Here is a 60,948-nt window from a genome sequence, read left to right on the forward strand (position 1 = left end):
CACCCATGCTGGGTTTCCTTATAATGACCTTGACCTGTCTGTAAACTCGATTTCATCATCTTCCAACAGGAACATCTATCTACCTCTCCATTGTACAGGATTTTGCAGTCAGTAGCAGATGTACAGTAAAAGCATCATATTTTAATATGCACACACGCACAATATTGTTCTCTTCCCATTTGAACTTGGCTTTACCCCAATCCTCCCAAAATTCAGTGCTTCAGACTGGGAAAACAATACACACTTTCACCTTCCCTCCCATCTCTGTATACCTGTCTCTGTTAGACTCTCTGTTTTTCTTTCTGCTGACAAACCTACATCTTTTTTTTTTTTGGGGGGGAACAATAGGAGGAGGAGGGGGAGGAGAGGAAAGAAGAGAAGGAGAAGGAGGATTGGCTTGAGGAGGCAACAGAGATCCAGAGAGATAGAGAGGGAAAGGGGTAGAAACTGGAGGAAGAGAGAAACAGAGGCAGGAAAGATAAAAAGTGGACCAAGTCCTTATATTTTGTCTCTTTATCTTTTAAGTACTCAATCACCTCGCCCCACTCCTACCTCTTCTCACTACTCTCCGGCTTTAACCCAGCCCACACATTTCACTCCTCCAATGCCAACCTTGATCTCATCTATCTCCTCGCCGACCTCTCACCCATGTCCTGCCCCTGGCCTGGCACGCTTTCCCTTTTCATATTTGACAGGCAATTACTCTTCTCACCTTCAAAGCCTTATTGAAGGCACATCTTCTCCAAGAGGCCTTCCCTAAGCTCTCATTTCCACTTCTCCCACTCCCTCCTGCTTCACCCTGACTTGCTCCCTTTATTCACTACCCACCCTCCCTAGCCCCACAGCACTTATGTACATATCCATAATCTATTTATATCGATGTCTGTTTCCCCTTCTAGAATGAAAGCTTGTTTTGGGCAGGGAATGTGTCTGTCATATAGTTGTGTCGTAACTCTCCCAAGGGCTTAGTACAGGGACCTGCACACAGTAAACTCTCAATAAATACGACATCATATAGATTGTTCTTTTGTTAGGATTACTACTTTAAGACACGTCTTTGGGTTTTCTTTTGGGGGGGGTACTGGAAATATCATTTTGGAATCAATCAATCCATCAATCAATGGCATTTACTGAGCAGTTACTGTGTGCAGAGCACTGTACTATGTGCTTCAGAAAGTACAATGGAGTTGGTAGACTTGTTCCCTGCCCTCCACGAGCTTACAGTCTAGAGGGGGAGACAGATAATAATATATAAAAATTACGGATATGTATCCAAGTGCTGTGGGGCTGAGGGTGGGATGAGTGTCAAGTACCCAAAGGGTACAGATCCAAGTGCAGTTTTGGAACAGTATGGTGCATCTGTATCATTTATAGCGATTACATGTGTATTGATTCACTTTTATTTTCAGGCTCAAAAAATGTTGGCTTAATTCACCAAACAAAAACACCACTTGTCAGATGTCCTCTGCCTTTGCCTGTTTGTGCCGCCTTCGGCTTAACTGTTTGTTTTAGTCTGTTTGACGTCTTATCTTCCTTCTTCTCCGTCTCCTTTGCTGTGTTTGCTAGTTACACATAGGATTATCCCTTGACCAACCCTGATTTTTCACTTGAGCAGATGTGTGTATTTGTCGAGCTCCGCCTGTCGATATTGAGATCTGCGTCTATCTTCTGATGTGCGGGTTTCGCAGCTGAGGAGGTTTCATATTTCTGGGGTGTGTCACATCGAGGTTGCTTTGGGTTGAATTGTTCCGACTGACCTTTCGTCCAGGTTTCACTCCGCTAATCTGTTGGTGTAGATAGGGCTTGGCCCCGCCGGCTAATTCATTCTCTGAACAAATCCGTCTCCCCAAAGGGCGGAATTTCATTCACTCAATCGTGTTTATTGAGCGCTTACTGTGTGCAGAGCACTGGACTAAGCGCTTGGGAAGTACAACTTGGGTTTGGGAAGTAATTTCTAATAATAATAATAATAATCCCATGGGCAAGGACCATCCCTGGGGTTAGGGAAGTCGGGGTGATGGTCCCAGACCCTGAGCTTTGTGGGGTGTCCCTCACTACCCAGGGGGAACAGAATTAGGGAGAAGCAGCGTGGCTCAGTGGCAAGAGCCCAGGCTTGGGAGTCAGAGGTCGTGGGTTCTAATTCCGGCTCCGCCAATTCTCAGCTGTGTGATTTGGAGCAAGTCACTTCTCTGGGCCTCCCTCTGCCCATCCGCCAAGCTAGCTCTCTTCCTCTCTTCAAGGCCCTACTGAGAGCTCACCTCCTCCAGGAGGCCTTCCCAGACTGAGCCCCTTCCTTCCTCTCCCCCTCATCCCCCTCTCCATCCCCTCCATTTTACCTCCTTCCCTTCCCCACAGCATCTGTATATATGTATATACGCTTGTACATATTTATTACTCTATTTATTTATTTTACTTGTACATATCTATTCTATTTATTTTATTTTGTTAGTATGTTCGGTTTTGTTCTCTGTCTCCCCCTTTTAATAATAATAATAATAATAATAATAATGATAATGGCATTTATTAAGCACTTACTATGTGCAAAGCACATTGTTCTCTGTCTCCCCCTCTTAGACTGTGAGCCCACTGTTGGGTAGGGACTGTCTCTATATGTTGCCAACTTGTACTTCCCAAGCGCTTAGTACAGTGCTCTGCACACAGTAAGCGCTCAATAAATACGATTGATGATGATGATGATGAAAGCACTGTTCTAAGTGCTGGGGAGTTACAAGGTGATCAGGTGGTCCCACTGGGGGGCTCACAGTCTTAATCCCCATTTTACAGATGAGGTCACTGAGGCACAGAAAAGGTAAGTGACTTGCCCAAAGTCACACAGCTGACAGCTGGCGAAGCCAGGTTTTGAACCGGTGACCTCTGACTCCAGAGCCCAGGCTCTTTCCGCTGAGCCACGCTGCTTCTCGACTTTTAGACTGTGAGCCCACTGTCGGGTAGGGACCGTCTCTAGATGTTGCCAAGTTGGACTTCCCAAGCGCTTAGTCCAGTGCTCTGCCCACGGTAAGCGCTCAATAAATACGATTGATTGATTGATTGATTGGGCCTCAGTGACCTCATCTGCAAAACGGGGATGAAGACTGTGGGCCCCACGTGGGGCAACCTTGATTACCTTGTATCATCATCATCATCAATCGTATTTATTAAGCGCTTACTGTGTGCAGAGCACTGCACTAAGCGCTTGGGAAGTACAAGTTGGCAACATATAGAGACAGTCCCTACCCAACAGTGGGCTCAGTGTTCGGCGCATAGTAAGCGCTTAACAAATACCAATAATATCCTGTATGTATATATGTTTGTACATATTTATTACTCTATTTATTTATTTATTTATTTTATTTGTACCTATCTATTCTATTTATTTTACTTTGTTAGTATGTTTGGTTTTGTTCTCTGTCTCCCCCTTTTAGACTGCGAGCCCACTGTTGGGTAGGGACTGTCTCTATATGTTGCCAATTTGTACTTCCCAAGCGCTTAGTCCAGTGCTCTGCACATAGTAAGCGCTCAATAAATACGATTGATGATGATGATTATCATTATTAATTAGAGCTGCCCAATCTGGGCGAAATTGGCCGACTGCGGGACCCTGCGAACCGACGCCTCATCGGCTCCATCTGGTGGCCGTTTCGGGAACAGACGCCAGTACCTCCTTCTGGTAAACAGTTCCTAATAATAATAATAATAATAATAATAATAATAATTCATCCAATCGTATTTATTGAGCGCTTACTGTGTGCAGAGCACTGGGCTAAGCGCTTGGGAAGTCCAAGTTGGCAACATAGAGAGACGGTCCCTACCCAACGGTGGGCTCACAGTCATTCATTCACTCATTCATTCAATCGTATTTATTTTATCATCATCATCATCAATCGTATTTATTGAGCGCTTTACTGTGTGCAGAGCACCGGACTAAGCGCTTGGGAAGTCCAAGTTGGCAACATAGAGAGACAGTCCCTACCCAACAGTGGGCTCACAGTCTAAAAGGGGGAGACAGAGAACAAAACCAAACATACTAACAAAATAAAATAAATAGAATAGATATGTACAAGTAAAATAAATAAATAAATAAATAGAGTATTAAACTGTTGGGTAGGGACCGTCTCTCTATGTTGCCAACTTGGACTTCCCAAGCGCTTAGTCCAGTGCTCTGCACACAGTAAGCGCTCAATAAATACGATTGATTGATTGATTGAGCGCTTCCTGTGTGCAGAGCACTGGACTAAGCGCTTGGGAAGTCCAGGTTGGCAACATCTAGAGACGGTTCCTACCCAACAGTGGGCTCACAGTCATTCATTCAATCGTATTTATTGAGCGCTTACTGTGTGCAGAGCACTGGACTATAGCAGCGGCCTTGGGTCTGCTTGGATTTGTATTGATGTCTGTCTCCCCCCAAGCTCTTTTGGCATGGCGTAGTGGATACAGCACACAGTAAGCGCTCAATAAATACGACTGAATGAATGAATGAACGAATAGAGCCCGGGCCTGGGAGTTAGAAGGTCATGGGTTCTAATCCTGACTCCGCCACCTGTCTGCTGTGTGACCCTGGGCAAGTCACTTAACTTCTCTGTGCCTCAGTTACCTCATCTGTAAAATGGGGATTAAGACTGATGGGGATTAAGCCCCACGTGGGACAACCTGATTACCTTGGATCTACCCTATCAATCAATCAATCAATCAATCGTATTTATTGAGCGCTTACTGTGTGCAGAGCACTGGACTAAGCGCTTGGGAAGTCCAAGTTGGCAACATATAGAGATGGTCCCTACCCAACAGTGGGCTCACAGTCTAAAAGGGGGAGACAGAGAACAAAACCAAACATACTAACAAAATAAAATAAATAGAATAGATATGTACAAGTAAAATAAATAAATAGAGTAATAATAATACCCTAGCGCTTAGAACATTCATTCATTCATTCAATCATATTTATTGAGCGCTTCCTGTGTGCAGAGCACTGTACTAAGCACTTGGGAAGTACAAGTTGGCAGCATATAAAGACAGTCCCTACCCAACGGTGGGCTCACAGTCTAGAAGTCTAGAACAGTGCTTGGCACATAGTAAGCGCTTAAGAAGAGAAGAGAAGCTGCTTCTAGAGAAGCAGCATGGCTCAGTGGAAAGAGCCCGGGCTTTGGAGTCAGAGGTCATGTGTTCGAATCCCGGCTCTGCCACATGTCTGCTGTGTGACCTCGGGCAAGTCACTTAACTTCTCTGAGCCTCAGTTACCTCATCTGGAAAATGGGGATTAAGACTGTGAGCCCCCCGTGGGACAACCTGATCACCTTGTATCCCCCCCCAGTGCTTAGAACAGTGCTTTGCACATAGTAAGTGCTTAACAAATGCCATTATTATTATTATTATTATTATTAACAAATACCATCATTATTATTTTCTGTGCTTCAGTTACCTCATCTGTAAAATATCTGTATATCTGTATATATGTTTGTACATATTTATTACTCTATTTATTTATTTATCTATTTTTCTTGTACATACCTATTCTATTTATTATCTGTATATATGTATATATGTTTGTACATATTTATTACTCTATTTATTTACTTATTTTACTTGTACATACCTATTCTATTTATTTTATTTTGTTAGTATGTTTGGTTTTGTCGTCTGTCTCCCCCTTTTAGACTGTGAGCCCACTGTTGGGTAGGGACCGTCTCTATCTGTTGCCAACTTGTCCTTCCCAAGCGCTTAGTCCAGTGCTCTGCACACAGTAAGCGCTCACGTGGCTCAGTGGAAAGAGCCCGGGCTTTGGAGTCAGAGGTCGTGGGTTCGAATCCCGCCAATTGCCAGCTGTGTGACTTCGGGCAAGTAACTTCACTTCTCTGGGCCTCAGTTCCCTCCTCTGTAAAATGGGGATGAAGACTGTGAGCCCCTCATGGGGACAACCAGATTACCTTGTATCTACCCCAGCGCTTAGAACAGTGCTTTGCACATAGTAAGCGCTTAACAAATACCAACATTATTATTATTATTATTAATAAATACGATTGATTGATTGTAAAATGGGGATGAAGACTGTGAGCCCCCCCGTGGGACAACCTGATCACCTTGTAACCTCCCCAGCGCTTAGAACAGTGCTTGGCACATAGTAAGTGCTTAATAAATGCCATCATCATTATTATTTCTATTCTATTCTATTCACAGTCTATTTCTAGCCTGTGAGCCCGCTGTTGGGTAGGGACTGTCTCTAGATGTTGCCAACTTGGACTTCCCAAGCGCTTAGTACAGTGCTCTGCACACGGTAAGCGCTCAATAAATATGATTGATGATGATGATGGTGATGAATGAATACGCTTGAATGAATGAATGAATGACCTCTGACTCCAAAGCCCGGGCGCTTTCCACTGAGCCATGCTGCTTCTCATTACTGGCTGCGTGCATCACCTGAGACATTTAGCCCCTCTGGGTCTCAGTTTCCCATCTGCAAAATGGGAATACCCATCCCTGTTCCACCTGGCTGTCCTGCAGTAACGTGAGGACAAACGAGATAATAATAATAATAATAATAATAATAATAATAATAATAATAATAATAATAATAATAATGGCATTTATTAAGCGCTTACTATGTGCAAAGCACTGTTCTAAGCGCTGGGGAGGTTACAAGGTGATCAGGTTTTCCCACATGGGGCTCACAGTCTTAATCCCCATTTTACAGATGAGGTAACTGAGGCCCAGAGAAGTTAAGTGACTTGCCCAAAGTCACACAGCTGACACGTGGTGGAGCCAGGATTTGAACCCATGACCTCCGACTCCAAAGCCTGGGCTCTTTCCACCGAGCCATGCTGCTTCTCGTTACTGGCTGCGTGCATCACCTGATACATTTAGCCCCTCTGGGTCTTGGTTTCCCGTCTGCAAAATGGGACTACCCATCCCTGTTCCACCTGGCTGTCCTGCGGGAATGTGAGGACAAACAAGATAATAATAATAATAATGGCATTTATTAAGCGCTTACTATGTGCAAAGCACTGTTCTAAGTGCTGCGGAGGTTACAAGGTGATCAGGTTTTCCAACATGGGGCTCACAGTCTTAATCCCCATTTTCCAGATGAGGGAACTGAGGCCCAGAGAAGCGAAGTGACTTGCCCAAAGTCACACAGCTGACAATTGGTGAGATGAAAAGCATCATCATCATCAATCGTATTTATTGAGCGTTTACTATGTGCAGAGCACTGTACTAAGCGCTTGGGAAGTACAAGTTGGCAACATATAGAGACGGTCCCTCCCTAACAGTGGGCTCACAGTCTAGAAGCATTAATAATAATAATGATGGTATTGGGTAAGCGCTTACTATGTGCAAAGCACTGCTCCAATCAATCAATCAATCAATCAATCGTATTTATTGAGCACTTACTGTGTGCAGAGCACTGTCCTAAGTGCTTGGGAAGTACAAGTTGGCAACATAAAGAAACAGTCCCAACCCAACAGTGGGGTCACAGTCTAGAAGCGCTGGGGGGATACAAGGTGATCCTGTATATATGTTGTCAGCTGTGTGACTTTGGGGAAGTCACTTCACTTCTCTGTGCCTCAGTTCCCTCATCTTATGTTGCCAACTTGGACTTCCCAAGCGCTTAGTCCAGTGCTCTGCACACAGTAAGCGCTCAATAAATACGATTGATTGATTGATTGTAAAATGGGGATGAAGACTGTGAGCACCCCGTGGGCCAACCTGATCACCTTGTAACCTCCCCAGCGCTTAGAACAGTGCTTGGCACATAGTAAGCGCTTTATAAATGCCATCATCATTATTATTTCTATTCTATTCTATTCACAGTCTATTTCTAGCCTGTGAGCCCGCTGTTGGGTAGGGACTGTCTCTATATGTTGCCAACTTGGACTTCCCAAGCGCTTAGTCCAGTGCTCTGCACACAGTAAGCGCTCAATAAATACGATTGATTGATTGATTGTAAAATGGGGATGAAGACTGTGAGCACCCCGTGGGCCAACCTGATCACCTTGTAACCTCCCCAGCGCTTAGAACAGTGCTTGGCACATAGTAAGTGCTTAATAAATGCCATCATCATTATTATTTCTATTCTATTCTATTCACAGTCTATTTCTAGCCTGTGAGCCCGCTGTTGGGTAGGGACCGTCTCTATATGTTGTCAACTTGGACTTTCCAAGCGCTTAGTCCAGTGCTCTGCACACAGTAAGCGCTCAATAAATACGATTGAATCAATTATTATTAGAGGCGTGATCTGGGGAGCCGCCTCGAATCCCCTGGACCTTTCCCTTCTGTCTTCCGTGCAGCGCCCGGCCGAGCTGCAACGGGCCCGGGGTTGCAATCTTGTGCTTGCAAACTTGTTGCATACGTTGCCAAAGCTTGTACTTCCCAAGCGCTTAGTACAGTGTGCAGTGTACATATCTATTCTATTTTTTTTCTATTTTTTTCTAATAGATTTCTAAATCTATTCTATTTATTTTATTTTGTTAATACGTTTGGTTTTGTTCTGTGTCTCCCCCTTCTAGACTGTGAGCCCACTGTTGGGTAGGGAACGTCTCTAGATGTTGCCAATTTGTACTTCCCAAGCACTTAGTACAGTGCTCTGCACACAGTAGGTGCTCAATAAATACAATTAATAATAATGATGGCGTTTGTTAAGCGCTCACTATGTGCAGAGCACTGTTCTAAGCGCTGGCTACAAGGTGATCAAGTTGTCTCACATGGGGCTCACAGTCTTGATCCCCATTTTACAGATGAGGGAACTGAGGCTCAGAGAAGTTAAGTGACTTGCCCAAGGTCACACAGCAGACATGTGGTAGAGCCGGTATTCGAACCCATAACCTCTGACTCCAAAGCCCGGGCTCTTCTCCACTGAGCCACGCTGCTCCGCACACAGTGCTCTGCACACAGTAAGCGCTCAATAAATACGATTGATGATGACGATTGATTGATACAGTGCTCTGCACACAGTAAGCGCTCAATAAATACGATTGATTGATTGATTGATTGATACAGTGCTCTGCACACAGTAAGCACTCAATAAATACGATTGATTGATCGATACAGTGCTCTGCACACAGTAAGCGCTCAATAAATACAATTGATTGATTGATTGATTGATACAGTGCTCTGCACACAGTAAGCGCTCAGTAAATGCAATTGATTGATTGATTGGTTGATACAGTGCTCTGCACACAGTAAGCACTCAATAAATATGATTGATTGATTGATACAGTGCTCTGCACACAGTAAGCGCTCAATAAATACAATTGATTGATTTAGTGCTCTGCACACGGTAAGTGCTCAATAAATACGACTGATTGATCGATACAGTGCTCTGCACACAGTAAGCGCTCAATAAATACGATTGATTGATGGATTGATTGATACAGTGCTCTGCACACAGTAAGTGCTCAATAAATACGATTGATTGATTGATTGACTGATTGATACAGTGCTCTGCACACAGTAAGCGCTCGATAAATACGATTGATGGATTGATCGATTGATACAGTGCTCTGCACACAGTAAGCGCTCAATAAATACGATTGATGATGATGATGATGGATTGATTGATTGATACAGTGCTCTGCACACAGTAAGCGCTCAATAAATACGATTGATTGACGGATTGATTGATTGATACAGTGCTCTGCACACAGTAAGCGCGCAATAAATACGATTGAATGAATGGATGGGGTGACGAGGGAAATGACAGCGGCAGGAACCTTCCTTTCGGCCAAGCAACGAATGGGAAGCAGTAATGAAGCAGCGTGGCTCAGTGGAAAGAGCCCGGGCTTTGGAGTCAGAGGTCATGGGTTCAAATCCCAGCTCCGCCAACTGTCAGCTGTGTGACTTTGGGCAAATCACTTCAATCAACCAATCAATCGTATTTATTGAGCGCTTACTGTGTGCAGAGCACTGGACTAAGCGCTTGGGAAGTACAAGTTGGCAACATCTAGAGACGGTCCCTACCCAACAGTGGGCTCACAGTCACATTCATTCACTTCTCTGAGCCTCAGTTCCCTCATCTGTAAAATGGGGGTGAAGACTGTGAGCCCCCCGTGGGACAACCTGATCCCTTTGTAACCTTCCCAGCGCTTAGAACAGTGCTTTGCACACAGTAAGCGCTTAATAAATGCTATCATTATCATCATTATTATTATTATTATTATAGTTTCTTAAGGCAGGGGGAATCGGGATTGGCTTCGGAAAGACACGAGGGCCCTAACGGCTTCGGAAGGACACGAGGGCCCGAACGGCTTCGGAAAGACACGAAGGCCCGAACGGCTTCGGAAAGACACGAGGGCCCGAACGGCTTCGGAAGGACACGAGGGCCCGAACGGCTTCGGAGGGACACGAGGGCCCGAACGGCTTCGGAAAGACACGAGGGCCCGAACGGCTTCGGAAAGACACGAGGGCCCGAACGGCTTCGGAGGGACACGAGGGCCCGAACGGCTTCGGAGGGACACGAGGGCCCGAACGGCTTCGGAGGGACACGAGGGCCCGAACGGCTTCGGAGGCGCAGGGGACCCAAGGAGGCTGCCGGGATATGTAGTCCTGGGGGGGCAGCGAGGCTGCTGGGAGTTGTAGTTCGAAGAGGGCCCGGAGCCCGCTGGGAGCTGGCCAGCGCCGCCCGGGCCGAGGAGGCCTGAGGCGGTTGGGCCCTGAGGTGTTAAGGGAAACGAGGCTGAGGGAGCCGTAGTAATAATAATCAATCAATCAATCAATCAATCGTATTTATTGAGCGCTTACTGTGTGCAGAGCACTGGACTAAGTGCTCGGGGAGTCCAAGTTGGCAACATATAGAGGCAGTCCCTACCCAACAGTGGGCTCACAGTCTAAAAGCGGGAGACAGAGAACAAAACCAAACATACTAACAAAATAAAATAAATAGAATGGATATGTACAAGTAAAATAAATAAATAAATAAATATGTACAAACATATATACGTATATACAGGCAGCAGACATGTCGGGGGGGGGGGGGGAAACAGAAAGGGGAGCTCCGGCCAGCAGCATACCCACCACATCTGCTGCTGTTGCCAACTTGTACTTCCCAAGCGCTTAGTACAGTGCTCTGCACACGGTAAGCGCTCAATAAATACGATTGATTGATTGATCTGCTTGGCAGCACAGGGCTCAGGAGCCCAGTGCGACCCTGACGACCCGGTGACCCGGGAACAGATGACCCAGAGACCAGGGCAGAGACACCAGCTCTTTATTTAAATTTTTTTATTTTCTTCTCGTCTCGCTTCCCATCACGTTGGTATAAACGTTGCAAAATTGTGTGCAAAGAGGGTTAGTACAGGTGGGGAGAGAGAAAAGGATGAGGGTTTCACCCGCTACAGAAGGGAAGGGAGTGTGCGTCCTCCGGGAGGTAAGAGGGGATCTCTCCCAACACCGCTCTCCAGGCCGCTGACTCCGCAGCTCTACTAGGCCGGAACATCGGCGCTCCAATGTTAATTCCCATTAGGATACGAAAAACCGAGAGATAATCATCTCCAGGAGAGGAACGGGCCCGGATCCACGAGCTCGGGTCTCAGCCCCCTGCGTTTTACCGCCATGAGGTAGGTTGGGGTGATGGCGTCACCTCGGAGGAACCAGGCCATCGTGGTGGGAAGGAGCGGCCGGTCCCTTCCCGGGATTTGCCGTTCCTTCATCCCGGCACCCGAGGAGCTGGCTGGACGTCTATTCATTCCCTCATTCAATCGTATTTATGGAGCGCTTACTGAGTGCAGAGCACCGGACTAAGCGCTTGGGAAGTCCAAGTTGCCAACGTAGAGAGACGGCCCCTACCCAACAACAGTCTAGAAGATGGGCTCACAGTCTAGCAGATTATCTAGAATTTATTTATTTTACTTGTACATATCTATTCTATTTCTATTCTATAGATATTCTATATCTATTCTATATCTATTCTACATATCTATTTTTAGACTGTGAGCCCACTGTTGGGTAGGGACTGTCTCTATGTGTTGCCAATTTGTACTTCCCAAGCGCTTAGTACAGTGCTCTGCACATAGTAAGCGCTCAATAAATACGATTGATTGATTCTATTTATTTGATTTTGTTAGTATGTTTGGTTTTGTTCTCTGTCTCCCCCTTTTAGACTGTGAGCCCACTGTTGGGTAGGGACTGTCTCTAGATGTTGCCAGTTTGTACTTCCCAAGCGCTTAGTACAGTGCTCTGCACACAGTAAGCGCTCAATAAATACAATTGATGATGATTTTATTTTGTTAGTATGTTTGGTTTTGTTCTCTGTCTCCCCGTTTTAGACTGTGAGCCCACTGTTGGGTAGGGACTGTCTCTATCTGTTGCCAATTTGTACTTCCCAAGCGCTTAGTCCGGTGCTCTGCACACAGTAAGCGCTCAATAAATACGATTGATGATGATGATGATGATCTAGAAGCAGCGTGGCTCAGTGGAAAGAGCCCGGGCTTTGGAGTCAGAGTTCATGGGTTCGAATCCCAGCTCCGCCAATTGTCAGCTGGGTGACTTTGGGCGAGTTACTTCACTTCTCTGAGCCTCAGTTACCTCATCTGCGAAACGGGGATTAAGAATGTGAGCCCCCCGTGGGACAACCCCGATCACCTTGTAACCTCCCCAGCGCTTAGAACGGTGCTTTGCACATAGTAAGTGCTTAATAAATGCCATTATAATAATAATAATAATAATAGAAGTCAAGAACCTGATTATCTTGTACCTACCCTAGGCTTAGCTTCGTACGTAGTAAATGCCTCACAAACACCATGAAAAACAACCGCAACTACTTGAAAAGTTCCTGAACCCTGAAAGATATCCTGGTCATCGCTTAAAAAAGATTTTCGACTTTTAGACTGTGAGCCCACTGTTGGGTAGGGACTGTCTCTATATGTTGCCAACTTGTACTTCCCAAGCACTTAGTACAGTGCTCTGCACATAGTAAGCGCTCAATAAATACGCTTGATGATGATGATGATGATGACGTAGTAAATGCCTCACAAACACCATTAAAAACAACTGCAACTACTTGAAAAGTTCCTGAACCCTGAAAGACATCCTGGTCATCGTTTAAAAAAGAGTTTCGACTTTTAGACTGTGAGCCCACTGTTGGGTAGGGACCGTCTCTATATCATCATCATCATCATCAATCGTATTTATTGCGCGCTTACTATGTGCAGAGCACTGTACTAAGCGCTTGGGAAGTACAAATTGGCAACATCTAGAGACAGTCCCTACCCAACAGTGGGCTCACAGTCTAAATGTTGCCAACTTGTACTTCCCAAGTGCTTAGTACAGTGCTCTGCACACAGGAAGCACTCAATCAATACGATTGATGATGATTTTCAAAAAAGATACCGCTCTAGACACCCACCCCTCTCCGGGAGCCTTGGGGTGGAGAGCGCCTTGACTTCCCTCTTCTTCGGGGCTGGCGGAGGATGGAGGTGCCCACCGCAAGAGATTTACCGTCTTCACCGTCATCCGAATGCTCACAGTGTATTTATTCCTTCACACAGGGTGCCGAGCAAGGAAGGGAGTTGTAGAAGATGCCCCGTTCGGCGACACCACCGGGTACCCGCTTTTGTTCCCCTTCCCGCCCTCCGCCCGACTCCTGCTCGGACCCCCGGACCGGCTCCTAATAAGTCAACGCGATATTTTTAAATGCCAAGCAGAACTTCGCCTCGTGCCGACAATTCAAAAGGCCTTAGAGCGTTGGCCTCTGTTAACACGGATGACATAAAAGGGAGGTTTGGAAAGAATGAGTGAAAACCATTGGACTATTTAGTAGCACATTAATGTTTTCATTCATTCAATCGTATTTATTGAGCGCTTACTGTGTGCAGAGCACCGGGCTAAGCGCTTGGGAAGGCCGAGTTGGCGACGGTCCCTACCCGAAAATGGGGTCACAGTCTAGAAGGGGGGACAGACGACAAAACAAAACATGTGGATAGCCTCCCCTGCCTCCCACCCTCTAACTGAGGGAGTTCCTCAAGGCCAAGCGGTAACTTATTCTTTACCCCTTCAACCCTTTAGAGATTTCTTATCGTACTGACGACCGGGTCAAGTTGTTTTTGCATTTCAGCGCGAGGGATTTAAAACAGTCTTTTAGACTGTGAGCCCGCTGTTGGGTAGGGACCGTCTCTATATGTTGCCAATTTGCACTTCCCAAGCGCTTAGTACAGTGCTCTGCACATAGTAAGTGCTCAATAAAGACGATTGATGACGATGAAAACAGACCCGAAGAGCTTCTCGTTAGGCCACTGAAATGCCAGAAGAGGTTACCAGGGGAGATCACTAAAGATCAGAAAAATGGTGACAGTGGAGACTCCCCTTCTGAATGATGTACTTCCCAAGCGCTTAGTACAGTGCTCTGCACACAGTAAGCGCCCGATAAATACGATTGATGATGATGCGAGCTTTAGTCTTACGACTTGGATTGAGAACCTGTGTGAAGGGACTGATGTAGCGTTGAAGGAACTGATACAGTGTTAGTGATTTGCACAGTACTGCTCGCAGTCTCTCCCCCCTGCCAGTGATGATGATGATGATCAATCAATCAATCAATCGTATTTACTGAGCGCTTACTATGTGCAGAGCACTGTACTAAGCGCTTGGGAAGTACAAATTGGCAACATATAGAGACAGTCCCTACCCAACAGTGGGCTCACAGTCTAAAACGGGGGGGATGATGATGATGATGGCATTGGTTAAGCGCTTACTATGTGCAAAGCACTGTTCTAAGCACTGCGGGGGGATACAAGGTGATCAGGTTGCCCCACACGGGGCTCACAGTCTTCATCCCCATTTTACAGATGAGGGAACTTGAGGCTCAGAGAAGTGAAGTGACTTGCCCAAGGTCACACAAGCAGGAGTGTGGCGGAGGCGGGATTCGAACCCATGACCTCTGATGTGAACTTTAGTTTTAAGACTTGGATTGAGAACCTGTGTGAAGGCACTGATAGACTGTTAGTGATTTGCACAGTACCATGATGATGATGATGGCATTTGTTAAGCGCCTTACTATGTGCAAAGCACTGTTCTAAGCGCTGGGGGGATACAAGGTGATCAGGTTGTCCCACATGGGGCTCACAGTCTTAATCCCCATTTTACAGATGAGGGAACTGAGGCTCAGAGAATTTAAGTGACTTGCCCAAGATCACACAGCAGACATTTGGGGGAGCCGGGATTCGAACCCATGACCTCTGAATCCCAAGCCCGTGCTCTTTCCACCAAGCCAAGCTGCTTCTACTACTTGCAGTCTCTCACCCCTGCCAGTTGCATCATTACCATCATTCATTCGTTCATTCAATCGTATTTATTGAGTGCTTACTGTGTGCAGAGCGCTGGACTAAGCGCTTGGGAAGTACGACTGAATGAATGAATACCATCACTATTATTAGTTGGCTTGGCCACAGAGTACAACAAATCCACATGTTTTGTTTTGCTTTGTTGTCCGTCTCCCCCTTCTAGACTGTGAGCCCGTTGTTGGGTAGGGACCGTCTCTACGTGTTGCCAACTTGGACTTCCCAAGCGTTTAGTACAGTGCTCTGCACACAGTAAGCGCTCAATAAATATGATTGAATGAATGATAATGACGGCATTTATTAAGCGCTTACTATGTGCAATGCAAAGCGCTTAGTCCAGTGCTCTGCACACAGTAAGGGCTCAATAAATACGACTGAATGAATGAATGATAATAATGATGGCATTTATTAAGCGCTTACTATGTGCAATGCAAAGCGCTTAGTCTAGTGCTCTGCACACAGTAAATGCCCAATAAATACGATTGAATAATAATGATGGCATTTGTTAAGTGCTTATTATGTGCAATGCAAAGCGCTTAGTCCAGTGCTCTGCTCACAGTAAGTGCTCAATAAATACGATTGAATGAATGAATGATAACGATGGCATTTAAGCGCTTACTATGCGCAATGCAAAACACTTAGTCCAGTGCTCTGCACACAGTAAGCGCTCAATAAATACAATTGAATGAATGAATGATAATAACGATGGCATTTATTAAGCGCTTACTATGTGCAATGCAAAGCGCTTAGTCATTCATTCATTCATATTGAGCGCTTACTGTGTGCACAGCACTGTACTAAGCGCTTGGGAAGTCCAAGTTGGCAACATATAGAGACGGTCCCTACCCAACAGTGGGCTCACAGTCCAGTGCTCTGCACACAGTAAGCGCTCAATAAATACGATTGAATGAATGATAATGATGGCATTTATTAAGCGCTTACTATGTGCAATGCAAAGCGCTTAGTTATTCATTCAACTGTATTTATTGAGAGCTTACTGTGTGCAGAGCACCGTACTAAGCACTTGGGAAGTCCAAGTTGGCAACATATAGAGACGGTCCCTACCCAACAGGGGGCTCACAGTCCAGTGCTCTGCACACAGTAAGCGCTCGATAAATAATATGATTGAATGAATGAATGATAATAATGATGGCATTTATTCTATTTATTTTATTTTGTTAATATGTTTTGTTTCGTTCTCTGTCTCCCTCTTCTAGACTGTGAGCCCGCTGTTGGATAGGAACCGTCTCTAGATGTTGCCAACTTGTACTTCCCAAGCACTTAGTCCAGTGCTCTGCACACTTGTACTTCCCAAGCACTTACTCCAGTGCTCTGCACACAGTAAGCGCTCAATAAATATGATCGTATTTATTGAGCGCTTACTGTGTGCAGAGCACTGGACTAAGCCCTTGGTAAGTACAAGTTGGCAACATATAGAGACGGTCCCGACCCAAACAGTGGGCTCACAGTCTAGAATGAATGAATTTATTAAGCGCTTACTATGTGCAAAGCACCGTTCTAAGCGCTGGGGGAGGTTATTCATTCATTCATTCAATCGTATTTATTGAGCGCTTACTGTGTGCAGAGCACTGTACTGAGCACTTGGGAAGTACAAGTCGGCAACATCTAGAGACAGTCAATCAATCAATCAATCGTATTTATTGAGCGCTTACTGTGTGCAGAGCACTGTACTAAGCGCTTGGGAAGTACAAGTCGGCAACATCTAGAGACAGTCAAGCAATCAATCAATCAATCGTATTTATTGAGCGCTTACTGTGTGCAGAGCACTGTACTAAGCGCTTGGGAAGTCCAAGTCGGTAACATCTAGAGACAATCAATCAATCAATCATATTTACTGAGCGCTTACTGTGTGCAGAGCACTGGACTAAGCACTTGGGAAGCACAAGTCGGCAACACATAGAGACAGTCCCTACCCAACAGCGGGCTCCAGTGCTCTGCACATAGGAAGCGCTCGATAAATTGGACTGATCGAGGTCACTTCACTGGGCCTCAGTTCCCTCATCTGTAAGATGGGGATTAATGATCGCAAACGACGTCACTTCACTGGGCCTCAGTTCCGTCATCTGTAAAACGGGGATTAGGTCGGTGACCTGATCGCAAACCTGATCGCCTTGTATCCTTCCCGGCGCTTAGCACATAGTAAGCGCTTAACAGATGCCATCATTATTATTATTGATTGATTGAGCCACGCGACGCGGAGGCCGGTCCTCGTCCCTTCAGCCGCCCTCTCGGGCGCCGCCCTGCCGGTCACCATCGGGCTCCGCAGTCGCCGCCCTCCTCTCGGGCGCCGCCCTGCTGGTCACCGTCGGGCACCGCCGCCCTCCTCTCTAGCGCCGCCCTGCTGGTCACCGTCGGGCTCGGGCGCCGCCGTTGCGGGTGTGGGTCCAGAGGGGGCGCTGTGGAGCTGGCACTGGTGGCGCCGCGCCTGCGCCCTGTGTCGGAAGGCCTGCCCGCAGGCGGCGCATGCGTAGGGCCGCTCGCCCGTGTGCGTGCGCAGATGCTGGATGAGGGCCGAGCCCTCGCCGAAGCGCTTGGCGCAGTAGGCGCAGCCGTACGGCTTCTCGCCTGCTCGCCCCCCACCCCCGCTCAAGGCCCTGCTTCTCTCCCCCGGGCCTGGGTCCCCTTCCCCCATTACTCTATCTTGTACATATCTATTCTATTTATTTTATCTTGTTAATACGTTTGGTTTTGTTCTCTGTCTCCCCCTTCATCATCATCATCAATCGTATCTATTGAGCGCTTACTATGTGCAGAGCACTGTACTAAGCGCTTGGGAAGTACAAATTGGCAACATATAGAGACAGCCCCTACCCAACAGTGGGCTCACAGTCTAAAAGGGGGCTCTGCACGTAGGAAGCGCTCGATAAATTGGACTGATCGAGGTCACTTCACTGGGCCTCAGTTCCCTCATCTGTAAGATGGGGATTAATGATCGCAAACGACGTCACTTCACTGGGCCTCAGTTCCCTCATCTGTAAGATGGGGATTAACGATCGCAAACGACGTCACTTCACTGGGCCTCAGTTCCCTCATCTGTAAAACGGGGATTAGGTCTGTGACCTGATCACAAACCTGACTGCCTTGTATCCTTCCCGGCGCTTAGCACATAGTAAGCGCTTAACAGATGCCATCATTATTATTATTGATTGATTGAGCCACGCGACGCAGAGGCCGGTCCTCGTCCCTTCAGCCGGCGCCGCCCTGCTGGTCACCGTCAGGCTCCGCCGCCGCCCTCCTCTTGGGCGCCGCCCTGCTGGTCACCGTCGGGCACCGCCACCCTCCTCTCTAGCGCCGCCCTGCTGGTCACCGTCGGGTTCGGGCGCCGCCGTTGCGGGTGTGGGTCCAGAGGGGGCGCTGCGGAGCTGGCACTGGTGGCGCCGCGCCTGCGCCTTGTGTCGGAAGGCCTGCCCGCAGGTGGCACAGGCGTAGGGCCGCTCCCCGGAGTGGGTGCGGCGGTGGCGGAGCAGGTTGGAGGAGACGCTGAAGCGCTTCCCGCAGTCGGCGCAGGCGTAGGGCCGCTCGCCCGTGTGCGTGCGCTGGTGCTGGATGAGGGCCGAGCTCTCGCCGAAGCGCTTGGCGCAGTAGGCGCAGCCGTACGGCTTCTCGCCCGTGTGGATCCGCCGGTGGGTGACCAGGTTGGAGTGCTGCGAGAAGCCCTTGCCGCAGTCCCCGCAGCGGTGCGGCCGCTCGCCCGTGTGCGTCACCCGGTGCCGCACCAGGTCCGTGCTGCGGCTGAAGCCCTTGCCACACACCTCGCAGATGGTGGGCCGCTCCCGGCTGCGGCGCCGGCGGCGCCGACGACACGGCTCCTCCGCGTCCGCGTCTTCCTCCTCGCCTCCCGCCAAAGGCGTCTTCAAAGGGCTGCCCTCCTCCCGCAGCCTTTTTTCCTCCTCCTCCTCCTCCCGATGCTGCTGGAGCCGCAGGAGCCTGCCCCTCTCCTCCTCCTCGTTGTCGCTCCCGTCTCCTGCACGGAAAAACGGCGCGAAAGACATCCGTTCAACCGGATTTATTGAGCGCTTACCGCGTGCACAGCGCCGGACTTATTGCTTGCGAAGTCCAAACTGGCAACGTCTAGAGACGGTCCCTACCCAACATTCATTCATTCATTTATTGAGCGCTTACACTGTGCAGAGCGCTGGGCTAAGCGCTTGGGAAGTACAAGTAGGCAACATCTAGAGACGGTCCCTACCCAACTTTCAGTCATTCAATCGTATTTATTGAGCGCTCACTGCGTGCACAGCACTGGACTAAGCGCTTGGGAAGTCCATGCAGGCAACATCTAGAGACAGTCCCTACCCAATATTCATTCATTCATTCAATTGTATTCATTGAGCGCTTACAGTGTGCAGAGCACTGGACTAAGCGCTTGAGAACTACAAGCAGGCAACATCTAGATACGGTCCGTACCCAACATTCAGTCATTCAATCATATTTATTGAGCACTTACAGCGTGCAGAGCACCGGACTAAGCGCTTGGGAAGTACAAGCTGGCAACATCTAGAGACGGTCCCTACCCAACATTCATTCATTCATTCATTCGTATTTATTGAGCACTTACAGTGTGCAGAGCACTGGACTAAGCACTTGGGAAGTACAAGCAGGCAACATCTAGAGACGGTCCCTACCCAACATTCATTCATTCATTCATTCAATCGTATTTATTGAGCGCTTACTGTGTGCAGAGCACTGGACTAAGCGCTTGGGAAGTCCAAGTTGGCAACATCTAGAGCCGATCCCTACCCAACAGCGGGCTCACAGTCTAGAAGGGGGAGACAGACAACAAAACAAAACATATTAACAAAATAAAATAAATAGAATAAACATGTACAAATGAAATAGAGTAATAAATACGTACAAACGTATATACAGGTGCTGTGGGGAGGGGGAGAGGGAGGAGGGGGATTCATTCGATCGTCTTTATTGAGCGCTTACTGTGTGCAGAGCACTGGACTAAGCGCTTGGGAAGGCCAAGTTGGCAACCTATAGAGACGGTCCCTACCCAACAGTGGGCTCACAGGCTAGAAGGGGGAGATGGACAGTGAAACAAAACATATTAACAAAATAAAATAAATAGAATAAACGTACAAATAAATAGGGTAATAAATACGTACAAACATATATACAAGTGCTGTGGGGCAGCTGGCCAGGCCCCCCGGCCCCGGGGAACGGGCAGCGTTAATAATAATAATAATAACGATGGTATTGGGTAAGCGCTTACTATGTGCAAAGTACTGTTCTAAGCGCTGGGGGGGATACCAGGTGATCCCGTATATATGTGAGGCCGGCATCACAGGCAGGAACTGAGGGGAGTAAGTGAAAATGACAAGCTCCTCCTCCCCCTCCCCCCTGCCTTACCTCCTTCCCCTCCCCACAGCACCTGTATATATGTACATATGTTTGTATGGATTATTACTCTATTTGTACATATTTATTCTATTCATTTTATTTGGTTAATATGTTTTGTTTTGTCGTCTGTCTCCCCCTTCTAGACTGTGAGTAGGGACCGTCTCCAGATGTTGCCGACTTGGACTTCCCAAGCGCTTAGTACAGTGCTCTGCACACAATGAGCACTCAATAAAGCCTATTGAATGAATGAATGAATATTTATTCTATTTATTTTATTTTGTCAATACTCCCCCTTCTAGACTGTGACCCTGCTGTTGGGTAGGGACCGTCTCTAGATGTTGCCGACTTGGACTTCCCAAGCGCTTAGTCCAGTGCTCTGCACACAGTGAGCGCTCAATAAATACGATTGAATGAATGAATGAATGAAAGGTTGTCCCACGTGGGGCTTACAGTCTTAATATCCATTTTCCAGATGAGGTAACTGAGGCCCAGAGAAGTGAAGTGACTTGCCCAAAGTCACACAGCTGACAATTGGCGGAGCTGGAGCGTTCTAATACTACTACTACTACTACTACTACTACTACTACTAATCTCCAGTGGCTACTAATCAACCTACGCATCAGACAAAAACTCCTCACCCTGGGCTTCAAGGCTGTCCGTCACCTCACCCCCTCCTACCTCACCTCCCTTCTCTCCTTCTCTGGCCCAGCCCGCACCCTCTGCTCCTCTGCCACCGCTCACTTCCTCACTGGGCCTCCTTCTCGCCTGTCCCGCCGTCGACTCCTGGCCTGGAATGCCCTCCCTCCGCCCACCCGCCCAGCTAGCTCTCTTCCTCCCTTCAAATCCCTCCTGAGAGCTCACCTCCTCCAGGAGGCCTTCCCACACTCAGCCCCCTCCTTCCTCTCCCCCTCCTCCCCATCCCCCCCATCTTACCTCCTTCCCTTCCCCACAGCACCTGGATATATGGATATATGTTTGTACAGATTTATTACTCTATTTTACTTGTACATATTTATTCTATTCATTTTATTTTGTTAATATGTTTTGTTTTGTTGTCTGTCTCCCCCTTCTAGACTGTGAGCCCGTTGTTGGGTAGGGACCGTCCCTATATGTTGCCAACTTGTACTTCCCAAGCGCTTAGTACAGTGCTCTTCACACAGTAAGCACTCAATAAATGATTGAATGAATGAATGATGATAAAAAAATAAAATAAACGATGGCATTTATTAAGCGCTTACTATGTGCAAAGCACTGTTCTAAGCGCTGGGGGGATACAAGGTGATTAGGTTGTCCCACGTGGGGCTCACCGACTTAATCGCCATTTTACAGATGAGGGAACTGAGGCATAGAGAAGTTAAGTGACTTGCCCGAGTCACATAGCTGACAACTGGTGGAGCCGGGATTTGAACCCATGACCCCTGACTCCAAAGCCCGGGCTCTTTCCACTGAGCCACGTTATTAAGCGCTTACTATGTGCAAAGCACTGTTCTAAGCACTGGGGACTGTGAGCCCGCTGTTGGGACCGTCTCTATATGTTGCCAACTTGTACTTCCCAAGCGCTTAGCCCAGTGCTCTGCACACAGTAAGCACTTAATAAATACGATTGAATGAATGAATGAATGAATGAATGAATGAATGAATGAATGGGGAGGTTCCAACGTGCTCAGGTTGTCCCACGGGGGGGCTCACAGTCTTCATCCCCATTTTACAGATGAGGTAACTGAGGCCCAGAGAAGTTAAGTGACTTGCCCAAAGTCACACGGCTGACAACTGGCGGAGCCGGGATTTGAACCCATGACCTCTGACTCCCAAGCCCGGCTCCTTCCACTGAGCCATGTTGCTTCTAATAATAACGGCATTTGTTTTAATAATGACAATAATAATAATTTTGGTATTTGTTAAGCGCTTTCTATGTGCAAAGCACCGTTCTAAGCGCCGGGGGGGATTCAAGGTGATCAGGTTGTCCCACGTGGGGCTCGCAATCTTAATCCCATTTTACAGATGAGGGAACTGAGAATTTAAGTGGCTTGCCCAAAGTCACACAGCTGACAAGTCTTTTAAGCGCTTACTATGTGCAAAGCACTGTTCTAAATGCTGGGGGGGGGATACAAGGTCATTCATTCAATCGTATTTGTTGAGCGCTTACTGTGTGCAGAGCACTGTTCTAAACGCTGCGGGGGATACAAGGTCATTCATTCATTCGATCGTATTTGCTGAGCGCTTACTGTGTGCAGGGCACTGGACTAAGCGCTTGGGAAGGCCAAGTCGGCAACAGATAGAGACAGTCCCGACCCGAAAATGGGCTCGCAGTCTAGAAGGGGGAGACGGACAACAAAACAAAACATGTAGACGGGTGTCAAAATCGTCAGAACAAATAGAATTAAAGCTTGATGCACATCATTAACAAAATAGAATAATAAACGTGTACAAGTAAAATAGAGTAATAAATCTGTACAAATATATATACAGGTGCTGTGGGGAGGGGAAGGAGGTAGGGCAGGGGGGATGGGGAGGAAAAAGGGGGCTCAGTCTGGGAAGGCCTCCTGGAGGAGGTGAGCTCTCAGTAGGTTGTCCCACATGGGGCTCACAGTCTTCATCCCCATTTTACAGATGAGCTGAGGCCCAGAGGAGTCAAGTGACTTGCCCAAAGTCACACAGCTTTAATTCTGTTTCGACACCCGTCTCCATGTTTCGTTTTGTCGTCCGTCTCCCGCTTCTAGACTGTGAGCCCGTTGGTGGGTGGGGACCGTCTTTATACGTTGCCGACTTGGACTTCCCAAGCGCTTAGTCCAGTGCTCTGCACACAGGAAGCGCTCAATAAATACGACTGAATGAATGGGCCGCCGGCACTTGGGCGGGCTTCGTGCCAAAGTCCCGCCAACACCCAGGGGCTGCTGGCGGGAACCCGGGACCCCCGCAACGCCCACCCATCGGGTACCTCGGTACTCAAGCCCCGATCTGTCTATTCAGCGTGGCTCAGTGGAAAGAGCCTGGGCTTTGGAGTCAGAGGTCACGGGTTCAAATCCCGGCTCCACCAGCTGTCAGCTGGGTGACCTTGGGCAAGTCACCTCACTTCTCTGGGCCTCAGTCACCTCATCCGTAAAATGGGGATTAAGACTGTGAGCCCCCATGTGGGACAACCTGATCACCCTGTATCCTCCCCGGCGCTTAGAACAGTGCTTTGCACATAGTAAGCGCTTAACAAATGCCAGCATTATTTATTCACCTTCTTACTAGCCCACCTTCCTCTAACCCGTGTTTTCACTCCCCTTTCCGGGCTGAATGCCGCCGAGGAATCAGGAAACTTTCTTCCCGCACCACCGTCCGCTGGGAGATGGCGCCGCGCACTGTCACACACGTGCGGGCATCCATTCATTCAGTCGGATTTATCGAGCGCTTACTGCGTGCAGGGCACTGTACTAAGCGCTTGGGAAGTACAAGTCGGCAACATATAGAGACGGTCCCTACCCAACAACGGGCGAGCACTGTAATGCGAATCGGCCCAAATGAGTGGTTCTTTGAGAACGAGGTAGGTGTTCTCTGCTCAGAGAATGGTCATTTGTCACCCATTTCATTTTCTTTCGGTCCATCAAATAATAACATATTAGGCTGCCGACAGGCTACTACACAGCACCGGGTGCTCCAAAGAAACAAGAAACACGGCAGCAAAACGTACAACAGCCTCTTTGTGAGCACGCTGCAACCAGGACAACGATTCACCCTCCGTCCCATGACACTTAAATACATATCTATAAATTACATTACCGTCCGTCTCTCCCCACCCAGACCGTACGCTCATTAAGGGCAGGGAACACGTCTATCGACTCTAATATACTCTCCCAAGTGCTTAGTACAGTGCTTTGCACACAGTAAGCGTTCAATAAGCACCACTGATAATGAGTCCTGCGTCGATTATTTTCAGTCACACACACACACATCCCCCCACGGGTGAATTTCGGTCAATGGCGTCTTGTTGGAGAACAAAGGATCGTTCACGTCGATACCCGTGTTAGAAATTTGCAGCTTCTTTAAAGCGGGACCCGGGCGGGAATGAAAAACTGAAAAAGGAGCCCTTTTCGTGTAGGCTTAAAGGTTGGGGAGAAGACCCTGAGCAAGAGGAGAGATGCGAGATGTTGGGACTGGAAAAGTAGGTGGACAATGGATTGTGGAAGGCTGGTATGCTGTGGGGGGGATGGACCAAAAGCACGGGAAGAACTAAACAGAATTGTAAAGATGTTCTGAAAAAATTAAAGGAGGATTTTGTGAAACGTAGTTAGGAGGTGGGAAAGCTGTAGCTCAACAGAGACAAGTTATTTTCTTCATGATTTTAGTTCATTCATTCATTCAATCGTATTTATTGAGCGCTTACTGTGTGCAGAGCACTGGACTAAGCGCTTGGGAAGTACAAGTCGGCAACATATAGAGACGGTCCGTACCCAACAACGGGCTCACAGTCTCGAAGGGGGAGAACGACAACAAAACATGTACACAGGTGTCATCAGAATAAATAGAAGTAAAGCTATAAATCAATCAATCAATCAATCAACGGAGACACAGAGAAACACAGAGACAGTGACACAGGTAGACAGAGAGACAAAGACAGAGAAATTCAGGCAAGGATGCATTTGGGGAATCACCTGATCAAGGAGTAGAAACGATGGTACTTGTAAAGACGTCATTATTAAGGAGTGATGCTAACGGTTAATATACTTGGGGTTCTGTTGAAGTGTAAAAATCATTACGTAGTTTAATGAGTGAAGGTCAAGACCCAACGAAAGTTTTAGCAATTTGATACGCTGCATATACCTATGTTTTGTTCCAGCGTTTTGCTCTCTTTGAAGTTTTAGTGATGTTAAAAGGGTGAAACCTGCAAATTTGAAAAATCACTCTGATGCAACGAGCCAGGTACGATCAGATTGAGGCCTTCCCCTCCGGCCTCACTAAATGTAGGGGAAGCAGCGTGGCTCAGTGGAAAGAGCCCGGGCTTTGGAGTCAGAGGTCAAGGGTTCAAATCCCGGCTCTGCCAATTGTCAGCTGTGTGACTTTGGGCAAGTCACTTCACTTTTCTGGGCCTCGGTTCCCTCATCTGTGAAACGGGGATGAAGACTGTGAGCCCCCCGTGGGACATCAATCACTCAATCGTATTTATTGAGCACTTACTGTGTGCAGAGCACTGTACTAAGCGCTTGGGAAGTACAAGTTGGCAACATATAGAGACATGATCACCTTGTAACCTCCCCGGCGCTCAGAACAGTGCTTTGCACATAGTAAGCGCTTAACAAATACCATTATTATTATTATTATTAGTGCCACCTGAGGACAAGGCCTGCACTCCTGGCTGACTTGCCTCAGCCAACGTGGCCTGTCCAATTCCCGCAGATTACTCGGTTTCACCCTGTCCTGTTCTCGGCAGCTTTCCTGCCCTTCCCTCCTCTCTCTGAACTCAGAACCCACCCGCTTCTGCTTCCCCAGTCCACCCCTTCGCCCCGGCATTTTTATCTCTGTTGGATCTTTAACCCCAGCGACATCTGTTCCTGTGGGTACAGCCACTGGCCAACCCTTTCCCGCCCAGCTGGTAGCCCATTTCCCCACCTTGGACAAAACCCCAGGGAAAGGGACAGACTGGGGGATGATTGTGGGAGGGAGGGAAGGCCGTGAAGTCTCCTCCCAAGCTCCTGCCCCCACCACTGTCAGACGGCATCCCTGTCCCATGTTTTACTCTGGGACGGGGGAGGTGGGGGCCGAGAGCTGGGAAGAAGAAAGGTGGCAGCAGCCAAGGCGACGACAATAGCTGTCGCTGAGATACAAGTTCAAACCAAGAAAAAAAATTCTAGAGCGTGGGGAGGTTGGGAAGACTTGCGGGAAAAGGGAGGGGACTGAGCGGAGGGTCCGAGGATGGCTGGGAAAGGATTTGTAGTGGAACTTTTATTTACCTGTAGGCTTGGCGGTCACGTCAGGGCTGGCTCTCGTACTGGCCGCGTATAAATCTATGGGAAAATGGTAAACCGTTTCCAATGCAACCCCTTTTTAGAGCGCTTTAAGCCTCTTGTATCAAGCTAGCTCTCTTCCTCCCTTCAAGGCCCTGCTGAGAGCTCACCTCCTCCAGCAGGCCTTCCCAGACTGAGCCCCTTCCTTCCTCTCCCCCTCGTCCCCCTCTCCATCCCCCCCATCTTACCTCCTTCCCTTCCCCACAGCACCTGTCTATATGGATATATGTTTGTACATATTTTTTACTCTATTTTATTTGTACATATCTATTCTATTTATTTTATTTTGTTAGTATGTTTGGTTTTGTTCTCTGTCTCCCCCTTTTAGACTGTGAGCCCACTGTTGGGTAGGGACTGTCTCTAGATGTTGCCAATTTGTACTTCCCAAGCGCTTAGTACAGTGCTCTGCACATAGTAAGTGCTCAATAAATACGACTGATGATGATGATGGGGAACATCTAGAGGGTAAATTTTGTCAACAAGGCCCTGCATTGTGCTGTAGATCTGGGTAGAGTGTGGGGTCCACCCTGCCCGCGAGAGAGGACAAGGGTGGACCGGGTAAACTGCGGTGGGCCACGGGTCACTTGAGAGGGCCATCCCTGTCCTGGGCAACCTCCCGGCATTCCCCTTTGCTGGGGCCACCGGGGTGGCACTTCTGCCCAGGCGGAGGCAAGGAGAGCGGCAGGGTTTCTGGCTCTACCCACTAGGCCACACTGCTTCTTACGCTCCTTCTTCAGTTTGTTCTTCTACAGCTCTGATTCCCCACCCACAGAGGTGGGAGATGCAGGGGAGAGTCCTGGGGGCTGGGGAGAGTCGGCAAACACGGGTGCTCAGAGTTCCCCCGGGGCCACTTCCCGAGGACTTCCACGTTGCCTCCTGGAGCTGGGCACCAGGAAGAAGCACGTAAATGCCAGGTTCCCCCCTTTTAGACTGCGAGCCCACTGTTGGGTAGGGACTGTCTCTATATGTTGCCAACTTGTACTTCCCAAGCGCTTAGTACAGTGCTTTGCACACAGTAAGTGCTCAATAAATACGATTGATTGATTGATGGATTCCCTGAAGATTGAACCAGTGGTGCGGTTCATTGGCATCCTTTAAAAAAATTACTTCATTTTTCATCTAGAGTCCTGGGATTTACCCTTGGGTACCCGCACCCATCCCCTTTGTGCTTATTATGCACATACCTTTTGACTCGACGGCTTCCCGCTAAGCGCGATTTATTTTAGCGTCTGTCTCCCCCGCTAGATTGTAAACTCCTTGAGAGCAGGGATCGTGTCCACTGTTGTACTCTCCCAAGTGCTCAGTGAGCCCACTGTCGGGTAGGGACTGTCTCTATGTGTTGCCAATTTGTACTTCCCAAGCGCTTAGTACAGTACTCTGCACATAGTAAGCGCTCAATAAATACGATTGATGATGATGATGATGCAATGCTCTGCACAGAAGAAGGCCTCAATAAATACTAAGGACTGGCTGATACTGTGGAGAGCCGGCACTCTGGCCTCCAAAATCTACAGGGTAATTGGAAGGCTTTAGAGTCAACTCTACTGACTGTTCCAGCAAACCACAATAACGGGTGACATTCACGGTGTCTTTGTAATCACGGTGAAACACCGATCCTGCACAGCTAGAGCCAACCAGGCAGAGGAAGAAAACCTACTTTACTCCGTTTTCATTTGAATCTGCATATGCTGAACCTGAAATTGAAATGTATTCAATTCTGCAAATCATGAAAGGGATGAATTTGAAGGGTCCTGGTTGTCATCCCGGATCTGATATTTGTACCACATTGTAACAGTTGAGCTAAATTGAGTTCAAAGAGGCCCAAATTTCGTCCTGAAATTCAAAACGACCCAGGCTCTCAAAATTATGAGTGTAACGGAATACGTTAATGTATTCAGGAATAATGGATACAATCAGATCAGGATCTTGTTTATAACACGTGCTCGAGCAAATTAATTAGTGATATTACATAATGCACCCCACCTGCATTAAACAGTTTCAGCACAACTGGGGATACTCACTGATTTGGGGGGCAGAGAGTTCAGACATAATCTGATTTGAAGCCTGCCTCTAGAATCACTCAGTTTCCTAGTTTGAGCTCTCCTAACTGAATCTAATAGGCTGGAAGGAGGAGAAGGAATGGGGAGAAGAGGGTGGAAGGATAACGTACCCATAAAAAAAGAAGGGACAGGAGAATGGGAAGAAAGTGAAGGAGGGAAGGAAGTTGAGGATACAGAGGCTTAGGGAGAGGAACTCCAATTCTACCTTCTAAAAAACTTGATACCTAATAATAACAACAATGACAATAATAATTGTGGTATTTGTTAAGCCCTTACTATGTGTAAAACATTGTACTAAGCGCTAGGGTAGATATGAGATAATCAGTCCCGACATGGGACTCGAGTAGGAGGGAGAACAGGTATTGAATCCCCATTCTGCAGATACGGGAACTGAAGGACCGAGAAGTTAAGTCACTGGCCCAAGGTAACGCAGCAGACCGCTGCCAGAATTCGAACCCAGGCCCTTACGACTCCCAGGCCACTCTTTCCACTAGGCCATACTGCTTCTCTAAATATGCAGCTTTTGAAATGGGTGCAACAGGCTGCAGGGGTGGTTAACAGGGCCCTGAAAACTGTGTCGGCAGCTCAAAAAGGATTTTGGAATGGGGAAAATGGAGAATTACTGGGGAATCAGAAGTGGAGGCTGATATTCCTTGAGGACAGCTTCACATGGAGGCAAGGGCTGCTAGCTAATGGCCTACAATCTCGAGGAACAGAAACAGCATCCAAGCTGTGGACTGCACTTGGGAATTCGGTCTGGCGGAAATCAGACAATCACCAGTATTGAACCGGAGACCTGCATTAAGTGGTCTGCCCGAATGAATATGGTATAATGTTTCTTTTATTATAAAACAAAAGAGAAGCCCAGAAATTTATAGCCTATTATCCTGAATATGGTACATAGCCCAATATCCTGAATATGAATATTTATAGCCTAATATCCTGAAAGCCGGACTTTGTGGGAAAAAAATGCAGCAGGTTGGAGGGGGACCATTATGAGGAGACACTTGTTTACAGAAACTGAAATTAATGCCATCACATGTGAGCTTTCAAAACAATCAGGAACCACGAGAAAAGCAGGTGGAAAGGCTCTGCTGTGGATGAATTAGAAGGGGGAGACCCACCCTCCTACTGCCGAAGACAGGCAAGCGATGGAAGAACCAAAATGAATTCTGTATGAAAAAAATGAGAGTCAGGGTGATAAGCTAAGAAAAATATTCAGAGATTGAGACTTAAGAAAATAAAGTAAAGGTACTTGGGGGTTCCATAAACATGGCCTAAATACTTTAAAGAACCGGGAATTCTTTTATACACTCAATTCAGAGAGCTCTCTTTCTAAATACTGGTCACCTACCCAGCAAATTTTTATAATTATAAATACTAATTAAATGCACTTACGTTTAAATTATAATTATACGGTAGGTGGCTAACTGCCTATAGGGTAATACTGTAATAAGAACAGGCTAATTTGAGAAATAAAAATAATAATGTCAGTAAATACGATAGAATGAATGAAGAAGGGCCGGTATTGTTCTCCCCATTTTACAAATGGAAAAACTGAGGTCTTCGGCCCCCAGGGTAGTCAGGGTCAAAGCTAGGGCTCGAACCCAGTTTTCTGGGCTCCCCAATCTGTGTTTGGCCCTTTGCCAGCTCCACTTTCAAACAGAATCTAATAATAGTTGGTGGACTTCTTATTAAACTCAAATGCATTCTCTCTCTCTGCATTATGGAAGCGGGTGAAAAATCTGGGAATGGCTGGCGTTAAATGAACATAGTTTTCCCAACAAGGGGTTGGGGGGGGTTCTTAAGGGCTCTAGGGGGTGGGAGATCATCATCAATCGTATTTATTGAGCGCTTACTGTGTGCAGAGCACTGTACTAATGTGGAGGATTGGGAAAGTCTGGAGGGAGAAAGAATGGAGAAGGCAGAGGATGTCCAGAAATGTTCTTAGACTGGGAGCCTCGTGTGGGCAGTGATAGTGTCCATCTTGATTATTCTGTATCTACCCCAGCACTCAGTGCAGTGCTTGGCACATCAATCAATCAATCGTATTTATTGAGCGCTTACTGTGTGCACAGCACTGTACTAAGCGCTTGGGAAGTACAACTTGGCAACATATAGAGACAGTCCCTACCCAACAGTGGGCTCACAGTCTAGAAGGGGGAGACAGACAACAAAACCAAACATACTAACAAAATAAAATAAATAGAATAGATATGTACAAGTAAAATAGAGTAATAAATATGTACGAACATATATAGATATATACAGGTGCTATGGGGAAGGGAAGGAGGTAAGATGGGGGGGATGGAGAGGGGGACAAGGGGGAGAGGAAGGAAGGGGCTCAGTCTGGGAGGCACATAGTAAGCGTATAACAAAGACCGTTTAAATAAATAAGGTAGGTCTGGGTGAAGACACTGGCTGTGGAATATGAGTTTCCCTAATAGGTTGTGCTGCATCTAGCTGCAAGCTTTTGGGATGGTCTCTGACTCTTTCTCCGATTAATTGAGGACTTACGGTGTGCAGAGCACTACACTAAGTCCTTGGGAGAGTACAGAACAATACAGTTGGCGGACCTGATCCCTAACCCTCCAGGTACTTACAGTCTAGCCCCTGCCACTGCCTCTCGGGGTTCCGCTTCCCAGCTCTCACCCTGTTTTCCCATCCCTGAAAATAGAGGGGCTGGACTGACCGGCCACAGAGTAAATTCTGGGGCCGCCCGGAAGATGAAGAACACATAATTCTGACAGAACGTGTGTTTTCATTCTCTGTTTTGGCTAGAACACTGTTTGGGAATTGAGGACCCCATGCCGGACAACACAAATCTATCTGAATACAGGACATCGGAGGGTCGGAAGAAACTACGAGAGTCCGCCCACGTATGTGCCGTTGGGCGGCACCGGACACCTGGCGGATCACAACATCATCATCATCATCATCAATTGTATTTATTGAGCGCTTACTGTGTGCAGAGCACTGTACTAAGCGCTTGGGAAGTACAAGTTGGCAACATATAGAGACAGTCCCTACCCAACAGTGGGCTCACAGTCTAAAAGGGGGAGACAGGGAACAAAACCAAACATACTAACAAAATAAAATAAATAGAATAGATATCATCATCATCATCATCAATCGTATTTATTGAGCGCTTACTATGTGCAGAGCACTGTACTAAGCGCTTGGGAAATACAAATTGGCAACACATAGAGACAGTCCCTACCCAACAGTGGGCTCACAGTATAAAAGGGATATGTACAAGTAAAATAAATAAATAAATAGAGTAACAAATATGTACAAACATATATACAACACCAATTCTCCTCAATGGGCAGCTTTGCCAGAACGCAATCGCCGTGTTTTAGGAAAAATAGCTGTACAAGCGACCCTGTCCCCTCCTTGGGGTTCACTGGGAAATCCCCACCAAGTCCCTCCTCTCCCAACGGTCTTCATTCGTGGCTTGGCCCAAGCCAGGCTGGGCTACCGGCCCACCAATGCCCATTCCAAGTCGTTCGCCACCCCACTGCTAGTGGGTGGAAACAGCCACCCGCTCAGCTCCCGAGTGGGGGTTTTCCGAGCTGGGAAGCGAGGGGGCTCGCTATCTTGTGCCCTCACCTGTGTGAGTTCCTCGGGGGATATCCCTGGCCTTGGGGCACCGCAGGTCCAGCACGCAGGCGTCGTCTCCTCGCTCCATCCTGGAGGGTGGGTCGGGGGCCCGGGGAAACTGCTTTACCTGGGGGAAGGAAGGGAGGAAGGAAATATCCTTCAACACCAACTTTCGGGGAAGTCTCAGGCTCTCTAACATCTTTCAGAATCGCCCCCCAATTAAAACAAACAAACAAACAAGCCTCCTCTCCGCACCCTCCCTCCCAGTTTCTGAGAAAGACGGGGAGATTTTTTACCAGTGGGAAAAGTCTGCCCTCCACTCCTACGAAAGGATCAAAGGAAAGGAAAGGAGAGGATGGTGCAGCTGAGAGCCTCGCACATTGCAGAGAAGGTAAGATTTATGATCGGCCCCTGTTCCCCGTCCCCTCGACACACTTTGGATCTCCTGGGGCAGGAAGGGACAAGGCCCCTGGCACGCATGTGACTGGGGCACTGCCACCCATGCCCAACGGACTGTGCGTGTGTGGAAATCCTGCTGCACTCGCCGGCCATGCCATGTTACACATACCTGCCTCAGAATCTAAGAAGAGAGGCTGGGCGCCAGGCTGGGACCCAGATTTTCAGCTGTGCACGGTTCTAGTGTAGCCCAACCTTCACCATTATCAGTTGTCAAGAAATTCCAGGAAAGGAAATATAACATTTTGCAACCGTGTTCGCTCCCACCAAAGGAGGGGCAGAAGTCAATCTCTGTCAGGATGGCCATAGGAATGAAGACAGTGGAAAGCCTCCCACAAGAGGAGGCTGAAGAAGGAAGAGCAGGGTAGATAGACGGGCAGAGAGTGCCAGCTTCCCCTGCCCCTCTGGGGAACTGATGTGATGGGAACTCCGCTGCGGGGGTTACTGTTGGGCTACAGCCTCTCTCTACCCAAGGCAACTTTATTTTCAATAGTTATAACCTTGGCAGGAGCAGACAGAAAACAGGTCTAGGACGTAGTTTTGGGGGGGAAGTGTGGCCCGGACAAGATGGATAGGGCCCAACCGGAGCCACTTCCAAATTCAGACAACTGTCCTGGCACTGAGGGGTGCACAGAACAGGGATTTCCAGAAGCCCGGTCTGTTCCAAGGTCTCTCTGACCTCAGCAACCTGGGGATAATTTTTTTGATGGTATTTACTTTGTGCTTACTACGTGTCAAAGGTTGAGCGAGGCCCTGGGTTAGGCATGACAGTCAGATAGGGCATCGTCCCCGATCCACCCGGGGCTCACAGGCCAAGACATAGGGAGAGTGGGGATTTTATTCCCACTTCAGGGGAGAGGAAACTGGGGCCTGCAGAGATGAAGTGACTTGTCCGAGGGCAGGGCAGTGGCAGAGCTGGGATTAGATTCAGAGTCTCCCAACTTTTCATCCGGTGCCTCTTCCACTATAGGGGGGGAGGAACACCAGGGATTCCCCCCCCGCCCCCCAAACGATGTCTTGCTCTTTCCCAAATCCATTCACCCCTTCCTCTCCCTCAAAACCCCGACAAGCACCTAGGGGGCCTCCCCTTGTTTCTCCTCTTTCCAACCTCTTCCCAATATCTACAGCTCCTTTCTGGCTCTCAGCTTCCAGACCAGGCTCAAATCCTGCAGTCGCCTTCACAAGGGCATGACATCATACCAGGCATCATGGGCTTTACATATGTTTGGAGAGCCGTCTGGCTCCCAAAGAGCATTCTACTTGGAAGGGACTGATCGAATAAATCGATTAGAGCGGAGGCACAGACTGCATAAATAGCTTAAATGTATTTGGGACAAATCTCAGGACCCAGAAGAGAGGCTAATCCAACGTTGCGGCATAGTTACATTGATCCGGGTTAGTTAGGAAAGGCTTCCTGGAGAATAGGGTTACCTCATCTGTAAAATGGGGATTAAGACTGCGAGCCCCAGGTGGGACAGGGTCAGTGTCCAACCTGATTAGCTTATATCTACCCCAGCACCTAGCAAATAGTAAGTACTTAAACACCATAAAAAAATAAGGATTTTAAGATGGGTTCTTCTAATGGCATTTATTATTTTGTTAGTATGTTTGGTTTTGTTCTCTGTCTCCCCCTTTTAGACTGTGAGCCCACTGTTGGGTAGGGACTGTCTCTATATGTTGCCAATTTGTACTTCCCAAGCGCTTAGTACAGTGCTCTGCACATAGTAAGTGCTCAATAAATACGATTGATGATGATGATGATGGATGATGATTTATTAAGCGCTTCCTATGTGCAAAGTACCGTTCTAAGCGCTGGGGAGGTTACCAGGTGATCCGGTTGTCCCACGGGGGGCTCAGTCTTAATCCCCATTTTACAGATGAGGTAACTGAGGCCCAGAGAAGTTAAGTGACTTGCCCAAGTTCACACAGCTGACAAGTGGTGGATTCTCAGGGACTAGGGGGATGAGGAAAGACAGAGAAGGCCGATCCAGGAGAGAACGGAAGGACTGTGGACGCATAACCGCAAGCACTTGATGAGTGGAAGAGTCGAGGTACATTCAGAGCAGAGTACAGTTGGGTAAAACCGAACAGTTGTGGTACATGGGCTTTGATATGTATCGGCGTTGCCAAAAGAGGGGTACGGAAGAGGGCTGTGACAGTCAAATTAGCATGTTTGGTGGACTCCTCTAGATCAGGATGAAGAAGCAGTTGAAAAGGAGAGAGCCTGGAAGCAGAGGAGAGGTTGTACTGACCAAAATGAAGTTAACAGATGAAAGGCTCTGGTGCACAGACTCAGTGGGAAAGAGCATGGGCTTTGGAGTCAGAGGTCATGGGTTCAAATCCCGGCTCCGCCACTTGTCAGCTGTGTGACTTTGGGCAAGTCACTTCACTTCTCTGGGCCTCAGTTCCCTCATCTGTAAAATGGGGATGAAGACTGTGAGCCCCACGTGGGACAACCTCATCACCTCGTATCCCCCCAGCACTTGGAACAGCGCTTTGCACATAGTAAGCGCTTAATAAATGCCATCATTATGTGGCACAGGAAGAAGCGTTCAGGTTTCCAATTGATCAGATGCAGAAGAGACTGGGAGGTGTGAAAGCCCAAGACTGTAGGCCTGGGGGACAGGTGGGAAAGTGATATTCTTACTTTCGCTGAAGGGAGCTTTGGGGGAAGGATGTAGAGCGAGAGGAGGGAAGCAGGCGGTAAGCCTGCTGAGTTGTTCCAATCAATCAATGGTATTTATTGAGTGCTTACTGTGTGCAGGCCACTGTACTAAGCGCTTGGGAGAGTACAGTACAACTGAGTTGATCGATACGTTCCCTACTCCCACTGAGCTTACAGTCTAGGGGACACAATAGGATATCCAATGGAGAGCAGGCAGTGAGAGCTGGGATCTTGAATTGCGAAGGTGGGGCCAGGGAATTATAAATCAATGACATTTATTGAGTGCTTCCTGTGTACAGAGCACTGTACTGAGCGCCTGGGAGAGTACAGTGTAACAGAGGTGGTAGACCCATTCCCTGCCCACAACGAGTTTACAGTCTAAAGGGACGGTATATAATAATGATGGCATTTGTTAAGGAAATAAATAAAATAGATATGTACAAGTAAAATGAATAGAGTAATAAATATGTACAAACATATATACATAGACACGAGAAGCAGCGTGGCTCAGTGGAAAGAGCCTGGGCCCTGGAGTCAGAGGTCTTGGGTTCAAATCCCGGCTCTGCCAATTGTCAGCTGTGTGACTATGTGCCAAGCACAGTTCGAAGTGCTGGGTGGGATATACAAGGTGATCGGGTTGTCCCGCGTGGGGCTCACAGTCTTCATCTCCATTTTCCAGATGAGGTCACTGAGGCCCCGAGAAGTGAAGTGACTTGCCCAAGGTCACACAGCAGACACGTGGTGGAGCCGGGATTTGAACCCATGACCTCTGACTCCAAAGCCCGGGCTCTTTCCACTGAGCCACGCTGCTTCTCATTGAGGTATATCTGCCTCAATGCCAACTCCAACTACACTGCTGATCCTTTCATGGGAATGGGGTTTAGAAAAAAAGAATGAGGACCAAGGGGAGCTTGCCAATGAAACTCAGGGACACAAAGAGGAAGGAGGAGGACTGAAAGGAAAATCATCATCATCATCATCATCAATCGTATTTATTGAGCGCTTACTATGTGCAGAGCACTGTACTAAGCGCTTGGGAAGTACAAATTGGCAACATCTAGAGACAGTCCCTACCCAACAGTGGGCTCACAGTCTAAAAGGGGGAGACAGAGAACAAAACCAAACATACTAACAAAGAAAATCAATCAACGGTATTCAAAAATAATAATAACAATTGTGATATTTCTCAAGTACTTACTATGTGCCTGGCACTTTACTAAGCACTGGGGTGGATACAAGCAAATTGTGTTGGACACGGTCCCTGGCCCATGTGGGGCTCACAGTCTTAATCCCCATCTTACAGATGAGGTAATTGAGGCACAGAGAGGTAAAGTGACTTGCCCAAAGTCACAAAGCAGACAAGTGGCTCAGAGAAGCAGCGTGGCTCAGTGGAAAGAGCCCGGGCTTTGGAGTCAGAGGTCATGGGTTCAAATCCCGGCTCCACCAATTGTCAGCTGTGTGACTTTCGACAAGTCACTTCACTTCTCTGTGCCTCAGTTCTCGCATCTAAATTGGGGACTAAGACTGTGAGCCCTCTGTGGGACAACCTGATCACCTCCCCAGCGCTTAGAACAGTGCTTTGCACACAGTAAGCGCTTAACAAATACCATTATTATTATTATTATTATTAAGTGGTGGAGCCGGGATGAGAACCCATGGCCTTCTGACTCTCAGGCCCACGCTGCATACTAGATACTTACTGCGGGCAGGGCACTGTACTAAGCACCTAGCTGGACAGGCTCAAGGATCAGTGGAAGAGATGTGGGAAGGGAACCAGAAGGCGAAAGCGTCGGAGTCTCATCATCATCATCACCAATCGTATTTATTGAGCGCTTACTGTGTGCAGAGCACTGTACTAAGCGCTTGGGAAGTACAAATTGGCAACATATAGAGACGGTCCCTACCCAACAGTGGGCTCACAGTCTCCCATCAGGAACGTCGAATGAGCTTCAGTCCTGAGACTTCAGGATTGAGAACCTGGGTAGAGGAACGGCTTATAGTGCTACTGGACTGCGCGGTGCCATGTGCATTCAATAAATACGAAGGAATGCAGTTTCTCGTCCCTGCCGGTTTGCTGTATGACTCTGGGCAAGTCACTTTGCTTCTCTGGGCCTCAGTCCCTCGCCCCCCTCTCCATCCCCCCATCTTACCTCCTTCCCTTCCCCACAGCACCTGTATATATGTATATATGGTTGTACATATTTATTACTCTATTTATTTATTTATTTATTTATTTATTTTACTTGTACATTTCTATCCTATTTATTTTATTTTGTTGGTATGTTTGGTTCTGTTCTCTGTCTCCCCCTTTTAGACTGTGAGCCCACTGTTGGGTAGGGACTGTCTCTATGTGTTGCCAATTTGTACTTCCCAAGCGCTTAGTACAGTGCTCTGCACATAGTAAGCGCTCAATAAATACGATTGATTGATTGATTGATCTGTAAAATGGAAATTGGGGACCGCGAGCCCTACATGGGACAGGCATGGCTTCCAACCCCATTTGCTCGTATCTTCCCCGGCGCTTAGTACAGTGACCGGCACGCAGTAAGTGTATGACTCCGGGCAAGTCACTTTGCTTCTCTGGGCCTCAGTTACTTCATCCGGGTGATCAGATTGTCCCACGGGGGGCTTACAGTCAATCCCATTTTACAGATGAGGTAACTGAGGCCCAGAGAAGCTAAGTGACTTGCCCAAAGTCACACAGCTGACAATTGGCAGAGCTGGGATTTGAACCCAAGACCTCTGACACCAAGGCCCGGGCTCTTTCCCCTGAGCCACGCTGCTTCTCGTGTATATGTATATATGTTTGTACATATTTATTACTCTATTTATTTTACTTGTACATATCTATTTTATTCATTTTATTTTGTTGGTATGTTCGGTTTTGTTCTCTGTTTCCCCCTTCTAGACTGTGAGCCCGCTGTTGGGTAGGGACTGTCTCTATATGTTGCCAATTTGTACTTCCCAAGCGCTTAGTACAGTGCTCTGCACATAGTAAGCGCTCAATAAATACTATTGATGATGATGATTACTCTATTTATTTATTTTACTTGTACATATCTATTTTATTCATTTTATTTTGTTGGTATGTTCGGTTTTGTTCTCTGTTTCCCCCTTCTAGACTGTGAGCCCGCTGTTGGGTAGGGACTGTCTCTATATGTTGCCAATTTGTACTTCCCAAGCGCTTAGTATAGTGCTCTGCACATAGTAAGCGCTCAATAAATACGATTGATGATGATGATTACTCTATTTATTTATTTTACTTGTACATATCTATTTTATTTATTTTATTTTGTTGGTACGTTCGGTTTTGTTCTCTGTTTCCCCCTTCTAGACTGTGAGCCCGCTGTTGGGTAGGGACCGTCTCTATATGTTGCCAACTTGGACTTCCCAAGCGCTTAGTCCGGTGCTCTGCACACAGTAAGCGCTCAATAAATACGATTGATTGATCTGGAAAATGGGGATTGGGGCCGCGAGCCCTACATGGGACAGGCACGGCGTCCGACCCCATTTGCTCATATCTACCCCAGCGCTTGGTACAGTGACTGGAACATACTAAGTGCTTAAATGGGGATCGGGACTGCGAGCCCTACATGGGACAGGCACGGCGTCCGACCCCATTTGCTCGTATCTATCCCAGCGCTTGGTACAGTGACTGGCACATAGTAAGCGCTTAATACCATTACTATTATTTTGTTCCCTCTGGGGCACGGAGTGCCACGAGTGAGGAGGCGGGCAGGGGAGCAGGCACTGCAAAGTGCACGTGTGTTTTTCACCCACCTTCCGGCTCACCTGGGCCTAGAACCGGATCTCCCGTGTCCCAGAACGGCGCTGCCTATCCACGGGACAAACAGTGAGGCAGGAAGGACCGAACCACAGAAGAAAATATTGAAAAACAGGAGGTTGGCGGTCTCGCGCACGGCGGAGAGGTCAAGGGAGAAGAGTAAAGGAAAGGGGCCTTTGTACTGGCCAGAAGGAAGTCAAACAGAGTTGATAATGAAGGCAGTTTCAGTGGGAACAGAAGCTAGACTGGAGGGAATCCAGAGGGAAACTGGATACCACGGGTGGCTGGTGAATAATCTGACCTTTGCAACATGGAATGTAAGTGCCCGGAGGGGAGAGATAGTGCTTTCTCCATACCATTCCAGGTAAACCCCCAAAGTGCGGCTTCTGGCTGGCGCACGGAAGAGGGGCTCGCAAAATACGCGTGGAGGGCAAATGTTCTCCTCGGGTCTCCCCCTAATGCACGTCTCTACTTCCTCCAGCGCCTCTCAGACCTGCCTGCTAGTCGACACGGTCTCTTGATTCATTCATTCGTATTTATTGAGCGCTTACTGTGAGCAGAGCACTGTACTAAGCGCTTGGGAAGTACAGGTTGGCAACATATAGAGACGGTCCCTACCCAACAACGGGCTCACGGTCTAGAAGGGACTGACCTGTTGGCTGCCCAGACACTTCTTGAAAACTGCAAATTGTTCAGCCTTTATTGCAAGCTGAAAATATCCAAAATTGATATTTTAAAACGGCTGAAGTACTGATTCATTTAAGATACCCTGCTCAGGTTAATGTATTCAGCAACTCCCAGAGAATGCAATATCTCCCCAAAACCTTATATCACCCTGCATCTCAATAAATGGAAAGAATGTTATTGCCTCGTGCTTCTGACATTTCCAATGTCACACGTTTTCACTCCAGATGTTTTTATTATTAATAATTGTGGCCTCGGTTCCAGCTTCCCCCGATCCAAACAGCAACGACCTCAAAAACAAGAACTGGTGAGTGGAGAAGAGAGTGGGTACCCGAAGGGTATTAGAGGGGGTTCCCTAGAAACAGGAAGGAGCGGAAGCGAGAGAGAACACCAAAAAAAGAAAAGCAGGTGTGTCCGGATCAGAGATCATCATCATCAATCGTATTTATTGAGCGCTTACTGTGTGCAGAGCACTGGACTAAGCGCTTGGGAAGTACAAATTGGCAACATATAGAGACAGTCCCTACCCAACAGTGGGCTCACAGTCTAAAAGGCAAGAGATGCTGGCAAGGCAGCAGGGCCTCGAGAACTCGACTGGGAAGGTGCAACGCCTGTGATATGATTCCACCGATTCTGTGGAAAAAGCAGGGCCTGACTGAGCACTGGGAGAAACTGAGGCAGCGTAAGGGGGTCTGGTAAGGGAGCGGGCAGCCGGGGTGGAAAGGCTCCTTAGAAGAGATGAGAGGTAAGGGGGACTTGGTACAGCGCTTAGTAGTGCTTAGCTTGGAGAAGCAGCGTGGCATAGTAGAAAGAGCCCAGTCAGAGGCCGTGGGTTCAAATCCCGGCTCCGCCACTTGTCAGCTGTGTGACTTTGGGCAAGTCACTTCACTTCTCTGGGCCTCAGTTACCTCATCTGGAAAATGGGGATGAAGACTGTGAGCCCCCCACGTGTGGGACAACCTGATTACATTGTATCTCCCCCAGCGCTTAGAACGGTGCTTGGCACATAGTAAGTGCTTAACAAATACCATTATTATTATTATTACTACTACTACTAATAATAATAATGTTGGCATTTGTTAAGCGCTTACTATGTGCAAAGCACTGTTCTAAGCACTTGGGGGATACAAAGTGATCAGGTTGTCCCACGTGGGGCTCACAGTCTTAATCCCCATTTTACAGATGAGGTAACTGAGGCTCAGAGAAGTTAAGTGACTTGCCCAAGGTTACACAGCAGACATGTGGCGGAGCAGGGATTCGAACCCATGACCTCTGACTCCAAAGCCCGTGCTCTTTCCACTGAGCCACGCTGCTTTAGTAGTAGTAGTAGTAGGAGTAGTAGTAGTAGTAGTAGTAGTAGTACAGTGTACAGTGGTAAGAGGGACTTGGTACAGCGCTAAGTGCTTAGCTAAGCGCTTAATAGGGCTTAGCTTGGAGAAGCAGCGTGGCATAGTCTTTTAGACTGTGAGCCCACTGTTGGGTAAGGACTGTCTCTGTATGTTGCCAACTTGTACTTCCCAAGCGCTTAGTACAGTGCTCTGCACACAGTAAGCGCTCAATAAATACGATTGATTGATTGATTGATAGTGGAAAGAGCCCAGTCAGGGGCCATGGGTTCTAATCCCAGTTCCACCACTTGTCAGCTGTGTGACTTTGGGCATGTTGCCAACTTGTACTTCCCAAGCGCTTAGTACAGTGCTCTGCACACAGTAAGTGCTCAATAAATACAACTGATTGATTGATTCACTTCTCTGGGCCTCAGTTACCTCATCTGTAAAATGGGGATGAAGACTGGGAGCCCCACGTGGGACAACCTGATCACGCTGTATCTCCCCCAGCGCTTAGAACATAGTAAGTGCTTAACAAATACCATTATTATTAGTAGTAGTGTTATTAGTAGTAGCAGTAGTAGTACAGTGCTGTACCCACAGCCAGCGCTTGATAATTATGATTGAATAAATGACTAGAAGAGGTCGGGGGAGGCCGCATGAAGGGAGCCAGGGAGAGAAAGGAACCAGGGGCAAAGGGGTTGGGAGGGAGAATGAGGAAGAGAGACACGACACAAGGGATCAGCCTTCTCTCTGATCTCCCATCCTCGTCTCTCTCCCCACTTCAATCCATACTTCACGCTGCTGCCCGGACTGTCTTTGTCCAGAAACGCTCTGGGCATGTTACTCCCCTCCTCAAAAATCTCCAGTGGCTACCAATCAATCTGCGCATCAGGCAGAAACTCCTCACCCTGGGCTTCCAGGCTGTCCATCCCCTCGCCCCCTCCTACTTCTCCCCTCCCTTCTGTCCTTCTCCAGCCCAGCCCGCACCCTCCGCTCCTCTGCAGCCGCTAATCTCCTCACCGTTAGGCCTCGTTCTCGCCTGTCCCGCCATCGACCCCCGGCCCACGTCCTCCCCCGGGCCTGGCATGCCCCCAATCCCTCTGCCCATCCGCCAAGCTAGCTCTCTTCCTCCCTTCAAGGCCCTGCTGAGAGCTCACCTCCTCCAGGAGGCCTTCCCAGACTGAGCCCCTTCCTTCCTCTCCCCCTCCTCCCCCTCTGCATCCCCCCCCATCTTACCTCCTTCCCTTCCCCACAGCACCTGTATATATGGATATATGTTTGTACATATTTATTACTCTATTTATTTTACTTGTACATATCTATTCTATTTATTTTATTTTGTTAGTATGTTTGGTTTTGTTCTCTGTCTCCCCCTTTTAGACTGTGAGCCCACTGTTGGGTAGGGACTGTCTCTATATGTTGCCAACTTGGACTTCCCAAGCGCTTAGTACAGTGCTCTGCACACAGTAAGCGCTCAATAAATACGATTGATTGATTGATTATTATTATTAGATGCATTCCCTGCTGACAAGAAACTTACAGTTTAGAGGGAACGAGGCCACTTCCCAGACTGAGCCCCTTCCTTCCTCTCCCCCTCGTCCCCATCTCCACCCCCCCATCTTACCTCCTTCCCTTCCCCACAGCACCTGTATATATGTATATATGTTTGTACATATTTATTACTCTATTTATTTATTTTACTTGTACATATCTATTTATTTTATTTTGTTAGTATGTTTGGTTTTGTTCTCCGTCTCCCCCTTTTAGACCGTGAGCCCACTGTTGGGTAGGGACTGTCTCTATATGTTGCCAACTTGGACTTCCCAAGCGCTTAGTCCAGTGCTCTGCACACCACAGTAAGCGCTCAATAAATACGATTGATTGATTGATCTGGAAGCAAGCAGCACACCACGGGTGGGAAACACCATGCTCTAGACCGTGGGGGGCAAGATGGGGGGCCCAAGGGGGGCAAGGGGAAAATTTCCCCCATGGGGAGACCCTCCAGGGCCACTGGGAGAAGAAGCAGCATGGAACAGCGCTTTGCTTCTAGACTGTGAGCCCGTTGTCGGGTAGGGACCATCTCTATATGTTGTCGACTTGTACTTTCCAAGCGCTTAGTCCAGTGTTCTGCACACAGTAAGCGCTCAATAAATACAATTGATTGATTGATTGACTGACCATCTCTATACGTTGCCGACTTGCACTTTCCAAGCGCTTAGTCCAGTGCTCTGCACACAGTAAGCGCTCAATAAATACAATTGATTGATTGATTGCTTGACCATCTCTATACGTTGCCGACTTGCACTTTCCAAGCGCTTAGTTCAGTGCTCTGCACACAGTAAGTGCTCAATAAATGCAATTGAATGAATGAATGCACATGATAAGGGCTTAACAAATGCCACGATGATTACTATTATTAAGAAGGGTGAGAGCTGTGGAGGGTGGGAGGGAGCCCAGGGAGAATCAGCGTGGCTCGGTGGAAAGAGCCCGGGCTTGGGAGTCAGAGGTCATGGGTTCAAATCCCGGCTCCGCCAACTGGCAGCTGTGTGACTTTGGGCAAGTCACTTCACTTCTCTGGGCCCCAGTTACCTCATCTGGAAAATGGGGATGAAGACCGTGAGCCCCCCGTGGGACAACCTGATCACCTTATAACCTCCCCAGTGCTTAGAAGAGTGCTTTGCACATAGTAAGCGCTTAACAAATACCATCATTATCATTATTAATCCCGGCTCTGCTAAATGTCTGCTGTGTGACCTTGGGCAAGTCATTTCTCTGAGCCTCAGTTCCCTCATCTGTAAAATGGAGGTGAAGACAGTGAGCCCCACATAGGACCACCTAATCACCTTGTATCCCCCCCAGCGCTTACAACAGCGCTTTGCAAATAGTAAGCACTTAACAGATACCATCATCATTATTACTATTAATCCCGGCTCTGCCGCATGTCTGCTGTGTGACCTTAGGCAAGTCACTTAACTTTTCTGAGCCTCAGTTCCCAAGAACACACATGGGACAACCTGATCACCTTGTATCCCCCCCCCCCCCGCCCCCGGCGCTTTGAACAGCGCTTTGCACATAGTAAGCGCTTAATAAATACCATTATCATTATTATTATTAATCCCGGCTCTGCCGCATGTCTGCTGTGTGACCTTAGGCAAGTCACTTAACTTCTCTGAGTCTCAGTTCCCAAGAACACACATGGGACAACCTGATCACCTTGTATCCCCCTCCAGCGCTTAGAACAGTGCTTTGCACATAGTAAGCACTTAACAAATGCCATCATTATTATTACGTATATACAGGTATATACAGGGGAAGCAGTGTGACTTAGTGGAAAGAGCACGGGCTTTGGAGTCAGAGATCATGGGTTCAAATCCCGGCTCTGCCAATTGTCAGCTGTGTGATTTTGGGCAAGTCACTTATCTTCTCTGTGCCTCAGTTCCCCCATCTGTAAAATGGGGATTGACTAGGAGCCCCCGTGGGACAACCTGATCACCTTGTAACCTCCCCAGCACTTAGAACAGTGCTTGGCACATAGTAAGCACTTAAGAAATACCACCATTATTATTATTATTATTATTCTCTGTGCCTCAGTTCCATCTGTAAAATGGGGATTGACTGTGAGCCCCCCACCGTGGGACAACCTGATCACCTTGTAACCTCCCCAGCGCTTAGAACAGCGCTTGGCACATAGTAAGTGCTTAATAAATACCATCATTATTATTATTCTCCGTGTGTCAGTTCCCCCATCTGTAAAATGGGGATTAAGACTGTGAGCCCCCCGGGGGACAACCTGATCACCCTGTAACCTCCCCAGTGCTTAGAACAGTGCTTGGCACATAGTAAGCGCTTAACAAATACCAGCATTACTATTATTACTCTCTGGGCCTCGGTTCCCTCAACTGTTAAATGGGGATGGTGACTGGGCCAACCTGATCACCTTGGAACCTCCCCAGTGCTTAGAACGGTGCTTGGCACATAGTAAGCGCTTACTAAATGCCATCATTATTACAGGTGCTGCGGGGAGGGGAAGGAGGTAAGACGGGCAGGATGGGGAATCAATCAATCAATCAATCAATCAATCGTATTTATTGAGCACTTACTGTGTGCAGAGCACTGTACTAAACGCTTGGGAAGTACAAATTGGCAACATATAGAGACAGTCCCTACCCAACAGTGGGCTCACAGTCTAGAAGGGGAAGGAGAGGGTTTAGGGTGGGAAGGCCTGAAGAAGCAGTGTGGCTCAGTGGAAAGAGCCCGGGCTTTGGAGTCAGAGGTTCGAATCCCGGCTCCGCCACTTGTCAGCTGTGGGGCCTTGGGCAAGCCACTTAACTTCTCTGTGCCTCAGTTCCCTCATCTGTAAAATGGGATTAAGACTGTGAGCCCCACGTGGGACCACTTTATCAACTTGTATCCCCCCTGCGCTTAGAACATAGTAAGCGCTTAACCAATCAATCAATCGTATTTACTGAGCGCTTACTGTGTGCAGAGCACTGTACTACGCGCTTGGGAAGTACAAGTTGGCAACATCTAGAGACAGTCCCTACCCAACAGTGGGCTCACAGTCTAAAAAGGGGGGGGCGGGGAGATGGAGAACAAAACCAAACATACTAACAAAATAAAATAAATCATCATCATCAATCGTATTTATTGAGCGCTTACTGTGTGCTGAGCACTGGACTACGCGCTTGGGAAGTACAAGTTGGCAACATCTAGAGACGGTCCCTACCCAACAGTGGGCTCACAGTCTAAAAGGGGGGGACGGAGAACAAAACCTAACATGCTAACAAAATAAAATAAATAGAATAGATATGTACAAGTAAAATAAATAAATAAAGTAATAAATATGTACAAGCATATATCCAGGTGCTGGGGGGAAGGGAAGGAGGTAAGATGGGGGGGATGGAGAGGGCGACAGTGGGCTCACAGTCTAAAAGGGGGGGACGGAGAACAAAACCAAACATACTAACAAAATAAAATAAATAGAATAGATATGTACAAGTAAAATACAGAGTAATAAATCTGTACAAACATATATCCAGGTGCTGTGGGGAAGGGAAGGAGGTAAGGCGGGGGGGATGGAGAGGGGGACAGTGGGCTCACAGTCTAAAAGGGGGGGATGGAGAACAAAACCAAACATACGAACAAAATAAAATAAATAGGATATGTACAAGTAAAATAAATAGAGTAATAAATATGTATAAACATATATACAGGTGCTGTATGGAAGGGAAGGAGGTACGATGGGGGGGATGGAGAGGGGGACAGTGGGCTCACAGTCTAAAAGGGGGGACGGAGAACAAAACCAAACATACTAACAAAATAAAATAGACTAGATATGTACAAGTAAAATAGAGTAATAAATCTGTACAAACATATATCCAGGTGCTGTGGGGAAGGGAAGGAGGTACGATGGGGGGGATGGAGAGGGGGTGGTAAACCCCTCCTCCGGGGAGAGGAGGGAAGGAGGGGTGATGATGATGGGTGGGATTGGGGTGATGATGGGTGGGATTGGGGTGATGATGATGGGTGGGATTGGGGTGAGAGTCTCCTCCCTCCCGCAGCGGCCGGACTCACCGGTGGGGGGGAGGGTCCCGGGATCCTGGGCCTCTGCGGGCCGAAGGGCGACGGGAGAGGGGCTAGCAGACAGGGGAGAGGGGCTAGCAGGGAGGCAGGGGAGAGGGGAGAGGGAACAGGAAGTTCCCCTCGGCATCCTGTCCCCGCCCCCGGCCCCGGGACAGCGCCGGGATTAACTCTTCCTTCCCTGCTGGTGACCGGGAAGGGACCGGCTGGCTCCCTCCCCCCGGGCTCCGCACCCTGGGAGATAAAGACGCTCGAATGAATGAGGGAAGGCGCGCAGGAAGCGCTCAGGAAATAGGACTGCACCCAGTGAGCACTCGGTGAAGACCACTGAATGAATGAGGGAATGCACGCAGTAGGGGCTCAGTAAAGGCGATCGAATGGATGCACGCTGTAAGCGCTCAATAAAGACGATTGAATGGATGCACGCAGGAAGCGCTCAATAAATAGGATTGAATGGATGCACGCAGTAAGCGCTCAATAAAGACGAATGAATGAGTGAATGCACGCAGTGAGCACTCAGTAAAGGCGATTGGATGAATGCACGCAGTAAGCGCTCAATAAATAGGATTGAATGAATGCACGCAGTAAGCGCTCAATAAAGACGATTGAATGGATGCACGCAGTAAGCGCTCAATAAAGACGATTGAATGAATGAGGGAATGCACGCAGTAAGCGCTCAATAAATAGAACTGAATGAATGCGCGCAGTCAGCGCTCAATAAAGACGATTGAATGAATGAGGGAATGCACGCAGTAAGCGCTCAATAAATAGGATTGAATGAATGCACGCAGTAAGCGCTCAATAAGGACGGTTGAATGAATGAGTGAATGCACGCAGTGAGCGCTCAGTAAAGGCGATTGAATGGATACACGCAGTAAGCGCTCAATAAAGACGATTGAATGAATGAGTGAATGCACGCAGTAAGCGCTCAATAAATAGGATTGAATGAATGCACGCAGTAAGCGCTCAATAAAGGCGATTGAATGGATGCACGCAGTAAGCCCTCAATCAAGACGATTGAATGAATGAGGGAATGCACGCAGTGAGCGCTCAGTAAAGGCGATTGGAAGAATGCACGCAGTGAGCGCTCAATAAATAGGATTGAATGAGTGCACGCAGGAAGCGCTCAATAAAGACCAATGAATGAATGAGTGAATGCACGCAGTCAGCACTCAATAAAGACGATTGAATGAATGAGGGAATGCACGCAGTGAGCGCTCAATAAATAGGATTGAATGAATGAGGGAATGCACGCAGTGAGCGCTCAATAAGGACGGTTGAATGAATGAGGGAATGCACGCAGTAAGCGCTCGGTAAAGGCGATTGGATGAATGCACGCAGTAAGTGCTCAACAAATAGGACTGAATGAATGCACGCAGTAAGCACTCAATAAAGACCAATGAATGAATGAATGCACGCAGTAAGCGCTCAGTAAAGGCTATTGAATGACTGCACGCAGTAAGCGCTCAGTAAAGACGATTGAATGAATGAGGGAATGCACGCAGTGAGCGCTCAGTAAAGGCGATTGGATGAATGCACGCAGTAATCACTCAATAAATAGGATTGAATGAATGCACGCAGTAAGCGCTCAATAAAGACCATTGAATGAATGAGTGAATGCACGCAGTAAGCACTCAATAAAGGCGATTGAATGAATGAGGGAATGCACGCAGTAAGCGCTCAATAAAGACCAATGAATGAATGAGTGAATGCACGCAGTGAGCGCTCAGTAAAGGCGATTGGATGAATGCACGCAGTAAGCGCTCAATAAATAGGACTGAATGAATGCACGCAGTAAGCACTCAATAAAGACCAATGAATGAATGAATGCACGCAGTAAGCGCTCAGTAAAGGCTATTGAATGACTGCACGCAGTAAGCGCTCAGTAAAGACGATTGAATGAATGAGGGAATGCACGCAGTGAGCGCTCAGTAAAGGCGATTGGATGAATGCACGCAGTAATCACTCAATAAATAGGATTGAATGAATGCACGCAGTAAGCGCTCAATAAAGACCATTGAATGAATGAGTGAATGCACGCAGTAAGCACTCAATAAAGGCGATTGAATGAATGAGGGAATGCACGCAGTAAGCGCTCAATAAATAGGATTGAATGGATGAACGCAGTAAGCGCTCAATAGAGACGATTGAATGAATGAGGGAATGCACGCAGTGAGCGCTCAGTAAAGGCGATTGGATGAATGCACGCAGTAAGCGCTCAATAAATAGGATTGAATGAATGCACGTAGTAAGCGCTCAATAAGGACGGTTGAATGAATGAGTGAATGCACGCAGTAAGCGCTCGGTAAAGGCGATTGGATGAATGCACGCAGCGAGCGCTCAATAAATAGGATTGAATGAATGCACGCAGCAAGCGCTCAATAAGGACGATTAATGAATGAGGGAATGCACGCAGTGAGCGCTCAATAAATAGGATTGAATGAATGCACGTAGTAAGCGCTCAATAAGGACGGTTGAATGAATGAGGGAATGCACGCAGTAAGCGCTCGGTAAAGGCGATTGGATGAATGCACGCAGTAAGCGCTCAATAAATAGGACTGAATGAATGCACGCAGTAAGCACTCAATAAAGACCAATGAATGAATGAATGCACGCAGTAAGCGCTCAGTAAAGGCTATTGAATGACTGCACGCAGTAAGCGCTCAGTAAAGACGATTGAATGAATGAGGGAATGCACGCAGTGAGCGCTCAGTAAAGGCGATTGGATGAATGCACGCAGTAATCACTCAATAAATAGGATTGAATGAATGCACGCAGTAAGCGCTCAATAAAGACCATTGAATGAATGAGTGAATGCACGCAGTAAGCACTCAATAAAGGCGATTGAATGAATGAGGGAATGCACGCAGTAAGCGCTCAATAAATAGGATTGAATGGATGAACGCAGTAAGCGCTCAATAGAGACGATTGAATGAATGAGGGAATGCACGCAGTGAGCGCTCAGTAAAGGCGATTGGATGAATGCACGCAGTAAGCGCTCAATAAATAGGATTGAATGAATGCACGTAGTAAGCGCTCAATAAGGACGGTTGAATGAATGAGTGAATGCACACAGTAAGCGCTCGGTAAAGGCGATTGGATGAATGCACGCAGTAAGCGCTCAATAAATAGGATTGAATGAATGCACGCAGCAAGCGCTCAATAAAGATGATTAATGAATGAGGGAATGCACGCAGTGAGCGCTCAATAAATAGGATTGAATGAATGCACGTAGTAAGCGCTCAATAAGGACGGTTGAATGAATGAGGGAATGCACGCAGTAAGCGCTCGGTAAAGGCGATTGGATGAATGCACGCAGTAAGCGCTCAACAAATAGGACTGAATGAATGCACGCAGTAAGCACTCAATAAAGACCAATGAATGAATGAATGCACGCAGTAAGCGCTCAGTAAAGGCTATTGAATGAATGCACGCAGTAAGCGCTCAGTAAAGATGATTGAATGACTGAGGGAATGCACGCAGTAAGCGCTCAGTAAAGGCGATTGGATGAATGCACGCAGTAAGCGCTCAATAAAGACAATCGAATGAATGAGTGAATGCACGCAGTAAGCGCTCAATAAATAGGATTGAATGCACGCAGTAAGCGCTCAATAAATAGGACTGAATGAATGCACGCAGTAAGCACTCAATAAAGACCATTGAATGAATGAATGCACGCAGTAAGCGCTCAGTAAAGGCTATTGAATGGATACACGCAGTAAGTGCTCAATAAAGACGATTGAATGAATGAGGGAATGCACGCAGTAAGCGCTCAATAAATAGGATTGAATGAATGCACGCAGTAAGCACTCAATAAAGACCATTGAATGAATGAGTGAATGCACACAGTAAGTGCTCAGTAAATACGATTGAATGAATGCACACAGTAAGTGCTCAATAAAGATGATTGAATGAATGAATGCACACAGTAAGTGCTCAATAAAGACGTTTGAATGAATGAATAAATACACACAGTAAGCGCTCAATAAAGACGATTGAATGAATGAGTGGATGCACACAGTAAGCGCTCAATAAAGACGATCGAATGAATGAATGCACGCAGTAAGCACTCAAATACGATCGAATGAATGAGTGAATGTACACAGTAAGCGCTCAATAAAGACGATTGAATGAATGAGTGAATGCACGCACTAAGCGCTCAATAAAGACGGTTGAATGAATGAATGCACACAGTAAGCGCTCAATAAATATGATTGAATGAATGAATGCACACAGTAATCGCTCAATAAAGACGATCGAATGAATAAGTGCATGCACACAGTAAGCGCTCAATAAATATGATTGAATGAATGCACACAGTAAGCACTTAATAAAGACGATCAAATGAATGAGTGAATGCACACAGTAAGCGCTCAATAAAGACGATCGAATGAATGAATGCACGCAGTAAGCACTCAATAAATATGATCGAATGAATGAGTGAGCGTACACAGTAAGCGCTCAATAAAGACGATTGAATGAATGAGTGAATGCACGCAGTAAGCGCTCAATAAAGACAGTTGAATGAATGAGTGAATGCACACAGTAAGCGCTCAATAAAGACGGTTGAATGAATGAATGCACACAGTAAGCACTCAATAAATGCAATTGAATGAATGAATGCACACAGTAAGCGCTCAATAAATATGATTGAATGAATGAATGCACACAATAATCGCTCAATAGACGATTGAATGAATGAGTGAATGCACACAGTAAGCGCTCAATAAATATGATTGAATGAATAAATGCACACAGTAAGCACTCAATAAAGATGATCGAATGAATGAATGAGTGAATGCGCACAGTAAATGCTCAGTAAATACGATTAAATGAATGAATGCACACAGTAAGCGCTCAATAAAGACGATCGAATGAATGAATGCACGCAGTAAGCACTCAATAAATACGATCGAATGAATGAGTGAATGTACACAGTAAGTGCTCAATAAAGACGATCGAATGAATGAGTGAATGCACGCAGTAAGTGCTCGATAAAGACAGTTGAATGAATGAGTGAATGCACACTAAGCACTCAATAAAGATGGTTGAATGAATGAATGAATGCACACAGTAAGCGCTCAATAAATGCAATTGAATGAATGAATGCACACAGTAAGCGCTCAATAAATATGATTGAATGAATGAATGCACACAGTAATCGCTCAATAAAGACAATCGAATGAATGAGTGAATGCACACAGTAAGCGCTCAATAAATATGATTGAATGAATAAATGCACACAGTAAGCACTCAATAAAGACGATCGAATGAATGAATGAATGAGTGAATGCACACAGTAAACGCTCAGTAAATACGATTGAATGAATGAATGCACACAGTAAGCGCTCAATAAAGACGATTGAATGAATGAGTGAATGCACACAGTAAACGCTCAGTAAATACGATTGAATGAATGAATGCACACAGTAAGCGCTCAATAAAGACGATTGAATGAATGAGTGAATGCACGCAGTAAACGCTCAGTAAATACGATTGAATGAATGAATGCACACAGTAAGCGCTCAATAAAGACGATTGAATGAATGAGTGAATGCACGCAGTAAACGCTCAATAAGTACGATTGAATGAATGAATGAATGAATGAATGCACGCAGTAAGCGCTCAATAAATACGATCGAATGAATGAATGAATGAACGAGGGAGAAGAGGGGATCGATCTATGTTTGCACAGATCTATTACTCTGTTATACTTGTCCATATTCACTATTCTATTTTATTTTGTTAATATGTTTTGTTTTGTCGTTTGTCTCCCCCTTCTAGACTGTGAGCCCGCTGTTGGGTAGGGACCGTCTCTAGATGTTGCCCACTTGGACTTCCCAAGCGCTTAGTACAGTGCTCTGCACACAGGAAGCACTCAATAAATGGGATTGAATGAATTCCCCCTCCTCCCCATCCCCATCTCCCCTGCCCTACCTCCTTCTCCTCCCCACAGCACCTGTAAATATGTTTGTACAGATTTATTACTCTATTTTACTTGTACATAGTTACTATTCTATTTATTTTATTTTGTTAATATGTTTTGTTTTGTTGTCCGTCTCCCCCTTCTAGCCTGTGAGCCCGTTGTTGGGTAGGGACCGTCTCTCTATGTTGCCGACTTGGACTTTCCAAGCGCTTACTCCAGTGCCCTGCACACAGTAAGCGCTCAATAAATACGATTGAATGAATGTATGTATATATGTTTGTACATATTACTGTATTTATTTATTTTACTTATACATATTTACTATTTTATTTTGTTAATATGTTTTGTTTTGTCGTCCGTCTCCCCCTTCTAGACTGTGAGCCTGCTGTTGGGTAGGGACCGTCTCTCTATGTTGCCGACTTGGACTTCCCAAGCGCTTACTCCAGTGCCGTGCACACAGTAAGCGCTCAATAAATGCGATTGAATGAATGAATGAATGAATGAATGAATGAATGTTGGGTAGGGACCGTCTTTCTATGTTGCCGACTTGGGCTTCCCAAGCGCTTAGTCCAGCGCTCTGCACACAGTAAGCGCTCAATAAATACGATTGAATGAATGAATGTATATATGTTTGTACATATTACCGTATTTTTTATTTTACTTGTACATATCTACTATTCTATTTTATTTTGTTAATATGTTTTGTTTTAGTCGTCTGTCTCCCCCTTCTAGCCTGTGAGCCCGCCGTTGGGTAGGGACCGTCTCTAGATGTTGCCGACTTGTGCTTCCCAAGCGCTTAGTCCGGTGCTCTGCACACAGTACGCGCTCAATAAATACGATTGAATGAATGAATGTATATACGTTTGTACATATTACCGCATTTATTTATTTTACTTGTACACATTTACTATTCCATTTTATTTTGTTAACATGGTTTGTTTTGTCGTCTGTCTCCCCCTTCTAGACTGTGAGCCCGCTGTTGGGTAGGGACCGTCTCTAGATGGTGACAACCATCCCAAGCGCTTAGTCCAGTGCTCTGCACACAGTAGGCACTCAATAAGTACGGTTGAATGAATGAATGAATGAATGAATGAATGAATCCCAACCGGACCGGTGCTTCCCTCCCCTGCCCTCGACCGGGCTGAAGGCCCCGAGACGGGGGGCGGTGTGGGGGGTCTGGGGGCCGCGCCTTCTCGTCAATCAATCAATCAATCAATCAATCGTATTTATTGAGCGCTTCCTGTGTGCAGAGCACTGGACTAAGCGCTTGGGAAGTCCAAGTTGGCAACACATAGAGACGGTCCCTACCCAACAGTGGGCTCACAGTCTAGAAGGGGGAGACAGACAACAAAACAAAACATTAACAAAATAAAATAAATAGAATATATACAAGTAAAATAGAGTAATAAATCCGCGCAAACATATATATTTATTATATTTTGTTAGTATGTTTGGTTTTGTTCTCTGTCTCCCCCTTTTAGACCGGGAGCCCACTGTTGGGTAGGGACTGTCTATATGTTGCCAATTTGTACTTCCCAAGCGCTTAGTCCAGTGCTCTGCACATAGTAAGCGCTCAATAAATACGATTGATGATGATGATATATCCATATATCCAGGTGCTGTGGGGAAGGGACGGAGAGGGGGAGGAGGGGGAGAGGAAGGAGGGGGCTGAGCGTGGGCAGGCCTCCGGGAGGAGGTGAGCTCTCAGGAGGGCCTTGAGGGGAGGAAGAAGGCAGAGCCCGGAGCCGACCGCACTGGGCTTGTTGGTGCTAATTAGCCACGAATTAATCCGCAATTAGGTGAGTAATGAATGAGGGAGGCGCGCGCGAGGGCGCTGCCCGACCCCCAGCCCCGCCCCGCCCCGGGGCGGTTTGCCGGGCCCAGCGGGGCGGAGGAGGGAAGGCAGCCTCTTCTTCTTCCATTCCTCCTCCTCCTCCTCCTCCTCCCCCTCCCCCTCCTCCCTTTGGCCCAACCACCTGCCCGCCTCACCGCCCCCCGAAGGGGCCAATGCCAGGGGCCGCCTCTGCGCGCGCCCCCTTACCCAGCGCGCGCCCCCCTTTTCAGCCCCCTCCCTCTCTACAAGCGCCCCCCTCTACGCGCCCCCTTTTCTGCGCGCGTCTTCTCCCCCTACGCGCGTCCCCTCCCTCTCTACGCGCGCCCTCTCCCTCGCTGCGCGCGCCCTCTCCCTCGCTGCGCGCGCCCCCTTTTCTGCGCGCGCCCCCTTTTCTGCGCGCGCCCTCTTCCCCTGCGCTGGCCCCCTCCCTCTCCACGCGCGCCCCCTCCCTCTGCGCGCGCCCCCTCCCTCTCTGCGCGCGCCCCCCTCTACGCGCGTCTTCTCCCCCTACGCGCGCCCCCTCTTCCTCTCTGAGCATTCCCTCTATCTGCGCGCGCCCTCTCCCTCGCTGCGCGCGCCCACTTTTCTGCGCGCGACCTCTTCCCCTACAATGGCCCCCTCCCTCTCCACGCGCGCCCGCCCCCTCCCTCTGCGCGCGCCCCCCTTTTCTGCGCGCGGCCTCTCCCCCTACGCGCGTCCCCTCCCTTTCTACGCGCGCCCCTTCTTCCTCTCTGAGCATTCCCTCTTTCTGCGCGCCCCCTTTTCTGCGCGCGACCTCTTCCCCTACGCTTGGCCCCCTCCCTCTCCACGCGCGCCCCCTCCCTCTGCGCGCGCGCCCCCTCCCTCTGCGCGCGCCCTCTCCCTCTCTGCGCGCGCCCCCCTTTTCTGCGCGCGGCCCCTCCCTGTCTGCGCGCGCCCCCCTTTTCTGCGCTTGGCCTCTCCCCCTACGCGCGCCCCCTCCCTCTCTACGCGCGCCTCCCTTTTCTGCGCGCGCCCCCTTCCTGCCTGCGCGCGCCCCCCTTTTCTACGCGCGCCCCCTCCCTCTCTACGCGCGCCTCCCTTTTCTCCGCGCGCCCTTTCCCTCTCTGCGCGCGGCCCCTCCCCTACGCGCGCCCCCTCCCTCCCTGCGCACGCCCCCTTTTTCTGCGCGCGCCCTTCCCCCTCCACGCGCGCGCCCCCGTTTTCTGCGCGCACGCGCGCGCTCTTTATTCCCAGGTCTCCTGACAGAAGTGCAGGCCTGGGCCGCTCCCCGCCTGGGTTTTGCCCGGCCGGCCCCAGCCAAGCGCAGGGAGCGCGTGCAGAGATGGAGGGGGCGCGCACAGACATGGAGAGAGCAGGATTTGGTAACAGACTGAATGAGAGAGATGATAATAATAATAATAACAGCATTTATTAAAGCGCTTACTGTGTACAAGCCACTGTCCTAAACGCTGTGGAGGTTACAAGGTGATCAGGTTGTCCCACGGGGGGCTCACAGTCTTCATCCCCATTTTACAGATGAGGGAACTGGGGCACAGAGAAGTTAAGGGACTTGCCCACAGTCACACAAATGACAATCGGTGGAGCCGGGATTTGAACCCATGACCTCTGACTCCAAAGCCCGTGCTCTTTCCACTGAGCCACGCTGCTTCTCTAAGTCAAGGATAACTCCAAGGTTACGGGCTCGTGAGATGGGAAGGATAATGGTATCGTCTACAGCGACAATAGACTGTGAGATCACCATTGGGTAGGGACCGTCTCTATATGTTGCCAACTTGGACTTCCCAACCGCTTAGTACAGTGCTCTGCACACAGTAAGTGCTCAATAAATACGATTGATTGATTGATTGATGGGAAAGAGGGGAGGAAGACAGGGTTTGGGTGGGAAGAGAAGGAATTCCGTTTTGGAGATGTTTAATTTGAGATGTCGGCAGGAGACCCACGTAGAGCTGTCTTAAAGGCAGGAGGAAATGTGAAACTGCAAAGAAGGAGAGAAAGGCCTGGAAAGGTAAATTTGGGAATCATCTGCATTAAGGATGGTAGTTGAAGCTATGGAAGCGTCCTCTCCATCTCTGCGCACGCCCTCTCATTCATTCAATCGTATTTACTGAGCGCTGACTGTGTGCAGAGCACTGTACTAAGCGCTTGCCCTCTCCCTCTCTGCACGTGCCCCTTTTTTCACGCATGCCCCCACCCTTTGCGCGCTCTCCCTGCGCTTGGCTCGGGCCGGCCGGGCAAAACCCAGGCGGGGAGCGGCCCAGGCCTGCACTTCTGTCAGGAGACCTGGGAATAAAATTACAAATCAGGCCCCAATTCCTGAACAAATCCCTGGGGAAATTGGCCTCAGTTTCCCTGCCTCCCCTCCCTCCTCGCCCCCGCCTCCAGCCTGAGGAGGAAGGGTAGTGGCTCGCGCCAAGTCTTTTCACCCAGCTAAGCGATGAAACCCTTCAGAAAAAGAAAAAAGTTCAGGACTCGGCTATTTTGGCCACTATTTTCATTCATTCAGTCGTATTTATTGAGCGCTTACTGTGTGCAGAGCACTGGACTAAGCGCTTGGGAAGTACAAGTTGGCAACATCATCATCATCAATCGTATTTATTGAGCGCTTACTGTGTGCAGAGCACTGTACTAAGCGCTTGGGAAGTACAGATTGGCAACATATAGAGACAGTCCCTACCCAACAGTGGGCTCACAGTCTAAAAGGGGGAGACAAAACCAAACATACTAACAAAATAAAATAAATAGAATAGATATGTACAAGTAGACGGTCCCTACCCAACAGTGGGCTCACAGTCTAGAAGGGGGAGACAGAGAACAAAACAAAACATATTAACAAAATAGAATAAATATGTACAAATAAAATAAATAAATAAATAAATAGAGTAATAAATATTAAGAGCTTACTATGAGCCAAGCACTACGGTGGATACCAGCAAATCAGGTTGGACACAGGCTGTCATTCATTCAATCGTATTTTTTGAGCGCTTACTGTGTGCAGAGCACTGGACTAAGCGCTTGGGAAGTCCAAGTTGGCAACAGAGACGGTCCCTACCCAACAGTGGGCTCACAGTCTAGAAGGGGGGGAGACAGAACGAAACAAAACATATTAACAAAATAGAATAAATATGTACAAATAAAATAAATAGAGTAATAAATATTAAGAGCTTACTATGAGCCAAGCACTACGGTGGATACAAGCAAATCAGGTTGGACACAGGCTGTCATTCATTCAGTCGTATTTATTGAGCACTTACTGTGTGCGGAGCACTGGACTAAGCGCTTGGGAAGGACAAGTCGGCAACCTATAGAGACGGTCCCTACCCGACAACGGGCTCACCGTCTAGAAGGGGGAGACGGAGAACAAAACAAAACATATTAACAAAATAGAATAAATATGTACAAATAAAATAGAGTAGTATTAAGAGCTTACTATGAGCCAAGCACTACGGTGGATACAAGCAAATCAGGTTGGACACAGGCTGTCATTCATTCAGTCGTAGTTATTGAGCACTTACTGTGTGCGGAGCACTGGACTAAGCGCTTGGGAAGGACAAGTCGGCAACAGATAGAGACGGTCCCTACCCGACAACGGGCTCACAGGCTAGAAGGGGGAGACAAACAACAAAACAAAACATGTAGGCAGGTGTCATAATGGTCCCACGTGGGGCTCACAGTCTCAACCCCCACTTTACAAGATGAGGCAACTGAGGCAGAGAAGTGACTTGCCGAAGGTCACACAGCAGACAAGAGTGACCTTGGGCATTGACTCCCTATCCTAGGCTCCTTCCAGTAGGTCACGCAGACTGTCTAAACTATGAGCTCCTGGTGGGCAGGGAACACTTCTCTCAATTCGACTGTATCGTTCCATCCCAGACACCTAGTCATCAATCGTATTTATTGAGCGCTTACTGTGTGCAGAGCACTGTACTAAGCCTAGTTACCCGGTAAACACTCCCGTTCCATCAGCCAATTCCATTGCCTGATTGATTCCAGTTCCGAGCCGAACCATTCCCACCCTGCAACGATTTTTTCATCGTCCAACCTTGGCTTCACTGACACTGTCCTCTCCTACTTCTTACCTGACTGTTCCTTCTCGGTCTCTTTTGCAGACTCCTCCTCTGCCTCCCATCCTTTGACAGTGGGGGGCTTTCCAGGCTCAGTTCTGGTTCACTTTCTATTCAATCGTATTTATTGAGCGCTTACTGTGTGCAGAGCACTGGACTAAGCGCTTGGGAAGTACAAGTTGGCAACGTATAGAGACGGTCCCTACCCAGCAGTGGGCTCACAGTCTAAAAGGTCTGACTCCAAGTCTCCTCCGCTGCTAACCTCCTCACTGTACCTCGTTCTCACCTGTCCCGCCATCAACCCCCGGCCCACGTCATCCCCCGGGCCTGGAATGCCCTCCCGCTGCACATCCGCCAAGCTCGCTCTCTTCCTTCCTTCAAGGCCCTACTGAGAGCTCACCTCCTCCAGGAGGCCTTCCCAGACTGAGCCCCTTCCTTCCTCTCCCCCTCGTCCCCCTCTCCATCCCCCCATCTTGCCTCCTTCCCTTCCCCACAGCACCTGTATATATGTTTGTACATATTTATTACTCTATTTATTTATTTTACTTGTACATATCTATTCTATTTATTTTATTCTGTTGGTATGTTTGGTTTTGTTCTCTGTCTCCCCCTTTTAGACTGTGAGCCCACTGTTGGGTAGGGACTGTCTCTAGATGTTGCCAACTTGTACCTCCCAAGCGCTTAGTACAGTGCTCTGCACACAGTAAGCGCTCAATAAATACGATTGATGATGATAAAAGGTCTATTCTCCATCTACACCCACTCCCTCGGAGATGTCATTCGCTCCCATAGCTTCAACTACCATCTTTAACGCAGATGATTCCCAAATTTACCTTCCCAGACCTGACTTCTCTCCTTCTTTGCAGTTGCACATTTCCTCCTGCCTTTAAGACAGCTCTATGTGGGTCTCCTGCCGACATTTTTAGACTGTGAGCCCACTGTTGGGTAGGGACTGTCTCTATGTGTTGCCAATTTGTACTTCCCAAGTGCTTAGTACAGTGCTCTGCACATAGTAAGCGCTCAATAAATACGATTGATGATGATGATCTCAGATTAAACATCCCCAAAACGGAATTCCTTCTCTTCCCACCCAAACCCTGGCCTCCTCCCCTCTTTCCCATCGCTGTAGACGATACCATTATCCTTCGTATCTCACAAGCCCGTAACCTTGGAGTTATCCTCGACTTACCTCTCTCATTCAATCTGTTACCAAATCCTGCAAATTTAACCTTCCCAACGTCGTTAAAATCTGCCTTTTCGTCTCCCTCCAAACTGCTACTCTGCTGATTCAGTCCCACCTTGACTACTGCATCTACCTCCTTGCTGGTCTCCCTGCCTCCTGTCACTCCCCACTCCAGTCCAAACTTGACTCTGCTGTCTGGACAGTGCTCTGCACACAGTAAGCGCTCAATAAATACGATTGATTGATTGATTGGACACGTGTTTTTTAAAATTCAGTCCGCATCTCTCCATTTCTCAGGAACCTCTAGTTAGGGTTGCCTCTCCACCTCCGCATCAAACAGAAACTCCTTCTCGTTGGCTTTAAAGCAATTAACTTGCTTCATCCTACCTCTCAGAGAAGCAGCGTGGCTCAGTGGGAAGAGCCCGGGCTTTGGAGTCAGAGGTCATGGGTTCAAATCCCGGCTCTGCCAATTGTCAGCTGTGTGACTTTGGGCAAGTCACTTTTAACTTCTCTGTGCCTTAGTGACCTCATGTGTAAAATGGGGATTAAGACTGTGAGCCCCCGTGGGACAACCTGATCACCTTGTAACCTCCCCAGTGCTTAGAACAATGCTTTGCACATAGTAAACGCTTAATAAATGCCATTATTATTATTATTATTACCTCACCTCACTGCTCTCCTCTTACAGCCTAGCCTGCACATTTTACTCCTCTAGTGCCGATTTATTTACTGTTCGCCAATTTCGACTATTTTTGCCACCGACCCCTTTCCCACATCTTCCCTGTAGCCTGGAACTCCCCTCCCCCTCAGTATACGCCAGACCCCCCCTCTCCCCACCTTCAAAGCCTTGTTAAGGTCACATCTCCTCAAAGAAGGTGAGAAGCAGCGTGGCTCAGTGGAAAGAGCCCGGGCTTTGGAGTCATGGGTTCAAATCCCGGCTCTGCCAATTGTCAGCTGTGTGACTTTGGGCAAGTCACTTAACTTCTCTGTGCCTCAGTGACCTCGTCTGTAAAATGGGGGTGAAGACTGTGAGCCCCGCAAGGGACAACCTGATCACCCTTGTAACCTCTCCAGTGCTTAGAACAGTGCTGTGCACATAGTAAGCGCTTAATAATATGCCATTATTATTCTTAGACTGTGAGCCCACTGTTGGGTAGGGACTGTCTCTATATGTTGCCAATTTGTACT

General features: G+C 47.8%; 1 protein-coding gene across 1 annotated transcript; it reads right to left on the reverse strand.

The window, feature by feature from the left end:
- Positions 1-18,397: 18,397 nt before the first annotated feature.
- On the reverse strand, positions 18,398-46,847 carry LOC119934417 (zinc finger protein 853-like). Its single transcript, XM_038753907.1, has 4 exons — positions 46,769-46,847; positions 32,284-32,401; positions 26,558-26,611; positions 18,398-19,242 (listed from the first exon to the last, which is right to left on the reverse strand). The coding sequence occupies exons 2-4, from the start codon at positions 32,360-32,362 to the stop codon at positions 18,536-18,538; spliced, it is 840 nt and encodes a 279-aa protein (XP_038609835.1). The 5' UTR covers positions 32,363-32,401; positions 46,769-46,847; the 3' UTR covers positions 18,398-18,535.
- Between the last annotated feature and the right edge of the window lie 14,101 nt (positions 46,848-60,948).

This window comes from Tachyglossus aculeatus, chromosome 11 (assembly GCF_015852505.1).
Source record: "Tachyglossus aculeatus isolate mTacAcu1 chromosome 11, mTacAcu1.pri, whole genome shotgun sequence".
NCBI lineage: Eukaryota > Metazoa > Chordata > Mammalia > Monotremata > Tachyglossidae > Tachyglossus > Tachyglossus aculeatus.

Bases quoted from the DNA above. Each gene is read 5' to 3' on its own strand.
- LOC119934417 (XM_038753907.1), bottom strand. From the start codon at position 32,362: ATGGAGCGAGGAGACGACGCCTGCGTGCTGGACCTGCGGTGCCCCAAG. The intron at 26,612-32,283 runs GTGAGGGCACAA...ATTTTCCCATAG, and splicing joins CCCCCGAGGAACTCACACAG to ATTTATACGCGGCCAGTACG. The intron at 19,243-26,557 runs GTAAATAAAAGT...TTTTCCGTGCAG, and splicing joins CGTGACCGCCAAGCCTACAG to GAGACGGGAGCGACAACGAG.